Source organism: Arachis hypogaea, chromosome 4 (genome assembly GCF_003086295.3).
Source record: "Arachis hypogaea cultivar Tifrunner chromosome 4, arahy.Tifrunner.gnm2.J5K5, whole genome shotgun sequence".
NCBI lineage: Eukaryota > Viridiplantae > Streptophyta > Magnoliopsida > Fabales > Fabaceae > Arachis > Arachis hypogaea.
Window position 1 is genome coordinate 14635330 of NC_092039.1, and position 56683 is coordinate 14692012.

Genomic DNA, 56683 nt, shown 5'->3' on the forward strand with positions numbered 1-56683 from the left:
AATCATGATCAAGCCGGTATTTTATAATTAGTATATGAATTTGGCATGAGCAGAAAAGTATATAAAAGATACAACCACTACAACAGGACCGGCAAATAGCGGCGGCCGGTTAGCGGCGGTTGTAGAAATCCGCCGCTAAATGTAATTTAGCGGCGGTTATTGCAGCGGTTAGGTGTAATAGTTGCAAAAATTTCGCATATAGCGGCGGTTTGGATCAACCGCTGCTAAACGTAACAAAATTAAACACACAAGGCTGAACCAATACTTACTTTTAGTGGCGGTTTTATTCCAACCGCCGCCAAATTTGCCTAGTTACCTAACTCTCATATTTGGATATAGTCTTTTTTTTCGTTACTAAGACAATATAAATTTCTTTATTTCTCATTAGTTTCATCAATCTTTTTCTGAATTTCGGTTGTCTTTCGTTGTGAAACTTTTTATTGGTAAATAATTTGGGTTTGTCCGTATTTGATTTTTTGATATAGGCTAATTAGTTAATTTTGATCAATTTATTTGACTTACTGTTACCTAAACTGTGACACCAATTTCTAGACTTGTTTTATGTAAAAAAGATTAATCACTTTAAAAAGAGATTTTATTTCAATCACGTGAAAAAAATTACAAATTATATTTTCTCATTTACTATAAGATATTATAGGGTTGCATTCAAGCATAAATGGAAAAGAAAATTGTTAGAAATGTATCAGTTAATGGCAGCTTTAATCGATCATAAATTAAAGTTGGGCTTTTTCGAAAATATTCATTATTCAATCCGAATCTTAAAACTCCAAAAGTAGTCACATATGTAATACTGCAACCAAACCCATTAAACTAAGTGGATGTGACCTAATTCTTAAAATACAAGATCAAAATTTCTCTTCAACATCATATTGACCTGGGTGAAAATACTCTGTCAAGAATCTATGATTTTCACGTGTTACAGGATCTGGTATTTCATCTCCATACCATGGCATTTTGTTCAAATCGAAGCCCCTTTTTGCAACATATACATGATCTTGTATTTGCTGGTTATCGAAAGTTTCTTTGTCTTCTTCCGAAACCTTTTTGTGATCAGACTTCATGGAGATGTCAATTCTAACAGAGGAAATTTCATCTAAATTTTCTGCTGAATCAGTCTCTATCCCATCTAGACTGTCCTTAACTACTTCGCCTGAATATTCAGTTAACACTGAAAATATGAACATCAAACAACAAGAAGGACATTCATCAGAAATTAATTTAGTGAAAACATGGTATGTTAATATCAGTATAAACTTTTAGAACAGAACAAAAATAAACAATAGTTACCATCTCCCTTATTAGTACTTTGGGCATATCTCTTGGATAGAAGATCTGTAATGTGCAATTCTATATACTTCATTTCCTCCTTTGATGCAATATCCAACTCAACAACATGGTCGTTTCTGAAGCGCGTCTACATAATACCAGATATAGTTTATAGTATTTTTTGGTAAAATACACTAATTATTTACAATAAATTTTTTGTATTAGGAATCTATTCTTATACCTTCAATTCAGCAAGTATTTCAGAAGAACTCTTTTCAGATACAGATGTCACAAAAGCATACCCAAACCTCTTTTCGTACATTGATCCCCATTTATGAAGTTCCTACACATTTGAATGTTAACATAACAAACATTATTCCAATACATTTGGTTCTTGTAAATAAACTTAACATATACATTATTGAATTAAACAATAACTGTATACCTAAGGAACGAACCTGCTTGGTATAATTGTTTGCCGTTTTTAAGTATTCCTTGAAACAAGAGCGTCCTGATATAGCCTCCAACCAACACCTAACATTCACTTTACGAAACCATATGTCTCTAGCAACAGCAATTGCATGTTCCAACGAAGAGAACGGCGAGGCTACAACCATTTTTGTAGTAAATGTTGGGCTTGAACAGCATGATGAAAAGTCATTCATTTCCACTTGCCTTGTTATTCCTTCATATTAAAATAACTAATATTTATTAGTCATAAAAAATTAAGATTAGTTAAGAATTATCATATATGTTATCTTAAAATAAAACTGACATTAAGAACAACAACATCAAACAATATACATACCTCATTCTGGAATAAATGTAAATAAATAAAAAATGGAAGAAGTGGAAAAAAGCTTTAATTAATTAAAGCTGTGAATCTAGTGAAGAGTTCATTGAAATACAAAAATGCAAACCGTGATATAACCAGCCAACTATATACAAAAACTGATTGATAACTTATTAAACACACAAATCTTTTTTAAAAATTATGTTCTACAATCTCATGTTTCATTCTGCAACATCATTAATATTTTCAGATACATTGTCTGTGGGATCTTCTGTATCATCATCCCTTATCAACTGTAACTCTCCAATGTCCTCTGTCGTTGACATGTTTAACCCTGGCTGTGGAGAGAAACCAACTTCAGCTTCTTCATTCTCTTCTCCCATATCATACAAGTCTCGTGGCTTCACATGAACAACAACACTCCAACCTTTATCTACTTCATCGTCCACATAGTATACAAGATGAGCCTCTGATGCCAATATGTATGGTTCATCGTCTTCTCGATCACCATTGTGTATTGAACGAGAGAAGTTAACACTAGTAAGACCCAAATGATCTTTTTTTATTCCTCTAGTAGTAGTCGTATCCGCCCAAATACACTTGAACAGCACAACTGAGAACCGACTACTGTAATTCAATTCAATTATTTCTACAATTTTGCCATAATATGGAACACTACCAATAGCCACTTTTTGGTCACGCATGCTTGCATAACTTCGTGTATTAGACGAGACATATACTCCACTATTTTGGGTTTTCATTCCTTCATCCTTTGCCATAGTTCTAAACTTATATCCGTTGACATTGTATGCCCCATAACGCCTTGCTTGCAGTTTGGGTCCACATGCAAGACATTTAATCTCATTTGAATATTCAGTGCTCTCCATCGGAACCTGACACCATATAACAGCCATTCTTACATGCATCAAAATTAAAGTATTATAGTATGTTTCACGGTATCATTTGACCTTGGCATAATGCTTAATGTATGCTAACCTTCTGCTTGAACCACTGAACAAATTCCTTGTGCACGATACTGTCTATTTTTGATTGCGACCTTGTTTGACCTCGCAGCATTCTCTTTGTTTTTTGTCTAAATGAACTATTTCAAATAGCATAACATTATTCACTAATAGTGAAAGGCTTAACAGATTTATCTCCGAGAGTTGAAATTTAACATAAGATCACTTACTCAATAAATTCCGAAACAGCCTCGCAGTTGACTAGCACGTGACGATGTGCTTGATGTTGTTCCATCTGGCTTAGCTTAAAATGAGTTGCAGCCCCTACCTCCTTTCCAATTTTCGGGAACATCGTTTCACATGCATCAGGGATCACTCCACTAGGTTGATCGTCAACTCGCACCGGTCGAGTCATCCTTGTCTCAATGTCATCCAGATATCTCGAACAAAAGGTTAGAATCTCCTCAGATAAGTATCCCTCTGCAATTGATCCTTCTGCTTGAGCCCTGTTGCGCACAAATTGCTTCAAACGTCCCAAATACCTTTGAATGGAAACCATGTCATATAAGTATTATAATTTATTAATGAAATCGCATGTTGTGCTAAGGTTTACATAGGAACTAACCTCTCTATTGGATACATCCACCGATAGTGTACTGGACCACCAATTTTTACTTCTTCTACAAGATGCACGATAAGGTGTACCATGATTGTGAAGAATGATGGAGGCAAAATCATCTCCATACGACATAGGGTATGAACAACATGATTTTGGAGTTCATCGAGTTGAAGAGGGTTAATGGCTTTCCCATAGAGTGTTCGGAAAAATGATGAAAGATCGGCAATTACGGTAGCCACATTGGCAGGCAGTGCATTCTTGACCAGAATTGGAAACAAATGTTCCATCAGAACGTGACAATCATGACTTTTCATACCATACAACTTACGCTGTCGCAAGTCAACACAACGCGTAATATTGCTGGAATAACCATCTGGAAAGATTACATGTTGAAGAGTCTTTAGAAATATATCCTTTTGTGCATTTGACATGGTAAAAACTGCAGAAGGATATTTTCCACCCTCGCGCGGCCACAACTCCGGCCTTATGCCCATGTTTTGTAAATCCTTTCGAGCTTTCAGGTTGTCCTTTGACTTTCCACTATCATTTAATATAGTGAACACTATGTTATCGCAGACATTTTTTTCTATGTGCATAACATCTAGGTTATGACGTAGCATATTTTCTTTCCAGTATGGGAGTTCAAAGAAAACACTCTTCTTCTTCCAATTTGATTCACCCATGTTGCCATCTTCACCATTGCGTCTCTTTTGTCCTGTGACATTTGTCATCTTTCCGAATGACACGTGAACATTTGATTGTTGTCCTAGGATATCTGTTCCAGACAACATCTTTGGAGGATCCCTGTTTTCTACTTGCCCGTCGAATCTTAGCTGGTCCAATCTCCATTTATGACCCTGACTTAAAAAACGACGATGACCCATAAAACACCATTTTTGACTATACGTCAGTCGATGTGCCTTAGCATCAAAATTGCAAATAGGACATGCTAACCCGCTGTGCGTATTCCACCCTGATAAGTTTCCCAATCCTGGAAAATCGCTAATAGTCCACATCAATGCCGCAAACATCTTGAAAGTGCTTTTCTTGTTAGCGTCGTACGTTTCTACCCCTTCCCATAATTGCTTCAATTCATCAACTAGGGGCTGCAAGTAAATATCTATGTCATTTCCTGGCATTTTAGGCCCAGGAATAATCATAGATAGTATAAATGAGGTCTGTTTCATACAAAGCCATGGAGGAAAGTTGTACAGGATAAGAATAACCGGCCAAACAGAATACTTTGTGCTCATGTTTCCAAAAGGATTAAATCCATCACTAGCTAAGGCCAGGCGAACACTACGTGGGTCAGATGAAAATGAAGGATTCTTCTGGTCAAATTGTTTCCAAGCAATAGCGTCCCTAGGATGCCTCAAAAAACCATCGCAATTGTGACCCTCCTTATGCCACAACATTTCTTTAGATGTTTTGCTGCACATGAATAACCGTTGTAGTCGCGGTATGAGCGGAAAGTACCGAAGAGTCTTTGCTGCTATTGGTTTCCCATTTCTCTTGACTTGAGATTTAAGCTTGAGAATAGAACCCTTCCGCGTCTTTTGCTTCCATCTTGAAGTCCCGCATCGTTTGCACTTTGTCAATTCTTGATCATCCCCCCGGTATAACATGCAATCGTTTGGGCATGCATCTATTTTCTTGTATTCAATACCCAACTTCCTAATCGTCTTTTTTGCCTCATAGAATGTTGTTGGAAGTTTAGCATGCTCGAAAGCCTCTCGCAACAAATCTAGGATCATTGACATCGCCTTGTCACTAACACCACACATGCACTTTATATGGTAAAGCTTTACTAGAAATGATAACTTCGAGTACTTCGAGCATCCAGGATATAGTTCTTGCTCTCCGTCTGCAAGTAAATCATTAAAATTCCTCGCCCCGCGACTTGGCCCGTCATATAAGTTTGGAAATTCTTGTTCATCATTGTCAATATCTTCATCCATTCTGGTGTCATCAGCGACGTGTGGAATTGAGAAATCAAATGCCTCATTGACCATTTGCGTCATTGGATTTAATTGGGAGAGTGGATTATCGTTTATGCTCGTACACCTTGTGCCCTCGTCAGAAGGTTTCTCGCCGTGACGAAACCAGACAGTGTATCCGGGGGGAAATGGCCTCATCAACAGGTGGTCGTACGTATCTTCTCTTGTTTGCATAAGTTGAAAACCACACTTTGGACATGGACATTTTATCATTCCATCAGACGATGCATTAGCAAATGCGAAGTCTAAAAAATTGTTCAATCCTTGATTATATGCTGCACTGCCTCGTGGCTCTAAAATCCACCTTTTATCCATATCTAATATAAATTAAAAAAGTTTTATAATTCCTAATTTAAAACATACGAACTATTGAAATTATATATATTTTTGTAAACAATGACAATATATTAGACACATAGCAAATTTAAAAAAACACTAGATAAATATTAACTTTAATTTATGTATACAACTCATACGGTCTGAATTTCCTCCACCATGTTAATTTTGTTTATTAAAATTTTTGAACGTGAATTTCAATAGATTCTTTCCAATTAGATTTCTTATTGGCTTATTTATGTAATAAAGTAAATTCACATCGTCATTATTATTTATTATTCTCCTAGTATCTACTATGACGCAGAATGTAAGTACGTTAATTAATAATACACAACACCAAATTCTTTTATATATTTAGTTATGGTTTATTTATTTTATTGGTCACTATTGTTTCGTAAAATTTTTAATTAGGTCCCTTTACTTTTTTTTAATTGAGTCTCTCCACTAATTTTTTTTTGATCAAATAAGTCCCTTTTAATAGTAATTGGCTTAATTTTATAAAGACCTATCTAAAAAACAAAGAACTGGTATAAGGACATAAATAAAAGGAAAAAAACTGTACCCAATTTAAAACAAAGCGTTTATCTAATTCACATGAATTCGCTGATTATTATAGGTTTTACTAATTTTTTTTATAATTTTATTATCATTATTAACGTTTTTTTATTATATTTTAACAATTTGTACTTTTATTAAATTTGTTATAATTTTTTAGTAATGTGAATTACTGATTTTGTTAAAAACACAGAATAAATAACAAAAATCGATTAAAAGGTAACAATAGGTCACAAGTAACATAAGTCGGTTAAATTATGTAAAAAGAAAATAATACTGTGAATTTTAGAACAATTATAAGTTTGTTTGTGTTTGATTTTGTAAAATTTATAAATGAAACTCCTATGCATAATTTAATATCCTAATTTTTTCATAATGGGTGAAAATTTTCAAATAAAAAATGATAAATTAAATAAAAAATTAAGTATGATTACTAATAAAAATATAACTTATAAAAAATTAGAACCTAAAATATCTATGAAAATAAGATTATTGAGAGTACTAAAAAAGAGTACTAATTTAATTTAATTTTTTATAATGTAATAATCCTTTATTAATATTTACTACAAACAGAATATTCAATATTAGAAACTTTTATGTGTTATTTTTAATTGGCTAAGTAAATAATATTATAAAATAAAATAAATTGACGTATTAAAATAGAGTACTATAAACTGAGAGAAAAAATAATATAAAAATATTATATCAAAAAGAATAAAAAATTAAGTAAAATACTACTTATATTTAAATAAATATTATTATAATTTAACTGTATAATTCTTTATGTATTAACTAATTATAATGCAATAACCCAATAAGTAATTAAAATTAATATTACTAAAAAACTAGGCATTCTACCAATAGTAATGTTAATCTAATATTAACGAACATAACGCATAATTTGTTATAATAAATCAAAAATTTTATTTATTTCGTTATTAAATATTTTAGGAGAAAAAGGTTTCATCTTAGGTAACCCTAACTTTGCGCCGTCATTACCAACCCTCCCATCGTTTCTACAATCCCATGGTGCCAAAGCATTTCCTATGGTCTCTTCCCTAAATCTAGCTGTGCTGATTTACGAAGCACACTTCCGGTCGCCGGAAATTGACCTGTTTTCGTCGCTCTCCACTGCAGTTCGATGTCTATGCTGGGACATGCATAGCCATTGATGGAGTCAAGTCATTCGCCCCTGTTTCGAGGTGATAAACCCCTATTTCGAGGTGATAATGGGTAGCAGCAGCCAGGAATTTGATACCCCATTCAACTTCCAACGTTCAACAGTTTAGGTAACTTTGTTTACAAATATTTTGTTTTGAATAATGGCCTCTAATAGCTTTGAATTTCATTGATTAACAATGTTAAGTTGACATTAGATACATGCAAACAAAAGGGATTCTAAGTTTTTGTGATGGGCGATAAAGATATTAGATTCAATCGGCCAGGATTAAAAGGTACCAGATATGAAATTGTATATGATTTGAGATACTAAGCAGAAATATAAACTGTTGGTTGATCAAACAGTTTGATTCTTACATTAAGTAAAAGGTATAAGTAGGATACAAATGGGTGACTACTTTTTGTGTAGATTTTACAAAGGCTTGCTTTGGTTTTATTTGTTCGTCGAGCTGTTGATTCAAAAATTGCTAATTTAGTTTTAAATTACTGATATATCTGAGATGGTCAAGATCTAGTTTTGATATCTATTCTAAACTGACTTGTTAATTTATAGATGTAAATCCTAACTGAAATACAGAATGATGCGATAGAAATATGTAACATAGTTATAAATAAAAAGTGTTCAGTTACTCTTTTAGTATATAGCTACCAAGTTAAAACTTGATTTGCTTAACTTAAAATACCATAACTAAGTAATTAAGATTTTTACCATATAAATTTGACTGCTTTATATTTTTGTACTCTGTTTTTTTTTTATTTTGTTCGTCATTATTGTCCAGCAAGTTACTTAAGAATTTTTTTTGTTGTTAATCAATAGGCATCTACACTACTTATAAGCTTCAGCTTCTTGTATTTGTTGTATTTAGAAGTACATAATAATTTATCCTTTTGTGGTTTTAGAATCATGGACTAACCACCATGTCAATGATAAAAAAAGGTTAAGTAAACACTATGTGTAATTTCTTGAGGGTGATGACTTACCGTGTTTGGACAAAATGGATGAGCAGAGGCGGTAGATTCTTCGTGCTTTTTATGTTGTATACCCAAGTAAGTGTACTTTCAATCCTTCAATAAAAAAAAGTAGATTTATGATACCATTCAAATGGGGGAACAATTCAACCAATTTTGATACCGAAACGAAGTAAAGTTTTTACATTACCCATATTTTAATAATCACCCATCCAAGAGAACAAATATATTGAAAGTTTAAATTTACCTTAACCCAAAATGCGTTTAACATCAGTTTTAGAGCTATTGATTAGTTAATTATAACTCTCTTGCTGATGATATCTGCATTTTTTGGCAAATTAAATTGGGTGTATGTAATTCTTAGCCAGGAAACAAACATCATTTGGGAGAATATATGTATATTATAAAAGTAAATAAATCCTCTAGCCAACATGTAATTGGTATATGATTAAAAGAGGTAAAATACAATCTAGACTTATAAGATTTTGTATGTATAAATTCAAAATTTAAAATAAATCTTGTGCATATTAATGATTTAAATACCATAAATCAATGCACAGAAAGCTTTTCCGCTTGGCATAGCAGAAAGAGATGAATAGGGGAGAGCATAAATTTTTCAATACACAACTTCTTGAGTTATTAATGAAAAGGTATGGTGAAAAACTAACCTGACACCTTGGACATTGAAAATTGAGAATATTGTAAACTAGCAGCATACAACTCTTCATATAGGCTTAAAGAATCCGGATTTTTATAACGGTTTAGATTTGGCTGACAAGATATTTTAAAAACTGATTTATGATATCTTAACCGCATGTTATTGTTATCATTAAAGAATATAGGAAAATTAGTTCATAAACATCTAAACAAATGGTTTGGTGTCAACAGTAACTACGTACCTTTTAAGTAGGTTTTATCTGTTATGGATTGTTAGAAAAAATAGCAATGTTATCGATTACAAAACTTAATTTAAATTTTTAAACCAATTGATGAGAATTGGTTTATTATGAATTTTTCATAATCTAAACCGTATTTTTTTTAAATTGAAATTGGCAAGATTTGGTTCAATGAAAAATAAAATTGATCTGACTACCAAGCCAATTCGAGCTTAACTCGATACTAGTAAGTATTTTTTCAATAATCATTATGTTGACCATAACAATTTTAGACTATCCTAAAAAAGGATTAGTGAGGACAGAATGACTCAATCACGTGTTGCATCGTTTCACAAGGACTTAACCTTTTTTAAATGGACGAAAAAATATAAAATCCTTCTTTTTTATGGTTTTTAATTCTTTTCTCTTTTACTAAGTGAGTTAAACCGTTGTAGTAGCGTTCGATTAATTTTAGGTATAGTCAATTTAATTAGAAAGATTAAAACTATTGTTTGCCGATGTTTACAGATTATTATAATTAGATAACCCTGTGTAAGATAAGATCTTGTATATTAGCAGCAAATCATAAATGTATAAGTAAAGATAATGAAATATCTGAGTTCGAACAATTACAAATAAATTCAATCTAAAAAGTCTCTGTCGTCTTCCAAAATTTTATTGGCATCACAATGCATGGCAAATTTAATTCTTTGGTTGGTGAACTCCACTAAGTCGTTTTTCGGGTTCACCCGCTTTTCTTCTAATCCCCTCCGTCGTTGTACATCGTTGCTCAGGATTCTTTCGTGTCCTCTTTGTCGTTTTAGAACCTGTTTTTCTTGTTCCAACCGGCCAAGATGTCCGTGGACAAGTCCCATAATTTCTGTAGGATGTCTTTGCTTCAATGCTTCAGGTCGGGGCTCTTGTGAGATTACTTTGCGTCTTTCCAGATTTGAAGGATGCGCATCTTTGACCACATGTTTTTCTGTATTAGCTCGAGGACGTATAATTGCTGCACACTCGTTGATATGTCCGTCAACTCCTAGGGCTTCAGAGTCAGAAAATATGTTCAAATAGCTAGGGATGTCGTCCGCCATGGTGCGATGTTCATTTCCGGAGGTTCCGCAAAGACGGATTTTTGTGTCTAAATGTTGTTTGCAGGACTGAAAATTTCAATTACCCAAAAGTAATTTTTGTGTCTAAAACTCTGGTACATAATTGGCGAATTTATAATTTTTTATACAAAGGTAATTTGCATAAGGTTGGAGTAAAGAACAATGGGTGCAAATGAATGAATAGATTTGAGACCTAAAACAGAGCTCTGAGTGAATATGACAGTAAATTAATACATAAAAACATAGGAGATTGAGTAGATAATAGCTCTAGAGAATGATATTTGATAAAAAGAATTCAAATTCAAAATCAGATACCATATGTGTTCGGAGGAAAGAATAGACATATTTATATTACCTCTGTGATCAATGGAAAATTTAACTGTTTAAATTAAATGTGAAATTCAAGTGACAGAAAATATCTATTTTTACCTAGTTATCATATCCTAATCCCGTTTAAGAAGGAGGAGGCAAATTTGATAGTATAAAAAAATTTACATTTTAAATTAATTTATTCGGAAGAGGAAAAAATTTAAATAATAAAGATAACAAAATTATAACTTTATTACTATGAATACAAATTTAATTGTATTTGCAAAACATGTCAGTATTTAAAATGCAGTTACACAATAATGCTTATGGATCAACTTAAATTTTAAACTACTATAATCTTAAAAACTTTAGCCTATTTTATCGGAACAAATCAGTTCCGTTATTACGCTATGTTTTGTATTTAAATCCAAATTGTGTGCTCTGAGTTTTCCCAACATAAATTACCCCTAGCTGCCACTAGTTTAGCCAAAACCCTAGCCTAAGTCAATCCCCATTCACTGCACATTCACACGGCGTCTGTTGGGGTTGCAGCCCTACAACCCTCGCCGTGCCCTTCCGCCACAATCCCGCCTAGCGTTTCCTCCTTTGCCTGATTGTTCAGCGTCGCCTTCAAGTTGGTTTCCCGTTTCAAAGGTGAGATTTTGTGGTTTTTGAATTGAATATTATTTGTGGTTTTGCTATATTTATATGTTTCTGATTAATGTACTGGTGAAAATGAATTTTTTCTCTGCTCCGTAAGTATAAAGTTTGAGTTGGGCTGGATTGGTACAAGTTTTTCTGCTACTCTATGGTGTCACTATTCTTCTCGAGGGTGTGACCTTGTCTCCCGTTTCAGTTATTTTTGGGCAGACCTGTTTCTTTTCAACGTCGCTGTTCGGCTTTGCATTTGAGGTGAGAGTTGCATGCTCTTTTTTCAATCGATTTTATTAATTGTTGCACTATATGTTGATGTATTTCTAACCGTGCGTATCCTGTTGACATCTTAATCTGCTCTGCTACTCGGATACTATATTGGCTTCTTGTGCATCCGTGACACATTGGGCTGATCTGGGTGTGGGTTCAACTTGTTCGATGAAAAGCTGCTAGTGGATCCTGGATAGCTATTAGGCAAGTTTAAATCTTTGTCTCAGATTTACATTTTTTTCTTTGTTCTCTTGTTTTGTTGTTGTGCTTGTTGGAGTATGTTGCATTGTAGAACACGAAAATAAAAAAAATACAGCAGTAGAAAACAAATAATTGTGTTGAATGAGAGAACAAATTATTGTTTGAGTTTAGGATTTCATTGTGCAGGATAACGTGAACAATTTTCTCTTTACATTAATAATTGAAAATTAATGTCCCTGTTGATTTTTTTGATTTAATGGTAAAACACACTTATTTTTTATCTTTTAAGCATGATATCTTTTTTTGAAATTTAAAAAGAAAAACTCGTTTAAAATTCAATGTAACATTATAGAAAAAACTATTAAAAAAAAACTAATTTAAAAAACTCATTGTTGTTAAGTTCCTACTGATTATGGTCTTTGTTAGCAAGTTTTGAGAAGTGGAGACGAGCCAAATTTATGAAAGATCTGGGTTAGTAAGCCAATTAAAAGGTAACATTAATGAAACTCAATAACAAGAGTGGAGTTCAAAACATAATTAAAGAAAAGGTCTTCTTTGTATAAATTTAGTTTTTAACAGATTGATTAATTCTCTTGGTCAAAAAATTTTGGACCCTATGAAATTATCTAATTCGGCATTTTTATAATATATACGATAAGAGAAAAATTTGAAAAACTAGATATAGTGAAAGCTTCCGGTTACAGTGTTGACACTAACAAAACTTATATCCAAAGCTTGTAGAAAGTATCATGGTTGTAGAGCCACTGTAAATATGGTATTGACCATGTTGAAAACTTACGAAACACCTCCTCTTTTATTCTTAAATATTTTTGCATTTCTTGAATTAAAGTTATATCTGATAGGAATAAAATTATGAAGAAGAATGTCTATTAAGATTTACAATCATAGTATAGTGGTGGTCGAATTCTCTATTCAAGTATTTTATCTTCTAATGTGAAACTCACTATTCTTTAAGATGCTATTTATTGTAATTTATTAGTACACAATTGATTTAGTTAATTGTTAACTTTCTGTAGTTAAATTTTTGTTAGTAGAGTTTCTATGAACAACGAATGTGAAATTAATTGATCAGATCAAGGAACGTGAATTTGTCCACTATTCATCAACTAATCAGATTTGTGTAATAACAACTTTGAATATAATTATTTATGTATCAATGGATTATTTAGGTTTTCATTTCATCTTAAGAGAAAGAAAATCAGCATTGAAAAAATTACCAGTCTACTTAACAGAACTGCAAAAAGGTTATTTAGGGAGGAAAGACTTAAAATTGTTAAACTAATTCCATGTACCATGAATGTATCCAGAATGTTTCAAAACCCAATTCAAAGTCAAATAGTCTTATTATTATTGAATTTATGTGATATAAAGTTCTAGCTAGATTGCATTCGTTGAATTGATCTATTGCACAACTCAAATGCTATAATAAATAAGTACATGTTGGTCTATTCAATCATTTTCAACTTTCAAGTGGCAACATGTGACTAATAATTGATGCTAACAAACCAAGGATCATGCGAACATCTGAAAATTTTATATATACAAGTTAAGTGGCTTTATGTTGTAATTTTGTATGCCTAATAGCATTTCTAATGTTTAAAAATAGGTGCGATGTGCATGTATCAATGTGTGTCTGAATTATTTCGTTGTTGGGCTAACTTGACCGATTACAAATTTTAAATGTCCTAGGTTTCCTTTCTTAGCTTTAATATATAACTTTCATGTGATTTTCTTTTTAGTTTGTTGAATACAAATCTTTTCTTTAAACATATACTTGAGTGGAGATGTTCTTGGATTCAAAATTCATGGTTCTTTAAGGAAGCATGTATTTGTGACTTGACTTTTTAATAAATGTAAGAAGTTAGAAATTGTTGTCAACATTTCAAATTCTACTACGGAAAGGAAAAAAAAATTAGCTTTTTTAATAATATTATTTAAGCTTTTTTAAAAATTTATAACTAACTAATGAATTTTGCAAATATGAATTGGTGATGCTTGCCAATTTTCATCATACATGTGATTTCTAGTTTAGCAATGAAAATTTTTTCAACCTTGAAATTTGAACTTTATTCCCTCTTTATTATTGGTTTTTTGGTAGATTCCACTCTCTAATAAGTTTAATTAGTTTATGTGTAGGTTTGAAAGAATGCCTAGAAAACCGCGGTACAGCTCTATCCCCGATGCCGGCACTGCAGACAAAACTCAAAATATCATTGCTCCGACATCCGGAAAAAATACTTCATTCCGTCCACCGCGTATTGAAACACGGGTAGCTCCAGCAACTCAGAAAGATGCCGGTGATGCTACCGCACACTTCACAGAGACTGAAAATGTTGCTGAGCATGCCCAAATATCTTCGGAGGATGGAGATTATGATCCTGAGGCAGATGAGGTTGGGTCATGGGATGACTTTGTTGATAACTTGTATGCCGAAGAAGAAACTGTAAGCCGTAACAAGCCCTATAAAGGCAAGGATACAGATTATTGGACTGTTGTAGTAAGCGGTAAAAAATTTTTTCCTGCATCCTAGATTATTTAATAATAATTAGACGACTGTGGTAGTCTATATAATTTTTAATGAATGACCACTCAACTAAACCTTGTAATTTGTTTCGTAGATGGTGGCGTCACAAGAACAATGAATTTGAGCGTCAGAGAGGCTATAGTACTACCTCCTGGTAGACAAATCATTCTGGAGTTTAATACAGAGATGCAAGCGATCGGTCAGGCAGCAGGATTATTAAGTGGGTTTCTAGGAAATTTGGGAGCTGACTTTCAGCATTTTCCCATTAACGAAGAAAGTTGGAAGACAATGGACAAAGCACTGAAGGAACATGCATACGAGACAATTAAGGTATCATATTAAATTTCGTAGTTTTTTACGTTATGTAAAATTGGAGCAAATTCCTTAACTTTCCCTTTGTTGACGTTAATCGCAATTTTTATCAAATATTTAGCGGACCTTTCTGTATGAGGAGGATGACCGTGGGAAAAGAAAAAAGGTCATGATTCAAAGGCTAGGAAAAATTTGGAAAGAAGCAAGAAATCACTTATATCATAAGTGTTATGACGAGGAACTGAGTTGGGAAGATAATTTAAAGAAGAAACCATCAGGAATAAATGTACAGCAGTGGAGATGGTTCGTTTCCTATCGTTTGAAGGAATCTACTAAGGTAATTAACATTGGATTCATACTCCATTTAGTGTTATTATTTTAAACATTTTGCATAACTGAATAAAATGATTGATTGAAAGTGATAGTTGTAAAATGCCAAAAAACCAGTAAAATAAGTTTCTAATCGTTTAAAAAAGTGGATAATATTAATGGTGCATTACTTTCTTGTTAGCCTTCTACATGATAAATTGTATTTTTGTCTTTATCTATAGGAAAAGTGTAGACAAAATGCTGTAAATCGGTCAAAACAACTTTATACACATACTGGGGGTTCTAAGACAACTGCCAGGCTAAGGGATGAAGAGGTAATTATGTGTGTATTATCTTTCATGCAAGTTTTTTGTGGTTTCTGATATAATTCTGTAACATGTATGATTGTATACATATTTAATGTGGGTACAGGAGAAAAAACAGCAAAGGCGCATTGGTAGAGGAGAAATATTTATTATGACTCATAAAAAAAGGAATGGCTCTTATATGAACGATGCTGCGCGTGTTGCTGGGGTAAGTGTTGGCTAAGAATTAGTGTTGCTCTATTCATGTTGCAAACATTGACATGAGAACAACCAAACTCTTGTATGACTGTAGGAAGCGATTGCGAATATCGAGAGCCAAGATGGTTCCTCGAAGGAGATTTCACTTACTGATTCGCTTGCGCAAGTTCTTGGAAAGGAGCATTCAGGACGAGTTCGGGGTTTAGGTTTTGGACCATGTCCCACCGAACTTATTCATAACACGACCCAGCAATCGAACTCTGGAGTGCAAATAGAGGAGTATCAGAGGGAGATTGTAGAATTAAAGGCAACCGCAGCAGAACAGAAGGCAGAGATTACAGAATTAAAGGCAGCGGCAGCAAAAAATAAGGCAGAGGAAATGGAAAAAAGACAGACTCTGGTAAATCTGGTAAAATACATGTTACAACAGCAAGGAGACACTTTGCCACCTGAAATTGATGCACAGCTGAAGTCTTTAGGGAATGTAGCATAGTAGGGATCTTTTAACACTTAAATGTTTTCTTCTTTCCTTTATGAACATTATACTTTGAGATCAAATTATTATCAACTATTTTATTTTGTCATCTATATATATGGATCATTTGGGATATGTTAGTATTGTGTTTTAATTTTTATATGTTTTTTTAATTGTAATTGCACACAGAATCAGTTAAAATAGTACGAAACAATTTTAAATTAAAATTTTTCATGAATGTTGATTGTAAATATGAACACAAAATTCAAATAAAGTATTTGTTTGAAAAAAAAAAGTTATTGTCAGCGGCGGTTATGTTTGAATGCTGCAAAATCTGGTTATGTAATCCAACTCAGATAGCGGCGGTTATCTAACCGCCGGGAAACATGTCTCAACCTAGACCTGGAAAGCAGCAGCAGTTTCCAACCGCCGCAAAACGTATCCGCCGGTAAATTGATGTTTGGCAGCGGTTATTCCGGCGGTCGAAAAAAACCGCCGCTAAAGGTTTGCCGGCGCCCTTAGTTTCAGCGGGTGATTAACCGTTGCTGTATGTTTAGCGGCGGTCAAAAAACCGCCGCTATCCTTGTTTTTAACCGCCGCTATCTGCCGGTCCTGTTGTAGTGAACGAAAACATATTTAAGACCATACATATGATCTAATTCATTAATTAAATGTCTATTGCAATTATTTCTCCAATGAAAACATAATTTATTACCATTAGTTTATATATAAATTTATTTAATTAATTAAAAGTCAAAGATTAATTTTAATACATCATTAATATGAAAACATTTCATCCTCACTCCCTCGTATAGGTGCTTCTGCTGGGGGAATCTAACTATTAAAAAAAAATTATACTATTAGTCATTTACATTATATCTTTGATCTTTGAGATTTTTACAATGAATTAAATACTTCGCTACAAAGAGCACAGAAAATAATGACAGTTTTTTTAGGAATTTAAACCATTGCAAAAACAGATTATCAACATTTATACACTATTGTACAGTTATGTAAAATATTTTTACAATAACAATATATAAAATTAAAATTTCAGAAAATAGTAGTCTATCTGAAATTGATCATATAAAATTTGGAGTTGTTAATAAAATAATAAACCATAACTTTACAGTAGACAAGGAGAAAACTAAAATAACTATTATTACCATATATACAATTTGTGTTGTTCATAATTATACTTCTTTATGTAATTGATTGCTCTAATTTTTATGCATGCTTATCTCTTTATTCCACTATCGATCATGTTAAGTATCAATTATGGGGTGCTAATAATATATATAGGCATTAATAAAATGTTGAGATACCTTTCCGAGGGGCCAAAAAAAAAAAACCTCTCACATGATGATATTATTATTATGCCATCAAAAACACATGCAATTGTTTGTTAATAACGTGGATCGACGTGGAATTAATATAACGAACTTAGGAAATATGATATGTGCATGAATAATGATAGGTACTCAAACCAAAAACTACGCCACAACAAAGTTTCAACTATAAAAGGATTACATTTTACCATAATTATTATTGATGGTGCTATGCTTCTAGTTTAAGCTTTACCCACAAAATGCCTTTGTGACCATTTCGGTTATTGTTCTATTTTTGTCTTCATTTAACCACTGATGTGGATAATACAAATTGCTTTATGCTTAACTACAGAGAATATCTAACTATTGTTAAAAAATTAAAACAAAGAAACAAAAAATAAAGAAGCTATATACTGCAAAAATAAAGACAACCACCTAATTTCATATGGAGTAGTAGAGAATACTTTTAGTATAATCGAAACAAGATATGATGGGCCAAATGGAAAATAGAAACAAACCCACTTCGCTCATGTAACACACTTAAAGCTTCTAATATATATTAACGGAAATAATAATATCAACTTTTGGAATTATTAAGTGTTCATATAACACTAGTAAAAATATTCATATAAATAATCAATAATGATCTATTTTGGGTTAGAAATTTTATTCAAATAATTTATAGGTTTAATTATTTTGTCAGTCTCTATAATTTTATTAAATTTTTAATTAAATCTTTATACTTTTTTTTCGATTAAATTCTTATACTATATCAAATTTTGTAATTAAGTTTTTGCTGTGACAAAAATATTAGAATTAACAGAATATTCCGTTAAACAAAATAAATATACCTAACACTTGACTGAATATTCTTTATAATTTAACAAAATATTTCATTAATTTCAACGTTTTTGTCTCGGTAAAGACTTACAAAATCTGATATGCTATATATAAGGACCAATTGAAAAAAAAAGTATAGGAATCTAACTGAAAATTCAATAAAACTATAAGGATCGACAGAATAATTAAACCTAATTTATATCATATACAAATATCTAATGACGCTTTAGCTATTTTAAAAACTTTTTCTTCTTCAAATATACAAAACCGTTGTATACGATATATCACAACGAAATTAATTTTTATTGTCAATTTCTTGTCTAAAGAACGTCTAGTCTAAATTGAGAAAAAATTATTTATCGTCAAATTTACTATCAGATTATAACCAATAAAAAAATCCTCAACTAAAACACAACATTACCGTCAAATTTTTGGATTTGATGCAAACAAATTTTTATTTTGACGAATTATATTAGTATTACTATTGGATTTGTTTAATGATATGATTAGAATTTATTATGTTAATTTAGTATAATTAGAAATTAAATAATATTTGGATAGGTCAAATAGAGTGAAATTAAGAGTGCTTGAGTTGTTGGAAGATTTTATTCGAGTATTAAGAGTGCTTGAGATGATGGAAGATTTTATTTGAGTTTGATGAATGAGTTTCATTCAATTACATTAAATTTATATCGTTTATTTTTGTTATGTCTGTTGTTAATTTGGTGAAGTTAGAATTTGGTTTTAATTAATTGTAAGTTGAGTTTTATTTATTTTTTTTAGTTTAGTTTTTGAATTAGTTTTATCTTGTGAATTTAATAACTTGTCTTTTTTATTAGAATGGTGTTATTTTCTCTTAGAAAATTGGAGTTCATTTCTTTCTCGTAGTCTGTACAGTCATATTCTGAGTTGACTTTCTATTTCTGAATATAATGAATTGTTTAAGTTTTATGTCTGACTAAATTTTTTTAGGATAGAGTTTTAGGACGGAAGTGGGAGAAGGTTGCATAGTGGTACTTTTTCGAAACCCTTATTTGCTGAAAATATGTGGAGTTATAAGGGGTTGCTCAATAGAACAGATAGAATTTGATGTTTTATTGAATGAGTATTTGTTCTAATTTATGCTTGCAATTGTTTCCTCTGCTGAATTTTCGTTTAAATTGTTTAAAACATGTTTGATTCGTGAGAAAATAATAATTGAATTTGGTGGAAGATTCTAATTATAGAAGGGCACAATCTACCCGATATATAATATTAATGGATATCGATTCTATTCATTATAATAATCAGTGAGAAAGAAAACAGATAACACTGAAATTTTGGTTTGTGGGGATGGAGGCGATAGTCATTCCAATTGGTATAGTGTGTTGCATAATATAATTTCATTAGAGTATTTTTGTTACACTATGTACAAGGTGTGCGTGTTTAAATGCGAATGGTATGATCTAAGTTTGCGACAAGGAACACGAAAGCGCAAGAACTACAATATTACTAAAGTAAATGTGACTAGAAAATATAGGTACTACGATCTTTTTATTCTACCTCAAAATGTATTATAGGTATACTATTTGCCTTATTTAAAGTCATATAAGTCTAGTTGGGTTATTGTGGTTAAGACTAAGTCTAGAGATCACATCGAGTCTTATACAATAAAAGATCAGCAACCTTACTGTAAAATCCAGATAAATGATAAATAATTAATAATAAATTAATTATAAACAAAAAGAGTTAAGAAATTAAAAATTTAAAATTTAAAAAAATATCGGTGAGAATTTAACTTACAAAATAAAATTGAGTGTAAAAAGTATAATTAATTGAGAAAAAATGTGTACTAGCACCAAAATTAACGGTAGCAGTTTAAGTCTGTCTGGTACTGCAAATAAAAAAATTAAAATTGTAAAGATGACAAAAAAAATATTTAGAACAAAAACTCGAATATTTATCTTCAAGATTTCGACCCTAGGTGAGATCAAACGGGCTAAAAATTGAATTGGGCCTTCAATTGGACCCAAGTCCAAGTTCAAGGCTTATAAGCCAACCCCACTTAGTGAAAATTCAGCAACTCTTCTCCATTTGATAATGAGAAGCGGATAGAGAGAAGAGAGATAGAAAAGGAGTCATAGCTTTCACTATTCATCATACACATTAAGATTCACATAATTTTCAAATTGGAGGTCCAATTGACGATCTGTTTGTAATTATGCATTCATCTCAACTCCCTCTTCAATTATGTCTAATTATTGTGGTAAGGAATTTCAAAAATTTTTGTCCCATTTTTAGTTTTTCTTTTTGATTTTGCGTTTTGGGTTTGACATGTTGAGAGATTTATGATTTTGATACTTAGGAGAAGCTTAACCACCATTTCTAACGGAGTTTTGATCCATGAACATGTGGTATAAGGTTAAAAAAAAATTCTTTGATTTCTCTAATTACATGCAAAACCCTAGTGTAAATCATTGAAATTTTAATGAAATTAGATGAAATAGGGTGGCTTGTATGCTTGGGTTGATTTGGTATAAATTAAGAGCTTGGCTTGATTGGTGAAAACTTGGAGGAGGATCAGTTGAGACTCGATTGTGCGAGTTAAAGCTCGAGATTGAGCGGAGAAGAAATTCAAAGGTTGGGAGACCGCCGTCATTAAAGTACACGTCTTAGTTTCGAATAGACATTTTGTAAAATTATATGAAAACCTTGATTAAATAAACTAGGATAATGTTAAATGATGTATGTTGATGATGACTTTGTGTTAGAAAGAATTGAGACTAGAGGTAATGGATGAGGGCGAGACTTAGCATATAACCCTGCTGGGATTAGTAAAATTCTAGGCTTGAACCTTGTGCATTTAGGATTGCCTAGCGGGTTCATGTAATTTTACATAGTCTCTATTTGGAATTATATATTACCCTACTAGGAACCTTCAAGTTCTCACCCATTGTGAAATTTGTTGATTTTCAGATATAGTGCATGACGCACCTTATTGAGTGTACATGACTCCTTTTGACGATAGTGAAGATTTGTCTTTTGGATTTCATTTTGGACTTAGTGTTTATTCTCCACTTTTGAACATGTATTTGTATATTCCTCTTAGAGGTTCTGTATTATGGAAAAATATGATTATATTTTGTATACTTTGGGTTGTATTATTGTTTAGTCAGTCTTTTTTTCGTAGGTCGAGACTAATACTACTTATGTATCTATTCTGAATCTTCATTTTATATTTATGTCCCTCTTGTTATGTATCTAATGTTTTTTATCTTTAACGCTTCATGACTGATACGATGATTATTTTGTTATCTTTTCTTCACAAACTCCTAGTTATATTAAATATCTTCAAATACTATGTATGTATATTTTGTTTTTAGGCGTCGTAATGTCTCACCACCTTTGATTTACGACTATAGCGTTAGGTTTTGCTTGGTAGGGTGTTACACTTACCAAATTGATGACCCAACTCCTTTAAAAATGGTGGATGACACCAGTGACCCAATCACCTTTAAGTCGGCTGTCATGGAAGATGATATCATTGACCTTATGTCAGATGATGATACACTACCACTAGAGGACGGTAATCTTCAAGAAGAAGAGGGGGTCGATGGAGACAAAAAATAAGAAGAAGATGAGTTCAATGATCAGGAAATTACCTCAAAAGAGGAGGATGATGAACTAGAGGAGAAGAAGATGATGAATCTAAAGAAGGTTAACCTAAATATAGTTTAACTAGCTTGTTGCATGTTTAAACCTTATTTTAGCAAAATCATATAATTACAACGAATGCTAGCCTTAGTTCTATCTTATGTATTTCTCTATCAAACTTTGATTATGACAATAAAGACTATCACGCTCCATATAGTTATTAGGGTTTTGTTTTGATTAGTTTAGCAGTATTTTATTCCTTTCGTGTTTTTATTCTATATATTTGATATTTCACATTATATATAAATTATTTTTTTCAGATAAATTACTAATTTATTCTTTACTAATTAGGAGTTGACTATCAATTATTAACCATCGAGGTCCATTATAGATTGAAAAAAAATTGACTTTTTCGTCAAAAATTTTCCAACAATAACGATCATCCAGATTTATTATAAAAAAAATAAAAAATTGATGCTTCCGTTGAATTCACCGTTGGATTTTTTGATGGTAACGAGGCGCGAAGTCTCAACGTTTGGCGTCATAATTATCGTCGGATAATTTTCGATGATAAGTGACATTAGATTGTCGTAACTTAAATATCGTATTCTGCTGCTAATTCTACCGCAAGTTACTGTTGAAAAAAATAATTTTGCTAATAAACATTTACCGACGAAGTTTATACCGTCAGATACAATCAAACGTTAAATTTAACGGTAATCAATTAACGAGCGAATTATTTTCGTTATCCCGCCGATAAATTCGACGGTATTCAATATTTTTCTTGTAGTAAAAGATTGATCTTTTTTGTAAATGTGCTTTTTACATGGCTCTTTAAGAGTCTCCACTTACATAGAGTTGTTCAATCTGTTGCCCTTTCTAACACTGTTAACATTATAAGGTCCTAATCTCCAAGTTGTGTGGATTCTTATTCTAGACAATACAAAGAGATTTTGTTACCAAATTGAAATTAATATTATTTGAAATTTTTTTAAAAAAACTTAGACTTATATGTAAACTCTTGGACCGTTCATCCATCCAAAAAAGTCTTAGCTTGTTCTCTTTTTTGGTATAGAGGTGTTTGAAGAGTTCAGAGTTAATTGATTCGTATTCAAAGTTTATTTGTGGAATTTCTTTTGAAGTGGTTTTAATCTCTAAAGTTAGAAAGATAAAGGTGGACTCAAAAATTAGAAGTACGAACAAAGACTTGTCAGTCTAGCAAAACATCGCCAATAAAAATAGAATCATCAAGCAAAACATAGATGAAACAAAGATGATGAATTACTAGAAAAAACAAAAAATTATTAGTAGGGAATCAGATCTCTTTTCTCTAATCTCACTTGATCAAGAAGAACAGTTTAAATCAACAATAGAAAGAAGAGGTGAGAAAATAAGAAATGTGTGAAAGTGTAGAGTTGGAGAGAAGAGGTTCGTAATAAAAACAACCGACGATTTGAAAAAGAGAAAGAATGATATCTTTTAAATTTAGAGTTTAAATAATTGTCGTATTTTACTCGAAAAAATTAGATGATCATGTCTCCTCATTTAAAAAAATTATTGTGCTTTGAGTTATTGTTAGATTTTATTCGTTGGTAAATATCATCCATTTTTGTCAACAAGTTTTCTTATATTATTATTGAAAATATTTATATAATAAATCTGATGATAAAGTCCTATCAAGTCAGAAGATATTTTTTGTTATATATTTATCATTAGATTTAATGATAGAACAGTAAATTCAATTATAACCAACAATTTTTTTCACTTAATTATTGTTGTTGCGTTTTCTTAAAAATTTTTATCGTAATAGCGACTTATTTTTTCGATAGTAAATTGTCAAAATTTTCTAAAAGTAAATTCTATATTAAAAATTTTTGGTAGTGAATACGCATTTATGAATAGAGAAAAAAATCATCTTAAATAACTATCCTTTGTGGTTAATAATTATTGACTATGATTTTTTTACATTTTTTTTAATTTTTATTGACTGAAAATGTTAAAATAATTGTTTACAATGTTGGGGGGGGGGTGCATGAGAGTCTATTATTAGATGAGTTTTTAATTAGAGGGATTCTAGTTCTAAACTGCATCATAATGCCAAATTGTTCTTCAAATAATACAGAGTCATCTTTAGTTTGTTTATATAATATTTCAATTAGTTTGGTTTTTAATGACTAGCAACAGGAGTTTCGCAATTTTTTTTTTTTTTTGGTGCGATTCGTTCGCTAGCTAATAAGCAAAGTGTTAACAAAAGCAATTGGTATTCCCTTTTCTTTTTTTTAATAAGGCATAAAGCGAAAAATAATAATTTATAGCTTATAATTAATTTGGCTTGTATTGAAAAGGTTTAGTCTAGCAGTCTAGCTACATTTACCCCGAAAAATTTAAAGATATAGACTAAACCATACCTTATTAATTTCACCGTCACTTTTTTCAGTTCACTTTTAATCTTCCTCAAAAAGTTGTTTGTTTAATTTTTGTTGGGAATAAGACATCATTCCCCCTTGAGAAAACACCTTTGACAGAGAAATAAAATAGATACAATCACAACACAAGAATTTAACGTGGAAACTCCAATTACCGGAGAAAAAACCACGGCCGTTGTCAAATGACAACCAGAGAATATCACTATGTGAAAATTGTTACAACACATAGACTTCTTTCTCTCACCGGCACCCCAGTACACCCACACTCTTTCAAAGCAAATATCTAACTACACCTCACAACACTCTCTAATCAAAGAGTACAGAGGAAAAGAAAAATCAGATACAAGCTTAAAGTGTTTCTGACTGGTGCAAAAACAAATGGAGAACTTAGCCTCATATTTATAGCCTAGGCCACCCACTCCATTTGCTATCCTAAGCAATGTGGGACTAATTCAACCAAATCCTAACAATCTCCACCTTGATTGAAATAGTCACACATCTTCAGCTTCCATTGTCAACACCGACAATTCTTTGCTGCCATTGTCTATACCGACAATCATAGTTCAGAGAACTATCATACTCCACCATGAAAGTATACTCACTTGGAATTAGACCACTCCAAGAATTTCGCCTTGGTACAGATCGAAACCTTGCTGAAAATTCATGGTGCAACTTCCAAATTGGCTTTTCCTGGAAGTTCTTCAGCCATCGACCTAACTCCGCCACACACCTTGCATCTCAACGCCAACCAATGCCCGTGTGCAATTGTGGACCTGATTGCCACAACTCATCCTTATCCATGGCAGTGCGGTAATACCATGAGGATACTTCTTGTCTTCTAGAGAACATCATCTTCTCTCATAGAGAGAGCAACCAGAGATCTTCTCCTTCAACGCCTTGTGCAAACCTGATTGTATCAACACATCCTTGACTTGTACTTGCCACAAGCCAAAATTGATTCTTCCATCAAATTTCTCTATTTCAAGCTTCACAGCACTTGAATATCCAGACATTGTTGCAACCGTATACTGGAATATTATAACTCAACTGTAGACCGTGCACTAGGAAGGGTCCCCAGGAAAGAGAGGTGGGTCACAATGGACACACTTAAATACCAAGTCTTTCCTTAGCCAGAACCTTTTCCAAACTGCACTCTCACAGAGTCACACTGCCTTCCAGCAACAACAACAGCAACCAAAGAGATTAGACTAGGCTGCAACCACAGAGCATACTAAGAATAAATCCCACCGAACCGAAGCTCTGATACCACTTGTTGGGAATAAGACACCATTCCCCCTTGAGAAAACACCTTTGACAGAGAAATAAAATAGATACAATCACAACACAAGAATTTAACGTGGAAACTCCAATTACCGGAGAAAAAACCACGGCCGTTGTCAAATGACAACCAGAGAATATCACTATGTGAAAATTGTTACAACACATAGACTTCTTTCTCTCACCGGCACCCCAGTACACCCACACTCTTTCAAAGCAAATATCTAACTACACCTCACAACACTCTCTAATCAAAGAGTACAGAGGAAAAGAAAAATCAGATACAAGCTTAAAGTGTTTCTGACTGGTGCAAAAACAAATGGAGAACTTAGCCTCATATTTATAGCCTAGGCCACCCACTCCATTTGCTATCCTAAGCAATGTGGGACTAATTCAACCAAATCCTAACAATTTTGTCACACAATCAAGCACGAACTAACGAATCACTTAATAATTCATTTAATTTTCAACATTATTACATGTCCTGCTTTAATATAAAATATTCAACTGACATACATGATGATTATATACCTTTTTTTTATGTTGAAATAAAACAAGAAACGGTAGTTGTTCGGTTGTTCCACCTGTTAGAAAATTATAATTTTTTAATTTATTTATAAATAATACATATAATTAATTATAATCACATTAACTATTTTATATTATAAAATTTATATATAAATAATTTGATTTATTGTTATACATATTAAATAAAATAAATTAGTATTACTCATGGTTTTTATTTAAATGATAATAAAATTAAAAAAAACATATATTAAGAAATTATCAGAATTTATTATTTTTTATTATTATTTAATCATTAATTTAATTTTTTAGTTTAATTTTTTTAGTCTGATAATTTAATAATATATTTTATCTTATACTTTTAAATATCAATAATTAATTAATGACTAAAAACAATAAATTCTAATAATTCTGTAATATTTTTCTAAAACTAAATATTATATTATTTTACGTAAATTTTCAGAATTTAATAAAAATCAATAGCCAAATATAAATAAAACTTCAAAATTTTAATCCTTGATATATTAAAATCATCTTACAATCTTTATCCAATCAAAAAGTTATTATTTACTCTAAAATAAAATTTGATAAATTATTTTAATTGAAAAAGATCAAAGAAGTACAATTACCAAAAAATTCAGACATGCTTTTGTGCTCTCACGTCTATTTTTTCATAATTCAAGATAGATAGGATGGTATTGAAATTAAAGAACCTAAAATTCCAACACCACCATTTAATTAAATATTTAAAAATTGTGTTGACATAGTGGTATATTTAGCATGTGGCTGGGAATCTTGCTATTGTGGACCTCACATGCATGTATATGCCCATACTCTAAAACCAGTTGGTAGCCCATCACACACACATAATTTACTATTGGAGAGGAACCTCACTTCGTCCTCCATTTTCTTGTTTTTTTTCTTTTACAGAAAAAAAAAGGGAATGAAATGATCATGATAGGAAGTTAGCACCAATTTTTATTTTCATTTTTTAATCTTTTAGTCAATGACATGATTAATTTTTAGACTGATGATTGAGAGTTTTAATTTATTCTCTTAATTATTCTTTCAATATTTAAATAAATAAATAATATTATATTATATTTTGAAATCATTAAAAAATAAAAAATTCAAAAAAAATTATTTAAAAATTAAAAATATAATTATAAAAATGAGTCAGAATTTTTAATTATTTTATTAAAAAATATGACTAAAAATTAACTATCAAATCAATTATTATATATATTTATATATATTGGTTTATATATAATTAAATATTTTTCTGATAAAATAATTAAAATTGTCATAATAATATAATTGAACATTATACAAAAACAATCAAATTTATTTACAGTTGTACAATACAATTTTTATAACATGCAAATACGTATTTTAATTTTATACAGCTAGGATGATTATTTTCTATTATATACAAGTTGGCGTAGAATTTTTTACATGCATGCATATATATGACAACATATTATGACTAATGTTGTCTGATTATATTATTCTTTGTGGTAAGTAAGGACTAATTAGGAAATGTTGAATATAACATAGTAGGATATATATAATAAACAATGCCATGTTCTCATCACCTGGGATGAAAAATCTTTTTTTTTTTTTTTTTCAATAAACAAGTTGAAATGAGATTAAATTATTGTGTTTATAATAGAAGAGCGAAAATAATGAGAATTCTTAGAAGGCTCATTGATTTCAGGTGAGATTAGATGAACTAAAATGACAGGGTACACAAATAATTTATATTTAATCAGGAAAAATATTGTTTAATTTGAATTTTTTAAAATATATGGAGAATACGTGCTTAAGATCATTCTAACTATTTTATATGATATATGAGATTTAATTTTATTTAAGAACAAAATAAAAGAAACCCGGATTATTTAACAATAAATATATACTTGTTTTTTAATAAATTTTAATTTGTATATAAGCTCTCTTATAAATGACTATAATGGTTTGTTTTAGTTTTCTCTCACAAAATCTCAATATCTCATAATATATATATAGTTACAGAAAATGCTAATTAGAAAAGTAACAAATTCACTAACAAACTATTAATAATCCTAACAATAAGCTAAAGCTAACTTTTTTTATTTCCTTCGTTCTCCCTCAAACGAAAGGTTGTTTTGTCAACAATCCTGAGTTTATTTCAAAATTTATTGAACAAGAAAGAGGTAATAAGTTTCGTGAAAATATCTGCGATCTACTGCACAGCAGAGACATAAACAACCTGAACTTGACCTTTCATGACATAATCTCTAACAAAATAAATGTCTAACTCGACATGTTTAGATTTAGAATGCAAAACGGGATTTGCAGCTAACATAACCGCACTAAGATTATCACAGTAAATCACAGGTGATTTGGTCACTAGGACATGAATAGCATGCAGCAAATTCTGAATTGGTTGATTTCTAATCATTAGGATCAGACCCCCAATCAGAATTGGTATAAACTGTGAGAGTGAGCTCTTTAGCCGGCTGAATCCGCAAACTAAAGCTAGCAATGCTGCTGATGTACCGCAAAATGCGCTTAACCACCTTCCAATGTGCTTCAAGGGGCTGCTGCATGAATTGATACACTCGATTTATTCAATAAGTTAACTCCGATCGCGTGATTGTGAGGTACTAAAGACTCCCAACAACTGCATGATACAGGGTTGGATCACCGAAGGGAGGACTGCCAGTTTTGCTAAGTTTCAAAGATGAAGGGATTAGAGTTTCATATGGCTTGCAGCCAACCATATTGGCTTTCCTAAAGATGTCGTTGACATACTTAGTTTGAGATAACAAAAGACCGCCATCAGTAGTGTGTGCTACTTCTAATCCAAGAAAATAATGCAGATTCTCCATGTCTTTTAAGAAAAAATAAGAGTTGAGTTGAGTAATTATCTCAGTAATACACTAATTTGAGCTGCCAGTAATAATGATGTCATCAACGTATATAAGCACATAAGTCAAATGTCCAGTAGAGAGTTTTGTAAACACGGTTGTATCAGCCTTTGTGGTAGTAAATCCATGCTGTTGCAGTACCCCAGAGACCTTTGTGTACCAAGCTTGAGAAGCTTGTTTGAGTCCATATAGGGACTTGGATAGCTTGCAAACTAAAGTCAAATTTTCTTCATAACCAAAGGGCTATTTCATATAAACTTCCTCAAAGAGATCACCATTAAAGAAGTAGTTGTTCATATCCAACTACCTAATATTCCACCCTTTGGAGACAGTAAGAGATAACACCATTTGAATTGATGTGAGGCAAATGACAAGACTAAAAGTCTCTTTGAAATCCACCCTAGGTCATTGGCTAAAGCCTTGAGCAACTAAGCGGGTTTTGTACTTCTACAAAGATCCATCTGAGTTGTACTTAACTCGAAACACCCATCGACACCCAATCGATTCTCTTCCCTCTGGCAGCAGTACCAAACTCCAGGTTCTTGTTCACATAAGAGCTCCATATTCTTCATCCATTATTTGCTTTCAATGAGGTATGGTGAGAGCCTCTTTGTGATTCTTTGGCTCTAAAGAAGGGGTAAGTTGAATTTGATATACTTTGGGTTTAAAATACCATTCTTCGACCATGTGACCATGGGATGTCGGGGTTGCAAAGGTGCAGGAGAGGCCTGAATAGGTTGCTGAAAAGGGGTAAGAGTAGGTGTAGGTGGTGATAGATTGTTAAAGTTGATTGATGAAGCTGTGACAATAAAGGAGTTAGTTGAGTCTAGTAAAGTAATTTGGGGTTGTGACATAGGGTTATTAGAAATAATAGGAAGAAGAGTATTTGCCGATAGGGGAGCTAGAGGAGGGTGAGACGTCATCAGATGAAGCAAAACCAGTCTTAAAGGAAAACTTTGTTTCATAAAAGACATGAGTGTTGAGGATAATTTTTCTAGCGGCAGTCAAATATTTGTAGCCTTTGTGTTGCACTCCATAACCAAGAAATACACAGGGTTCAGATCGGTCATCAATTTTATAGGAGTTGTAGGGCCTGGTATAAGGAAAGTACAGACATCTAAAGGTTTTAAAATACAGAGGGTTCAGGTTTGAAATTAAACAGTCTTTCATAAGGTGTAACGTTGTTTAACACCGGAGTTGGTAGAGAATTTATCAACCTGATGGCAGTCATGAAGGCATCCCCCTAGAACCTTTTTGGCATAGACGCACCTTCCAATAATGTCAACCCAGTCTCTACAATGTGTCTGTGGTTGCGCTCAGTGGCACTATTTTGTTGGTGTTCATATGGACAGAAAAACCTCCACATAATACCTGTATCCTACATAGACTTAGCCAAACTAAGATATTCTTTAGCGTTATCATTTTGAACACATTTAATTTTAGTTCTAAGTTGCAACTTAGCCATAGATTAAAAATTTTCAAATGTAGATCTAATTTGAGACTTAGAGGACAACAAATAAATCCAAGTGAACCGTGAGAAAAACAGCAATAAAATGAACATAGTATTTACAATTATTGACTGAAGCAACCGGGATAGGTCCCCAAACATATGTAAAGACCAATTCTAAATATTTTGTGTAAAGAGAATCAGATTTAGAGAAGGGAAGTTGATGTGCCTTTCCAATACAACAAGAAGAACACACAAAATTTATTGATTCCAAAGAAATATGACATGACTTAAGAATTTGATTAACTACCGAAATTGATGGATGCCCAAGACGAGCATGCCATAACAAGCAGTCGTTATTTCCAAACATAGGTACTAAAGATAGTAAGGCATCAGCAAAATCATCTCTTGATTTTGGAAAGAATCCAGAGAATTTGTACAATCCTTTATCAACTATTCCATGGAGTATGACCTCCATGAAAATCTTGCATTTGACAACACTAATCATTATGAAATTCAAAAAATATCTTATTATATTTTGCAAATTGATAGACACTTAACAAATTCTTTGAAATTTCTGAAACTAGCAGTAATTTGCTAGGCAAAAATTATTTTCTATTCAAATCTGAAATGAAAATTGAACTTTCAATACGACTAATTGAAAAACCTAAACCATTGTCCATGGTGACTCTTTCAGAATGATACTGAATTTGCTGCTCCAACAACGCTGCAAGATCCAGATTGGTTTCTAGATTCAGGAGCCACGCACCACATGACTGTCGATGTTCACAACTTTGGGAAAAAGACTGAATACGAATGTGACGTGGCTTCAACTCTTTCATTACCATAGGCATCATACCTGTACCAACAATTGAAAGTCATGTGCCCAAGTTTGTTGCAAACTTGGCATTGCGACGGTCTAGGACCACTTCTTCCGTAATTTTGAAATTGAGACTGCGCCGTTCTTGCTCCTATCATAAATCTTGCACCACTTCTGCTACAAAAGACACATCTGCTTTCACGGAAATCACCTCTTAAGTGATAGAAGTTTGATTGAGTGTGAGCCAAGTGTGCTTGCACCAGATTATCTGGTTTCTTGTACTTTTTTTAACAATTTTTCATGTGCCATCAGCAAAGTTTCTAATTTTTTTATGGACACAGGCTTGGATTTTGCCGTGATTGTTGTAATAAAAGAGGTATTCTCCTCAGAAAAACCATTCAACACAGATTCAGCATGATCAGCATCACTAATTGCAGCTTCAACACATACTAATGAATAAACTATTTTCTTGATTTCAAGCAAATAATCTGAAACAGATCCTTCCTTCTTCGTATTGACTAACTTGTTCTTTAATTATCTAATTTTTGCTGTAATTTGAGATGCGAAGTATGTTTCTAACCTGCACCAAATTTCATGCGAGAAGATACAACCGACCATTCTCGTCGCAACCGCTTGCTCATCGATGCTAGTAACCAAGTCTTCAACAACGCATCATGCTTCTTCCACTTCGAATACGCTGGATTTATCACATTGGCAGCTTCATCTCTGTTGGAGAGATACTTCACTGGAATTGATTTTTCTGTGATGTGGTCAAGCATCTCGTATCCTTCGATCATGGATTCTACTTGATCCTTCCATGGTAGATAGTTATCATCATCCAATTTCATAGCTATTGGACTAGAGAAGGCTTGTGCTACTTGCATCAGAGACATTGTTGCGGAAGCCATGAGAGAGAGAAAGCTCTGATACCATATAGATATCGGGCCAGAGAGAGAGAGAGAATAGAAAAAGAGTAAAATTCTAGAACTGTTAGGAATGAATTGATAACCAACTGAATTAAAATAATAAAATGTATATCTCATAATATATAGTTATAGGAAATGTTGACTAGAACAATAATAAACTCACTAGCAAATTATTAGTATTCCTCAATAAGCTAACAATAAATTAACTTCCTTTTTCTCCTTTAAAATAAAAATGCAAAAAACATACATGAATGGCTTAAAAATCCCATCACATAAAAAATTACTCAAATTGATATATAGAAAACAAAAGAGTCTCCAAAATATTTTAGATCCAATATTTTGATTCTAACAAAATTTTATTTTTTAGACTTCTTTCATAATTACTCTTTTTAGACAAAATTTTTGTTTTTTTAGTCATTTTCAATCAAATTTCTAATATACTTGTTAGACAAATAAAATTTTAATAAAATTTTTATTATAAGACAATCAGATAAAAAAATTACACTATAAAATAATTAATCTCCTTATAAAATGACAGAAAAATCAAAATGTCTAATGAAAAGGATTTTCAAAAAAATTTTAAAAATAACTATTATTGAAAACCAAATGGTATAATCTAGAATTATTTGAGATTAATTCCGGAGTTTATTCAAAACAAGAAGTATTAAAGAAGGGACAAAACATTCTAGATATTATAATAAAGAATTGAAGCAGTTGCAAAGGGGTGGAAAGATGTGAATATAGCTCGGTAAAAAGGGACAAAACAGGGTACGTATTATTCTTTTATGGGCAAATGGGGTCACGGGAAGTTTTTATTAGTCAGAAGCAGTAACATCATCACGGGGATGAAAAAAATGCCTTTGAATTTTCATGGGTCAATTTTATTGTTGTAAACACCCAACCAGAAACAGAGGTTTTGAATGAAGCAGTCATTGTATTTGGTGGGGAGAGAGAAAAAACACCCTTCACAAACCGTCAAATTTGTATGTTGACTTCTGTAATTTTCCCAATGTCAATGCACATTAGCTTATTGTAACACAAATTAAAATGATCCTTTCATTTGTAGACTTCACATTATTATCTCTAAAAAATGTTGAATTAAAAATTTTCATTCAAAAATTTTTTATTACATTGAGATTTTTGATAAATAAATTTTTAAAAGTGTGATAAGAAAAACTTTTATATTTTATTTTTATATAATTTAAAATCTTTATAGAATAAAATTTGTTTAGAAACAAAAATATCTAATACAAAATTTTTTAAAAACCTATTAAATATATACTCTTATCTGAGATTAAAACATTCTCGTCTTTATGTGTTGTTGTCTATACTATATGTTTTTTACCTTTTGCACATAATCTTTTGAATTCATGCGAAAGATGTAAATATATATAATTATGTTAGGTATACATTAAAATTAATCACTAATATAAAATATATGTTAAAATATAAAATACACATTATAAATTAGTTAAATAAGACATATATTTATATATAAATACATAATGACTAATTTTAATGTACAAATAACATTTTTGAAATACATATAATTAGGTAATTAAAATGTTAATGTTCATTTACAATATGTTTAATATTTTAGAATAAAAAATATGGAGATATTATAATTTAGAAAATACACAACTTATGTCTTTATCATATTTTTACTATCTTCCAATATTTTAATAGATAAAAATATTTATTGGCAAAAAGGAGATCTTTATGTAATTTTAAATATCTATTATTTCTTTAAAATAAATTTATATTTCTATTATAAAATAATTACAAAGACCTAGACGAGGAGGTAGAATAATTATGTACCCGTGTATGTGACATATATATACACAGAAAGATAAATTTGGAAGAAATAATAAAAATTAGTTAATAATGCTAACACCAATTTTAGATATGTAATTTTTAACTTTAGATGTACAGTTTTTAAAATTGATTCTATTATTTATTTTTGACCAAGAAATAGAATAATATGAAAAAGATAAATTTTGATTAATTATATATACAAATTTTTGTTAATTAATTATTTTTTAAGCACCATGTTTCAGAAAGAAAAAGAAAAAAAAAATGCACCGTAGAATAGAAAGCCTATTAGCGCGCGGTACAAAGTGAAAGAAAACGAGAGATTCTCCCGTCCGTGACCCACTCTTCTCAGAAAAGAAAAACAAAAGAAGTTAAAAATAAATTAAGGTCAAAATTATATTAAATTAACATTAATATATATAGAGTAATAGAGACATCCCCCTTTTCCGTTGTTATTTTGTACGATTCTATATGCGTCAATCTTCCTAAGTTGTGGCATATAACTTAATCTGTTCATTTAATTTTAGCATCTACCATATGCTTAAACCAACTGGTAGGTCACTATTCACCACCACCACCACTACCACACCCACTGAGTCCAACTACGTGTTACTCCGAGTCACACTCACTCACTCACTACTTTTAATAAATGGTAATACAATTAATTAATTAAGTGTTTATTATAAGGTTGATGGATGTTAGAATGATTTTATCCAAATAATTGGATTTTCATTTTCAATTATTTTGATGATCGACGTGGAAACCCAATCAAGATATGAAAAAGCTTCAAACCCTTTAAAATACGCAACTCCCACCACCATGACCACACTATATATAGACAACAACACACAAAGACACACCTCATTCATCACTTCTCACTTACTCACCATTCAAACATGGCTTCTTCCCCTTCTTGTTCTAATTATTGTTACAACGGTAACAAGAGTTTGTTAGCATCGGTTATCGTGTCAGTTATCGTGGTAACAATAACGATAAGTAGTGGGGGCGTGGCAATTGCGGAAGGAGGGAGGGTGCCGTTTGCATGTGACCCGAAAAACGGTTTAACGAGGACGTTGAGATTCTGTTGGACGCACGTGCCAATCCACGTGAGGGTGCAGGACCTCATAGGGAGGCTCACATTGGCGGAGAAGATAAGGCTGGTGGTTAATAACGCCATAGCGGTTCCAAGGCTTGGGATTCAGGGCTATGAGTGGTGGTCGGAGGCCTTGCACGGTGTTTCTAATGTGGGCCCAGGGACTAAGTTCGGTGGGCCCTTCCCTGGTGCCACTAGCTTCCCTCAGGTCATCACAACCGCTGCTTCTTTCAACCAATCTCTATGGCTTGAAATCGGTCGGGTAAGATTTCTTCATCGTTCTCCATCTGTAGCCGTTTCATTACTCCATGCATCATTTTCTCAACAGTTAAACAACACAACTCACTAATTGGATGCAATACTTTATCCATATTCATAAAATATTGATACATAAGAAAGCTTCTTTTATTTATTTAGACTAAAATTAATTAATTATCTTTTCATTAAAAATAATTAAAATGTTGATTCTTAACATTTTTATATTATCATTTTATTCTCACTTTTACGCACTTTTATGTGTGTGCGTGACTCTTGTTGTTTATAACTAGCAATGATGGTGCTCCTTTGAGTTTTGAATGCGTGGAAGCAGTTGTTTTTTGTTGATAGTTAAATATGATTAAATAATAATTTAGTTAAATTTATTAAATTATTTAATAGTTTTTTATTAATAACTTTAAGTAAAGATAATAATTGTATATGAATTTTCATCTTAATATGATATTGTAAGAAAATGAATCATTTTTCTTCGGCAAAAAAAAAATAGAAAGCTCACGTGTAAAATTAAAGAATTGAGTATTAATAATAAAACAGTAATACTATAGAACCAATATAATTTTATTATTTTTTGTTTATATTTAATTAAAAATATTAGTTAAAAATATAGTGCTGAATCGCCAGATTAAAAGTATTAAACTATGAATTATGTCAGGAATTAAATTTTTATATAATAGACTTTTTTTATATATCTCTTAATATATATGTCAGGAATAAGCAATAAGTTGTGATTATTCAAATGTAAGAAACTAATGTTGACATATAAATATATATAATATATCCTTTTCATCCTTTAAGCTCTTAATTCTTATTTTTTATTTAAAAAAAAAGGAAAGGAGTGGCGAAGTATACACTCAACTTTTCCTTTCATCCATCAGTTAGGCTGTTCATTCATTGATTGGTTCTCCTTTTCGGCCAATTATGATTAAATTAATCATTTTTCCATACAACCATCTAAACTCTAAAGTATATATATGATAACATAACATATTATTGGCTTCGAATACAGACAGTAGCCAAATGGGTCAATTGCTTTTGTGGAAGTATAAAGTACACTTAACATATTTCTCTTCCATAAGTTACCCTTGGATACAAGAAATTAATTATTTTGGGACCACTGCCTTTAGATATATAAATTAACAAATGATACTTATTTTCCATAAAATCATTACTTTTAGTGTATAGTTTATACAAAATTATTTCATTATTTATAAAATCATAGGGCATAATTATTTTCATGAATTTAAAAAAATGTTCCTTAATCTTTAAAATAAGCTGTAGTTTTCACTCTGTACCAATCTAATCAAGTTACAAGTCCTCAATAAAATTGAAAAGGTATCTATCTATAAATAGGGCTCAAGTGCTTTCTTAGCTTTTTCAATTATAATTACCAAAACATAGATATATGACGACGACAAAATAAAATTGCTTTCATAAATCATATACAAACTATTTATAACTACCCGTTATATGTTTTTGCTGTCCAATCATATGTGTGAGCCAAAAGACCATTCATTTTCATTTGCTGATTCTAACCCCTTTTTTTAGTTTATTAGAAAATAAAAATTGTCATCAGATAGAATAAGACAAATGTATATATTAAAAAAATAAAAATAAAAAGGGTTAAAATATATTTGTTATTTAATCAAATTATGGTGTTACTCGGCTACTCGCAGCTCCTACATAGAAACAAATTAACAGTGTCCCATGTGCCTTGCATGCATTTGAAGATGATATAAAATCTGACAAGTCAAGTCACTTTATAATAATTTATTGAGTTTAATTTTAATATATTAATATTATAAAATATTTTAAATAGTCATATAATTATATCAGTTCTTTTAAATAATTATTCATGTAGTCAATATAAAAAATTATTTTTATTAATATCATATTATATAATTTAAATATACATATAAAATTATTTATATGGATAGTATATTAAAATTAAATTTTAATTTATATTTAGTTTATATGCTAAAGAAAACGAGAGTTGATGTTGAAAATTCATCAACTCAATTTGTCACCAACCAGTTTCTATAAAAGAAGTCCCATTACGCCATTATTTCATTAAACAAACGAAAGCAACATGTTTATGATGGTTAATTAATTAAATGGACTTTTGTATGGTTATCCTTTGTTATTATTATTTATCTTCCCTTAGCTTGGTTAAGTTTAATTTATATAGTATATAGTACCCTTTGACGTATCTAATTAATTTAACAAGTTAAACATGTACGTGTATGTTGAGATTGGATAATAATCAATAATTAATAAAGATTTCGGTGACAATTAATAGAGACCCGTCTAATTCCTTGATGAAGCATGCAATACACAAAAAAGTCTCCTCCTCAAGGATTGTTATAGTATCATTTTTGCATGTTGTTGGATGTTGCTTAGTGAAACATAAAATCCAACCACCTTTTGATTTTTTCTTAATCTTGTGTAATTAATGATTGTTTGGTGAAAACTGACCAAACACAAGGTGTTTGATGTTGTCCATCAACACCGCCTCTACATGCAAGTGGCAAAACCTTGAGTGCACCTTTTCGTTACGGCTTTTTCTTTTATTAAATAGAGGTAAAAACTCAGGTAAAGTCGACTTCATATAAAGTTGATATTTAAGAGCCGTTAAATAATTTGATTGATTTAACTAAATTTTCATCCAATAATTTTTAGGTATCAACTTCACGTGAAGTTGACTTTACCTCAGTTTTCATCTTAAATAAAATTTATTTTTAATTACAACGTAAAAGAATGTGAAAGAGAGAATCTTATATTATATATTATCATTTCGAAAATGTTTGATACAAAAATAACTAAAATTTGTCTTATTTATTAATTATTATAATAATTAATAAATACTAATTTTTTTCTTTAACATTATTGTTGCCATTTAATCATATCCGAGAGACTTGTAAGAAAAATAAATTATTTATGTATCTTTATTTACTAATTTAAAATTATGACAAGATATTTAGATGTATATTATTTTTACAATAATAATAATTTAAGTAAATTAATTTTATTAATAAAAAATATAGAATAATATATAAAATTAGATTAAGTTTATTTTTAGGCCGCTTTTTTTCAATATATATGATGTTCCCAAAGGTCATTATTCAGTTGCTTTAATTTTCAATAATTTTCTGTAATACTGATGAGCCAGAATTAATTACCTAATCACATTGAAGGGAAGTCCTTGTCTAGGTACAATATAATCTTGAAATTATTAAAGAAAAGGAAACTCGATATTCATTTGGTGGCATTATAGCATGACCATGTGACGTTTAGATTCCAAAATTGTCAAAGATAGAGTTTCTTGCTTGTTTCTTATTACCAAATGGTATTTCTTTAATATTCTCTTTGATGCTTTAGCCAAATTGTTATTGAGACAAGACACAAGAAACATTAAAAAATTAATTAAAGAAATATTGTACTATTCAATTGAATGAGTATGTGAATTATATTTAATTTAATTTGATTGCTATGCTCATCAGGTGGTGTCTGATGAAGCAAGGGCAATGTACAATGGTGGAGCTGCAGGGTTGACATTTTGGAGTCCTAATGTGAACATTTTTCGCGATCCTCGTTGGGGCCGTGGCCAGGAGACTCCTGGCGAAGACCCCACCTTGGCCGCAAAATATGCTGCAAGCTATGTGCAAGGACTCCAAGGCAACGGCGCGGGTGACCGGCTCAAGGTGGCTGCTTGTTGTAAACACTACACTGCCTATGATCTTGATAATTGGAACGGCATAGACAGATTTCATTTCAATGCCAAGGTAAGTTTCAATAAATATAATTAATTTGTATAGTCAATTACACATTTCTTAAAAACAAATAATTTAGGAGATATTATAGTATTATTCCATTTGTAAAGAGAAAAAGAAAATCAAGAGTGCATTTGATTTGCGCTTTTATATTTTGTTTTCGTTTTTAGTTATTTTTGTTTTTTGAATTTTGTGAAAGGAAAAAGTAAAATGCAAAACATAAAACACTGAAAATAAAAACAGAAAAATAAAAATACAAACCAAACACATTCTAACCTTTTTGAAAGAGAAAAGTTCAAGGGTCAGCAAACTTTATTATTTTCTGTTAATACATTTAGTTATTAATCTAATACTTTTAGTCTAGTGGTCTAGCAACATGTTTTTAATGGACACTTTTTAAATATTATAAGCTAACTGCTACAAAAAATAATAAATTCTACTGGTTCTTTAACATTTTTCTTTTTAAAATTTTGAATTATATGCATATATAAATATAAATACAAACATGACAAATTAAGCATACTATGTATGATATCATCACATCATTTTTGACAGAAAAATAAATATAATTTACTGATTTTTTAAAATTTTCCATATATATACATATATAAATATCAAACATATATAAGGGTATAGCTGAATTTTCAAACTAATATTTAAATTTTTTTAGTTTAGATATATAATAAAAAATAATTAGGAATTTTAACTCATTCTTTCAATTATCCTCTTAATTTTTAAATAAAGAAAGTTTTGTATTTTTTATATTTTTGTTATTTTTTTTAAATAACACAGATATATATTTAAATTCTTATTTATTTAAATATTAAAAAATAATTAAAAGATGAATTGGGTCTGTTAATCATATAAATTAACATATATATAATATTATCTTATGCTTGAATTCGGAACCACCCAATTATGTGATGAGCTAAGTTATTCAAGTGGTTGCTCTATATGGGCGTTGATCGCACTTTTCATTATATGTCTCCATGCCTCTGCCTTTATTCGCTTCTTACGTTGGAGGGAATATAAAGTCACACACCCTTTATCTAATATCCTTATCCAATATCCATATTCAGCTTGCAAAGCTATGAGACTAGAACCATATGGTGCTTGTATCATTCTTATTTCTTGGGATGTAACAAGTATTATTTTCATTAAAGTGATGCAAGTGGTTGATAATGACATTTGTCCACTTGCAATTAGTTTGGGTTAATTGACAGCGATGCAATTCAAACTACCAAATCATCAAGATTATTTCAATAGAAAACATAATTTGTTTAATATAGAACTTGTTTGTCGAGATAATATATAATACTTACTAATAAATAGATAAAATAAATAGATGTTCACTCAAAACTAACTAAATATGGATTGATGTAGGTTAGCAAGCAAGACTTGGCGGACACGTATGACGTACCATTCAAAGCTTGTGTGTTGGAAGGGAAGGTGGCTAGTGTCATGTGTTCCTACAATCAGGTCAATGGCAAGCCCACTTGTGCCGACCCCGAACTCCTTCGCAGCACCATCCGCGGCCAATGGGGTCTCAATGGGTACATTGTGTCGGATTGTGACTCGGTCGGAGTATACTATGATAGCCAACACTACACAAGGACGCCGGAAGAGGCGGCGGCGGATGCCATCAAAGCAGGCTTGGACTTGGACTGCGGCCCATTCTTGGCCATCCACACGGATGCGGCCATTAGACAAGGGCTCATTTCGGAGAACGATCTTAATCTTGCTTTGGCTAACCTTATTACGGTCCAAATGAGATTGGGCATGTTTGATGGTGAACCTTCGGCCCAACAGTATGGGAATTTGGGCCCAAGAGATGTGTGTACCCCGGCCCACCAGGAACTGGCCCTTGAGGCAGCTAGACAAGGCATCGTGTTGCTTGAAAACAAAGGGAACGCGTTGCCTTTATCCCCTACGCGGGTTCGCACCGTAGCTGTAATTGGGCCCAATTCAGATGTTACTGTTACAATGATAGGAAACTATGCTGGTACGTCTTCACTAATTTCCCAATCATTAATTAGCTTAGCATAGTTAAAGTTTATTTGTTAACCAAAAAAAGAGTTTATTTTCAAATTAATCTAGGAAATTCAATAATCTCAATTTAAAAATATAAAATATTTTTTTTTGTTAAATTGTAACAATATCTTGATATCTAATAATATTAAATCACAAACTAAAATTTTGAAATATTTTTAATGCTTTTTTTAACTAAATAAATCATGCAAGATAACTTTTTAATAGTAAATAATATACAATTTTTAAACCCATTTCAAAAAATAGGTCAAGAATTATATTAGATACTTTGACTTACTTGTGATGATATTTGAGTGTATATAAATATTTTTTGAAAAATATTTTTTTATTAAGATATAGTTGAACAAAACATAACGCATACTAGAATGAATGTCATGTCTAAAATGTGTTTAAAATACAAATACGATAACTCAACGACGTATTCATGAATACTTGTTAACACAACTCTTGTTTCTATTACTAACTTAATTTTGAATTAGATCTAACTTTTTTTTACCAACATAAATTCTGGTTATTGATGATCTGTATTTTGATTTTGGGTAGGTGTTGCATGTGGCTACACATCACCATTACAAGGGATTTCAAGATATGTTAAGACCGTACATCAAGCAGGGTGCAGGGATGTTGCATGTGGAGGCAACCAACTATTTGGAGCCGCAGAGATCGCATCCAGGCGAACAGATGCAACAATACTTGTCATGGGCCTGGATCAGTCCATAGAGGCTGAGACTAGGGACAGGGTTGGGCTTCTCTTACCAGGCCTCCAACAGGAACTTGTGTCCAGAGTTGCCAGGGCCGCCAGGGGCCCAGTTGTCTTGGTTATCATGTCTGGTGGCCCGGTTGATGTCTCATTCGCCAAAAATGATCCCAAGATCACTGCAATTTTGTGGGCTGGTTATCCTGGCCAAGCTGGAGGAACTGCCATTGCTGATGTCATCTTTGGCAGAACCAATCCAGGTACCTTAAAAAAATTTATTCTCGTTTTTTTCTTTTACAAAAAAAAAAATTAAAGTTTTTAGGATTTATATGGAATTTTAAACCCCTCCACTTAGCTTATATTTTTAGAAGTAGATTATATATTCTCACTACCTAACAACAAATTGTTTAGACTATTTTTTGTAATTTGAAAGTGGCATGCAGAACATTGAAAACTGGCAGGTTTTAAGTTTGAAATCAATAAAATTATAAAATATATTCTTTTGCTCAACAAAATAATTTTGATATATCTTGTCCAAAAATAGAATCATTTTTTTTATATACATAGTAGTTACAATCCAAATCTTGTCATATTTGATTTCATTTTTCTTTTTTCTTTTGGTATATGGGGCCTAAAGGCCCATATTTCATTTTTCTAGTAAAAATAAAAAAGACTAAAACGTTGCTTGGTTTTTTCTTATATTTTTGGCAGGTGGAAGGCTTCCAATGACATGGTACCCAGAAAGCTATCTATCGAAAGTGCCAATGACAATAATGGACATGCGTCCAAACCCATCAACAGGGTACCCAGGAAGAACCTACAGATTCTACAAGGGCCCAGTTGTGTACCCATTTGGGCATGGACTCAGCTATAGTAGATTCTCCCAAACCCTAGTACTTGCACCCAAACAAGTCTCAGTGTCCTTCTCAACTCCCCTCAAAGCCCAAACAAACTCAACTTGGGCCTCATCTTCAATCAAAGTGAGCCATGCAAATTGTGATGCCCTACATATGGGCTTCCATGTTGATGTGAAGAATGAAGGGTCAATGGATGGGACACATACCCTTTTGATTTTCTCTAAGCCACCAATTAACGGGAATAATAATTGGTCAGAGGATAAGAAATTGGTGAGTTTTCATAAAGTGCTTGTTCCTGCTGGATCAAAGCAAAGGGTTAGTGTTGGTGTTCATGTTTGCAAGCATTTGTCTGTTGTTGATGAATTTGGGGTCCGAAGGATCCCAATGGGTGACCATGAATTACATATCGGTGATCTCAAGCATTCTATTTCGGTCCAAACTCAAGACTAAATCAATAGTTAGAACGGATTTACAACATTGAACCGGGTTAATCAGACTCCTAATAATAGGATCTAAAAGCCGACGGTTCAATGGGATAAAAAGAAAAACAGAGGAAGCAAATGATTTAAAATGTCAAACAAATTTGACACATAGAACCATAATTTTCTTTTTCAAAATTTTACAAAATAGAAATGATTGGAAAGTGTATTGATTGTGTGTTTGCAAATGCAAATGTAAAATAAGGAAATAGGGTTGGTTCGTCTCATTTGTAAGTGTCCATTATTATTCTTGATGCAAATGTAAAATAGGGCAAGTATAGGTGACATACATTTGTAAAATCAATCATCATATATATGGTTGCAAATGTACTATTATTGGAACTTTCTTAGTATGTTGAAAAGAGGTTTTGTGAACAAAGTATCCTTTGTCAATTGTCATGTTTCTAAATGTCATTTCAAGATTGAATGTCTTGCTTACTCAAAGTGAACAATCTATGGCAAGTTGTGTTTACTTTTGTTGCTTCTTTGCTCCCTTATTACTGGACAAGTTTTGCTCATTCATGCAACAACAAGCCTCACAAATAATGACTGAATTTCAAATTCCTATATATATATATATATATATATATATATATATATATATATATATATATATATATATATATATATATATATTTAATTTCAAAGAAAGAGAGCCTTAACCATGTTGGATCTTGAGGACAATAATGTAATTTACAACCTTTGTTTTTTTCTTTGGGGTCATGAATGATGAATCTCTTAAAGGTTAACTTGGGCTCACTTTTTCTTCTAGGTATGTTAGCTAGATTAATGGTTTTTGAATTAAATACAATAATTAACCAAAAACAGAAAATATTAATTAAGCACTGTAAGGTCTAAGCTAACCCTATGCGGGCTTAACATGTTAAGGCCTATTCCATCATTCAATTTCCATGAACTACAAATTTTCTCCCTCAATTTTTTTTTTTCTGATCAATTTTTTTTAGCATTGTTTTTATTTTGAGCTATCCATTCTTTCCGGAGAAAGGAGAAAAACTATAGGGAGTGGGTGGTGCCATTTATTATACATTGTTGCCAAAGATAAACTTTATCGAAAGTAAACAAATCTTATTCCGTTAATTAATTGTATAATGAAGGACTAATTTACTCCATTACACACACACAAAAAAGAACAATCAAAATTTATAGATGATCATCCACTAGTGAAGTAGTGGTGTGGTGTAAGGGTGGCAATAGATGGAGTAAGGTAGGGTACAATTTAGATTCAATCCTAATCTTATTTATGGGTTGAGATTTTTATATAAACTCAACTCTATTTTACTCGTGGATTGAGAATATCACTACCCTAACTCTATCCGCTCTTAACTCAGTGGGTATCCGACTCTATCCGCGGATTACAAAAAAGATACAATATTATTATATAATTTGATGATAATTTAAAATAGAACGGGCTTTTATATATAAAAAAAAGAATTAAATTATCAATTAATAATTTTTTTAATGGTTATAGATCTTTTGCATTTAGTGAGAGGTCTTTGGTTCAACATCCACTTAAAACATATTTTTATATAAATATATAACATATATACATATATAGAGTGTGGGTTGATCGGGAAGGATTGAGGCTCAATCCGTATTCTACTTGATCCGCACAAAAACTCTATTCGCACCCTACCTTACTTGCTGCGGATCAAGTTGGTAACCTACCCGACCGAATAAGATCGGATTGAGTACCCGTAAATAGGGTATATATTACCATTCCTAGTGTGGTGTCACTTGCATATATAGTTGGTACTCACATGAAATATGTTATGTAATATCATGAATTCTCCGAAGAGCCAAAGTTAAATAATTGCAAATTATTTAAGAACATAAATACAATAAGATAAGACAACAATTAGATCAATCTTCCTACTAATCCGTACTTTATTTATTTATTTTATTGAGTCAAAATTTAATTTGATATTTTATAATCACAAATATAATTAATTATTTTTTATTATAATTAATTATTTTTTATTATAATTAATCATTATGATAAACAATGTAAAAATTAATTAAAAATAATTAACCAAGCAAGTTAGAATTATACAAAATAACAATATTAATAAAATATTAAGCCAAATTTAAAAAAATGCTGCACAATCAAGATAGTAAGATATACACTTCAAGAATCATGTTCATGAATAATTAGACAATTGCTGTACTTTACAATCAAGCTAAATAAAGAATATTAAAGTATGCAACGACTAATAGATAAAAAAGAAATAGTATTCTGACATTGAAGAGGAGATATTAATCTTTATAAAAGAAGGATCGAACCAAGGAAGTACTTCGAACAAAATCTGATCTGACATACATTGCTGTTATTCTTTATTTATTGTGTTCTTATTTTTATTTAGTCTAAACTCAAGCTTACTTCAGAAATTTAAAAAGTTAATAAAATAGTGCACACAAAAGTTATTTTAATTTTTGTATTTGAGTGTTTTAAATTTGAAAAGTGTGCTAGTTTAAAATGGATTTAGTTTTCTTTAACTAGAAGGTTGAGTTAGTATCTATATGTGTTACTAAGTTTGGGATAGTTTAGATAAGGATAAAGTATTAAATTGGTCCTTACATTTGGATGTAATAATCTTATTTTGGTTGTTAAAATTTAAAGTATCCTAATTGAATAAAAAAAATTTTATTTAGCTTCAATTTAGTCCTAACATGAGGTCAAAGTTAAATAATTAACAAAATGTCCTATATAACAGCAGTACAAAAATAAAGTCGATAAGCTGGAGAGCAAGTACAAGCTCCAAAGGTACAAAATCAACTATGAATGCATTAATATATTTATTTATCATTCTCCTTAGTTCCATAGAAAATATTTTATTTAAATTGTAATAAAAATAATAAATAAATGTATTGATATTTGATGCATTCACAGTTGATTTTGTACCTCTAGAACTTGTACTTGTTTTCCAAATTATTGATCTTGTTCTTATACTACTATCATGTAGGACATTCCATTAATTATTTAACTTTGACCTCATGGTGGGACTATATTAAAACTAAATAATTTTTTTATTCAAATAGGAAATTTTAAATTTTAAGAACTAAAACAAGATTATACCCAAACATAAGAGACCAATTAGTACTTTACCCTTTAGATAAAATTAAAAAAATGTGAGTCTTTTAGAATTAGTATTCGTAATTCAAATTAATTATAGTAAAAATTTTATCATTATTATAATAAAAATTAGATATAAATTGACATTATATTTTGTGACAAACCAAAAATATATCGTAATTTCATTTTTGTTCTTTCTTTATTCTCTGCAATTTCAATTATATTTTATTTTACACTACAGAATGAAATAAAATTAAAAATAATCTCTTAAATTTAATATTTTACACAATTTATTTTATTAAATTGTAAAAATAATTTTTTGATTTAACCCCTCTCAACTCACTTGAACGGAACCTTCGTATTTATTTTGTTTATCTCTGCTTCAACGCTCAATAATAAATACCATGTGGTCCTTGTGACGAAACTAACTCTATAATCCCCAAAATATAGAATTTAAAAAAAATAATAATTGAATATTACAAGTAGGAGAGGCACATGTATGTTGTCCAAGATATAGATATATATTATAAATTTACAATAATAATAATATAATTTGCAGAATATCCTTTTATTCCCCTCTCAACTAAATATCTTCTTAAATTCGTTAATCAGCAGCTAGCATATCTTCTGTATTCATAAAAATATTGTTTGTTATTTTATAACAATAGCAATAATACTTTTCAAAAATTTTGAAAAAAAAATTACCCTTTTAAATTATAAAATAATTATTTAGTTAATATCAAATTTGTTATTATATATATTTTTCATAAATAAAAATATGAATTTAATTTGTGTCTATTACTACGCTAGTCATTTCTAATACAATTTCTACCTCTTGCTGGATTTTTAATTTTTTATGCTTTTCTTCTTACTTGTTGATAAATTATTATTTTAATAATAAATTATTAAGTAAATCCAGTAAACTATAGAAGAGGAAAACGAAAAAGAACGAGGGACTTATACTAATTGATTGACAAATTAATTTTATGGCATCACAAAACACGTGCAATATGGGGCCATTAATATAAACAATTATTAATCAACTTAGTTTAGTTAAATAATTATTTTACTAATTTATTTATATAAATATTTAGAGTTTCAATTTTATTTTATACATCTAATAATTTATTGGTCAAAAATAAATTTTTAAATAAAATTTAAATTCGTGAGAAATTAATCTTTAATATATCGTACTGAAAAATAGCAGCGTAATTAAAAAAATAAAGAACAATTAACAATTTAGCATATCCACTTATTCTACATAGCTATGATGCACGGATACTAATACGGACATGGGACATGACACGACACGAAAATATCGACACGCAAATTTTAAAATTTTATAAGATACGAGGACATGCATACATATAAAATATAAAATATAAAATATTTTTTTAGATAAATCGTAATGATATTTTGATATTTTTATTGATATTAAAATATAAATTAATTTTTTATTTATTTTTATTGTCTTATTTTAATTATATCAGTATTTAAAATATCTTTTTTTAATAAATAATAATATATACTATATCTAAATTTATTTCAAGAATATATGTTAAAAATAAGACTAGACACGCTGACACATGATGGTATTTAGATGTGTCCAAACGTGTCCGGAGAAGAATATTTTATTTTTATTAAGTCACGGTTGGACACAGCAGACACGCGTGTCGGACGAGTGTCGGTGAATGTCGTATTCAAAATATGTCCAACACGCGAATACGACAACTCAGCGAAATGTCTGTGCTTCATAGCTACGTAAAAAATATCGAATGTACACAATTAAGTGTGAGATATCATGTCTGATTTTTTTTGTCGGAATAAGAACTCTTTTGAGTTAGTTTTAACAAAAAATATATTCTTTTAAATTATTTTTGTTTAAAAGATTTTAAAAAAAATAATGTTTAGATGTCTTATATAAAAATATTTTTTTATTCATTAATTCAGTTTTGTTATACATTAAAATTTTTTTGCAACCAAATTCAACAAAGTTGGTTTAAATTTAACAAAAATCAGTTTCATTAGTAAGAGCGTGTATACATGCTCCAACTCCCAATACTATCGCGCGCTTTTTCTTCTTTTTTGCGCTCTTTCTTCTTCTTCTCTGCATGCAGTTATTGTGTTTTCCTTTTCTTATTCTCTTTATTTTTCTGGTGATTTTTTGCAGCATTATGTATGTCTTCTTTTTCTTTATTTAATTTTTTTCTTCTCTTTTTCTTGTTTTTATTTTTGTTAAGAGGGTAAAGTAAGAAGAATTATGAGACAAAAGAAGAAGAAGAAGAAGATGATGATGATGATGATGATAATAACGAAAAAGAAGAGAATATGGAGTTTTGAATTATGCAAAATTTATTAAAAAATAACACTGAATTTTTTTAACAGTAACATTAAAACTTCTTAATTTTGACATTGAAGTTTAACAAAAAATACAGCTTCTTTAATGCTGCAGTTTTTAATTATGCAGAATTTATTAGAAAATAACACTGAAATTTTTTAACAGTAACACTAAAACTTCTTAATTTTGACATTGAAGTTTAACAAAAAAAATACAGCTTCTTTAATGCTGCAGTTTTTTTTTTTTTTTGATGGAGGAGGAGGAGGAGGAGGAGGAGGAGGAGGAATTTTGAATTGTTATTTTTACTATTTTTTTAGGAATATTGCTTCTCATATTAGATTTAAATAAACATTTAATCATAAGATAGTACCGAAATTACTTAAATGATTTAGTTTAATGATGTAGGTTTACACTTATTGAATTGAATTCTTGCCAGAAAAAATATCGAAATTTTTTTAATTTTGACTTCAAAATGTTGCTATAAAAATCCAAAAAAAATTCTTAATTTTGACACTAAAATTTTACTACAAACACATAAATGTCTTCTTAATGTCTTGTTATGTTTTTTATGCTTCAATGAGAGCTTTTTTTCTTTCTCTATTTACTAACTAAAGATAATGAGAAGGAATATTCTAATTTGATATTCTAATCTTGCTAGGCAATCATAATGATCAAGATAACAAAGAAGAAGAAGAGGATGAGGAGGAAGAGGAATTTTGAATTGTTATTTTTACTTTTTTTAGGAGTATTACTTCTCATATTAGACTTTAATGAACATATATTGTAATCTTATTTAATTGAACGAATGTAAAAAGTAAATTGCATACTAAAAAATCACAAGATAATACTAAAATTACTTGAATGAACATGTTTGTACTATATTAGAATCTTATTTAGTTGAATGAATATAAGTTCACACTTGTTGGATTGAATTCTTGCCATAAACATAAAAAATAGTAAAATTTCTTAATTTTGACATTGAAATATTTTTATAAAAAACAGAAATATCTTTTTTAATGCTGTATTTTTTTACTTCTTATTCTTCTTTTTTTTTTCTGTTGCTCTTACTTCTTTTAAGAGTATTGCTTCTCAATTAGACTTAAATGCACACTTATTGAATTGAAATCTTACATGTGCAAAATTTGAAAGAGAATGAAGGAGAAAAGAAACACTGTAATTTATGTATAAGAAAAAAATGACAATGACGTTGATAATGAAGATGATGATGGAGGAGGAGGAAAAGGAAGGAGGAGAATAAATTCAAATGAGAAAGGAATGAGGAGGAAGAGGAGGTGGTGGTGGTGGAGACGAGACGACAATAACGAAAGAAAAAGATGAGAAAAAAAAGAGAATAAGAAGAGGCAGTAGCAGCAGTAATGACAATGATGATGATATGATGATGGAGAAGAAAAAGTAAAGAGGAGAATAAATTCAAATGAGAAAGGAAGGAGGAGGAAGAGGAGGAGGAGATGGTGGTGGTGGTAACGACGATGATGATAACGAAAGAGAAAGATGAGAAAAATGAGGAGAATATGAAGAGGCAGTAACAACAACGTTAAACGAGAAATACATTATAACAACTTGATCCGACTTGGTTAGATAAATGACTTAAATGTAGAATTTTTGTATTAGTAATTATGTTTGGATATAACAATATAAACTTTTTTTTCTTTATTTATTATATTAAAACATCATTTTTTAAGTAAATTTTTTTTTAAAAAAAATATGTAAATTGTAATTTAAAAAAAATATTTTTATTTTTACTATAAAAATTTGGTCAAATACATTAAAAAAGATAATTTTTTTAATAATTTAATAACCCTAACAAAATGTTAAAAAATATATTTATTTTAGGTAATAAGATTTACACATTATTTAATTATTTAATGATAATACAAATAATGAATGAATATGATGTATCATATTTGTTAGATTTTTTTCTATTATAAAATAAAAAAATATTTATTTCTTAAAAAAAATTATTAAGATTTTAATTTTTAGTATTCATTTTTTTTGTATTTTGGACAAAGTTGCCGCACTTTCAGCGAACCTTGTGATTTTAATAGCCCCCGGCAAACTTCAAGTATTATATGAAGTTCGTCGCACTCCCAACAAACTTCACTTTGAATTCGTCCAAGTATAAAAATTGGAGGGGAGACCACTTCATTTTTCACCTTTCAAATTTATTTTCACCTTTTCACTCTCTTCACTCTCCTTCTCTCTTTTCTTGTGAAGCTTATTTCTTTCGACAATATTAAAGTTTTTAATCTCTTCAGTTTGTCAATTTCAGATAATTCCATTCTTATATTTTTTTTCTATTTGATTTATTATTTTATTATTTTAATATAACATGTTTCTTTAGTTAGTTAGATTAAGTTTTTAGTTAAATATTAATTAGTTTGTTAATTAGATGATACATATATTTTACATGATCATATATATGTTGTTAGTTTAGAATATGTGAAACGATCTTGTAGTTATGAATAGATATTAGCTAAAAAAAATTTGATTATTGTTTCTTTTGAATTAGTTACGGTTAATTTTGGTAATTTCGCTCTTCTATTTTTCTTTTCATTTGATTATTGTCAAATGTGGTTGGTAATAATTTAGTTAATCTTAAATTAAGTTATTTTATTCTGATTATTGTTTAAGTCCAACCGATTATGTTATTTAGATTTAGTTTGAATATGTCTGATAAAAATTTAGTTAATTTGAAGTTATATTATTCTAATTTATTCTATTAGAGTGGAGTTTCATGGAGCAAGAGTTATTGACGTACGAGGATATCCTATATAGACCAGATTAGGTTGACTATATAGCAGGCAGACTTGGTCGAGTAGTATATTTTATAACTCATATCTTTTTTATGTTTGAAATTTGAATTTATGTTATTACTTGTTGACTTATTTTTTTGACTGATTTATTTTGTTTGGTAAGCGCCTTAGATCTTGTGTATGAGAAAAAATTTATTGGGACATCCGTCTGAGAAGATTAGGTCACATCTTAGATGAGCCGAATTTGAGCATGTTGATGCGGGCTATAGCAACCTCACAACTCGGCAAGTACACCGAATCGTATCAAGTAATACCACGGTGAGTGGGTTATCGTTCTCACGAGAATTAACGGATTAAGCAACCTGATCAATTGATTATTCTAGTTAAACGGTTCAAATTGTGGTTCGTTAATTTGAAATTAAAGAACAAACTGAAAGCCAGAATCTGATGGAAATAAAAACAAGTAAGTGAAGCTATAATGAATTTAACAGAAAGCAAATAAAGGACCATAAATAAATGAAAGCAATAAATGACAGAATTTAAATTGTAATGAGTAGATTGAAAGAATTAAAGATAGAAAATCAAGAGAGCAATTAAATGACTAGAATTAAAGGTAAGCAGTAAATCACAAGAATTAAAGAAAAACTATTAAATAACGTGAATTACAAGTAAGCAAGTAAACAACTGAGAATAGTGATATGAATTAAAGTATTAAGGGTTGAAGATATTGGAGGTTGTCAGCTCCCTCCTTGGTGCTCTTCTTCAAGTTGGGCTCAATATAACCCTCTCCATGCTTCTAGCAGTGATTGGCTTGGCTATTTTCACCCAGGTGGTATTTCCATCTTCAAAAACCACCCCTGCTTGTTCACAAAGACGATAGATGAGACTTGGATATCCAAGCTTTGTGTTTAGAAAAGTGCTCTCTACTATGCGTTAGAGGTTTTTAGGGATAATGTTTTCTATGTTCATCACCTTTCCTATCATAATACCTTTGACCATGATGTCCATCTCTCTAATCACCTCAGAATTGTTAGAAGTGGGTAAGATTGATCTCCTCACAATTTTAAATCATCCTCTTGCTACTGGTATTAGATCACCTCTCTTCAATTGATTTATAACTCCATTGGCATCATAGATCCATTCAACCCTAAGTATGCAAATGTCACTTATAATTTTTTCATACATCGGATAAGTACTTATTCGCATTTCATAGATTGTCTATGAGGACGAGGAAAGGAGTGCTCTTAACTTGAGGCTCTTCGAATGGCATTTGGCCCGAAATTCACTAGTGTTCCCCTTACAATGCTCATGTAAAAGAGCTACTCTTCTTGATCATTTTTAGTAGCATTCGCATAGAATTTCTGAACTTGAACAAGACTCACATAGGTGGGTGGATCACGCAGGAGCTTCCATCCTTTTCTCTGAATTTTTCTTCGAATTGTTGAGTAGGTGTCTTTTTTAAGTTTAAATCATGTTTCCGGTATTTCTCCCTTATTTGACATCCACCCAAAAAATTAGAGTTCATAGAATTATGATTTAAATCTTGTCTCATCATATTGAAAGTTTACTCTCACGCTTTTTTTTCTCTTCCTGGATAAAGAAGCATGAGACTTTGGTGCCATTGAATGTTATGTAAAGAGTGAAATGGCTACCTCACTCTTCTAACGTATTGCATGCTTTAATTGATGAGAAATGAGAAGCTCAAAGGTGTTATTGCCATGCACGCTTCAATTGATGAGAAATGAGAAGCTCGAAGGCGTATTATTTCTGTACACACTTCTTTTTACTAGTGTGTCACATGCTTCTTTGTCCCTTGGTTCATTATTTCTTTGGCGTGTATGATCCGGTAAGGCCATAAGGCACTAGAATTTCTCTTTAAGCAAGAAGGTACATAGACACTAATTGCACCCACTTCTATCTTCTGAGACGCAACCATTTGAATGGGTGCATCGCTACACCTTTCAGAGCCCCTAGAATCAGATAGTCGGGGGACTTATGATCTATTTCCTAATAAAAATATCATCAAAGGCGAACGAACAAACAGACTAAGTCCAAAGAGAAGTCAAGACAGATTTGGATGGTGGCATTTCACACGCCTTGTGTTAGTGAGAATTGGTTCCTCCAGGAAATGAATCAAAGCTCGAAGGCGTGTGTGCCATACACGCTTCACGAAGTTAGCGTGTTGCACGCTTTGTTGACTTCATTCCTTGAAGATTAAAGGCGTGTCTCAGAGAAATGCTTCTTTGGCTTTAAAGTGGACCTTGGGTGGCTTGTGTTTTTGCTTTTCTTTCTTTTTTGACACTTTCCTATAATGATCATTAAATTAAGGTACTCAAAGCACAATTCAAGTAATAATAAAATATTTCATTATTAACCAAGATTCATTGATTCTCTACATGCAATAACAAAGAAAAATTAACTATAGAACACTTCATTATTAAGCAAGATTCATGGTTATTCTATATGAAATATAACTAAAAAAAAGTAACTTTGATGTACATGCATAACATGTTTCATACATGGTAGAGTGAGAGCATGACTGGCCATTAGTCTCAGCTTTGATCGAGAGATGGCGACTTGAGTCCCATACATTTCACCTGCCATGTGGGGAGATGACTATCACCCTGCATGACGTGACATACCAATTGGGACTCAATATTGATGGAGATCCAGTCAGTGGATGCATTGGTGGGTGGGAGTAGTTCCATCAGGGACGATTTATTGAGGACTTGTGTCAATAGTTACTAGGTGTTATTCTGGGCCTCGATGATAGTCAGTCACAGACCAAGTGAACTATCAAATTTACTTAGTTTCAGAATACTATTTGTAAGGAGTTGGAAGAGCATCTGATGGAGGAGCGCCTGCTACGTTACACCAGGGGATATATCATAAAGATGGTCGAGAGCATTCTGTTTTCGGTTGCCTCTGACTTTTGGGTGCACATTAGGTAGTTGCCTCTATTAGAGGACCTTAACAGATGTGGGAGGTTATCATGGGACTTAGCAGTGTTGGCGTTGCTTTATCGCCAGATGTGTCGGTCCACGGACTATCGTCAACAAAACCTGGGTAGATGTAGTAGTTTGCATCTATCTTGGGCATATCAATTATATACCACTGGTGTGGCCGGAGGGATATGTCACGCATCGATTTCCCCTAGTTGAAAGGTATTATTAAATTTTTGCATCTTTTTCGTAAGTTACTTAAATAGTTTTGTGGTGTCTAAATATTTGTGATGTTATAGGTGGGCGAGGTTGTAGCTAGATAATGACAGAGGTGACAACATGTTTCAACATCACAGGCGTCTCCTCAATGGACTCGGCATCCTTAACGTAAGTGATAAACATTTAAGCATTATAATTGTATATTAGATAACTTTTGAATTTCTATATGATACTTCTTGAGTTGTGTGCACAGGTTGACTGGATGCCTTATGCTGACCCAGAACTGCAGCCTCTAGTTCCATAGGGAATAGCTGAGGCTGAAGCCTCTGCTGCGGTAGTATGCCTGCTCTCGTGCTTTACCATCATCGAGTGGCATCAGGTTGACCGTGTCGTGCGTTAGTTTGGTGACCTCCAACACATTCCAACTAGACCACTGAATATCGATGAGATGCATGGGTACGATGGGTGGTTCGGCCGAGGCGAGTGTTACCATGAGTTCTTGGGAGGCTAGCATGAGATGTGACATGCTGCCTCAGATACAAAAGAAAAGATGACCAAGCCTCCTTCGTCTCACCATCGACAACAGCAAATACAAAAGGCTATATGTTTGAATTGCCATCTTGTACAATGGCCATCAGTAACGTGCCTACGTATTTACCATACAAGTGTGTGCTATCAATAGAAATAAGTAGTTTGTAATACTTGAAATTCTTAACACATGGAGAAAATGTCTAGAATACCCAATAAAACATGACAGTATTAGCTACAGCAGGCCAAGGTTGTGTTACAAGTTAAAATCAAGTATCTTCATAACCCCAGATGTTATAATATATATGTGGTGACTACATTAAGCATACATAACTAAAGACAATGTATTGAATTATACGAGGTAAGTACATCCGCACAGCGAATAACTAATGAGGAGGATCGTTGTATGACTCTTCTTAGTCTCTGTATATCCTAAAATGACTTTCTGCTTTGCAAGCCAAATTTTTCTGTAGGATGCTTTATAACCGAAGTGATTCTCCATGCCTTCTTGCAGAACCCTTATGCTGGTGGTTGGATTTGTTTTGACTATTGTGAATATGTGCTGCACAATCACCTTCGAATCTAACCTTCGATGGTCTTGGCCCACCGATGTTTGCATGCAAGTGCAAGGACCGTTGTATCTTTTCACCTCCCATTTTTCCTGCTTTCGGCAATAAGATATATGTATGTTCCATCGACAATCAGACCAAACTGGGTACATTGTATATGGTACTTTAACTGGTCACTCTTTAATATTTTACACTCCACAGCCCTTCTAATGTTGTATGTCTTAACTGCCAAGATGACTTCCTCCTTATTTTTAAACTGTTGTCCAATCTCAAACTCATTTGTGGGATTTTTATCACGGCCTCCATAACTAAATAAACAATCTAAAGTCATTGCTTTGAGATTTAAGGTGAAAAAGTGATCCGACCGGTCATATGATCGAGAAATGGCAGGCTGTGTCACTGCGATTTGTAGGTCACCGTAGTAGTTCATCTCTTCCTCTTTCTCACCTTCATAAGGAAATTCCGTTGGTTCAGCCTCAACATTTTCACCGTCATCGGGATTAACTTGATAGGGATCCATCATCGGGTCCCTGATAACAGAACCCTTATGACTTTCAACATAAGATTGCATCGTATCATCATTAGAATATTCAACATTTGACCCCTCTTGTCTACCTTCAGGTGGCATATTTAGTTCAACCATCGCCCTTCTAATATTTCTTCTGACTGCTTCACTTAAAGGATAATCGTCAACAGTATCTGCAGATGATCCTCGTCCACTGAACTCAACTAGAAAAACAAATAATTCTAACAGATGGATATTTGTCCAACAGT

At 31.3% G+C, this 56683-nt stretch overlaps 2 protein-coding genes across 2 annotated transcripts; one reads left to right on the forward strand and one right to left on the reverse strand.

The window, feature by feature from the left end:
• Positions 1–2301: 2301 nt before the first annotated feature.
• Positions 2302–5973, reverse strand: LOC112794675 (uncharacterized). The gene is made up of 4 exons (XM_025836660.1): positions 3668–5973; positions 3273–3584; positions 3077–3182; positions 2302–2973 (listed from the first exon to the last, which is right to left on the reverse strand). The coding sequence occupies exons 1-4, from the start codon at positions 5971–5973 to the stop codon at positions 2302–2304; spliced, it is 3396 nt and encodes a 1131-aa protein (XP_025692445.1).
• A 28705-nt stretch (positions 5974–34678) lies between these two features.
• On the forward strand, positions 34679–43827 carry LOC112796364 (beta-D-xylosidase 1). The gene is made up of 5 exons (XM_025838785.3): positions 34679–35585; positions 39097–39378; positions 40750–41368; positions 41959–42372; positions 42824–43827. Exons 1-5 carry the CDS (start codon positions 35127–35129, stop codon positions 43417–43419), a joined length of 2370 nt encoding a protein of 789 aa, XP_025694570.1. The 5' UTR covers positions 34679–35126; the 3' UTR covers positions 43420–43827.
• Positions 43828–56683: the final 12856 nt, after the last annotated feature.

What these genes read in the sequence shown, in the direction of transcription:
- LOC112794675 (XM_025836660.1), bottom strand. Translation starts at nt 5,973, where the DNA reads ATGGATAAAAGGTGGATTTTAGAGCCACGAGGCAGTGCAGCATATAAT. An exon ending in GCTGTTTCGGAATTTATTGA is followed by an intron (nt 3,183 to 3,272) that starts GTAAGTGATCTT and finishes TATTTGAAATAG; the next exon opens with TTCATTTAGACAAAAAACAA. An exon ending in TTCAGTGGTTCAAGCAGAAG is followed by an intron (nt 2,974 to 3,076) that starts GTTAGCATACAT and finishes ATATGGTGTCAG; the next exon opens with GTTCCGATGGAGAGCACTGA.
- LOC112796364 (XM_025838785.3), top strand. Translation starts at nt 35,127, where the DNA reads ATGGCTTCTTCCCCTTCTTGTTCTAATTATTGTTACAACGGTAACAAG. An exon ending in TATGGCTTGAAATCGGTCGG is followed by an intron (nt 35,586 to 39,096) that starts GTAAGATTTCTT and finishes TATGCTCATCAG; the next exon opens with GTGGTGTCTGATGAAGCAAG. An exon ending in AATGATAGGAAACTATGCTG is followed by an intron (nt 41,369 to 41,958) that starts GTACGTCTTCAC and finishes GATTTTGGGTAG; the next exon opens with GTGTTGCATGTGGCTACACA.